The sequence below is a fragment of the Zootoca vivipara genome, chromosome 2, assembly GCF_965207765.1.
Source record: "Zootoca vivipara chromosome 2, rZooViv2.hap1.1, whole genome shotgun sequence".
Lineage (NCBI taxonomy): Eukaryota > Metazoa > Chordata > Lepidosauria > Squamata > Lacertidae > Zootoca > Zootoca vivipara.
In genome coordinates, this window is record NC_142584.1 from 80,318,250 (window position 1) to 80,390,338 (window position 72,089).

The window sequence follows — 72,089 nt, forward strand, 5'->3', positions numbered from 1 at the left end:
TTCTACCAAAATACAATGGGGCAGATAAACATGAACGGGGGGGAAAATGAGAGATTTCTTTTTTTAAATAAAGTCTATCCTTTATAGAACTAGTCTTTGGCATTTTAACACTGAATTCTGCCCTTCCATCCCCCAATTCCTGCTGCACACTTGTAGAAAGTACTTTAGTATTTAAGAGCCAGGAGCATATATAACATAATGCACTGAATTATCAGAGTGACAGACATTACTGGCAACTCATTTTGTACTTCAAAATATATATTTCAGAAAGTAGACATATTTTTTTGTATATCTAACTTGATCATGAGTCCAGTTCTAGGAAGAACTTTTTTTAATTAAAAAAATGTTAGCTGTTACAGTATCAAAGCAGAAAATATTTTATTTTATTTTATTTAAAAAAAGAAGTATGTATAAAAATATACTGGCCATAAACTCTCCTGGGGAGCAAGAGATAATCTGCCAGGAAAGTGTCTTTTCCTTCAAGTAAGTCAAGTGGCTGTGATAACGCAGAGATTAATGCATACACAGAGGCTGTCGATGATAAAGTGGCAATGCGTAACAATCTTGCAGTGTATTATAAAGGTGCTATCGGCTGAAGTTCTTCTGTGTGGATATGGCAGTGAAGTTCTGCTTTACATATTCCCGGCACTAAGGATTTGGTGGCAGCAAGCAATGGAGGTTCTTCTTCTCCTACAAGGGGAAATGTCTAGTTATCAAATTAGTTTAAACTTCATATAATATAACACGTAGAAAGCATGCAAACAAGCTCTGAGTCCCAAAACAATTCCAGGAAAAGAAAGGGAGGCAGGAAAAGACCATTTTGGAGTTTGCTCCAAGTAGACTTTCCCTGCTCCTTCTTTCCTGTGATCTACCAACTGCCCCGTGGGAAGGATCCTAATAGCTTATTTTCGGTCTCTAGCATCCCAAAACCTCCTGCTACTTGCTGATATGTTTTCCTACTAATTACCTTATAGAATCATGCAAGTTGGAAGGGACCCTGATAATCATCTAGTCCAGGCATCCCCAAACTGCGGCCCTCCAGGTGTTTTGGCCTACAACTCCCATGATCCCTAGCTAACAGGACCAGTGGTCAGGGATGATGGGAATTCTAGTCCAAAACATCTGGAGGGCCAAAGTTTGGGGGTGCCTGCTTTAGTCCAACCCCTGCAATGCAGGAATATACAGCTGTCCCTTACAGGTGTTGTCCCAATGCATGGTGTTGTTAGCACCATGCCCTAACCAACTGAACTATCCTGCTAATTCCTCGTTGCTCACAACTAAAATTTGGTGCTGTATTGTTGAACAGCAGATCAAGAGGGAGAGTTATTCTGCTCAAATGTCCAGTTATATAAATGTCTAGACTGTAACTTCAGTGTAGTTCACTCTCTGTTCCATCTTACCCAGTCCTGATGAAGAGGAGACGCTCTCTGCAATGGAACAGGTTTCAATTTGGTCTGCTATGAGTCCTTCCATTAAAGGGAGTGATAATTCAGATGAAGGAACAGAAGAATCATAAATCCCAGAGTCCCGGGGCATATCTGGGAGATTGGCAGCCTTTACGACATGTAGCAATGGCTGAAGAATGCAGCTACTATTTTGAATGTCCTGAGAGTCTCTGTCCTCGCCAAGATTAAAATGTTGCATCACACAATGAGAGTCTGAATTCGAAGGTAGAACAATATTTGCATCTGCTTTCAGGAAGAAATCCCCATCAGCCACTTGTTTACCGACTAAGTCATTTAGCACCAATCCAGAGTCGAATTTTTCCATCACTGGCTCTTGGAAATGTAAAGGAGGTGGGCGGAAGGGAACAAACTGCTTTTCAAACCAGTCTGGCTCCTGGTCAATATACTGGTGCATGTTGCAAATGGCCACATAAAGAGACCGCCCAGATTTGCTCCTGAAATAATTTCTTTTGCTGATGTGTACAGGATACAATTCTGAATCATGAAGGCTAAGATCTCTGGACTGTAAATGGGAGTAAAGCTGAGGCAGGTTATCCATGAGTTTGTACTTTGTAGTTAAATCCAGAATACCAGGAACATCACCCTCACAGGAGTAATCAAAGTAGACAGCAATGAACTTGCAGAGGTCACACGAGTTCTGTTTTGCATGGCGCAGCTTCTCTGCTATTATAGCTACAGCGACCAGAAACAGTTCTCCCTTCGCAGCATCCTTCTCCTTGGGTCCCTTATGCTTCACGTTCTTTTTCTCCACAAAGTATTTCATTCCTTTGGAACACACAATGATAATATACTGGGACTCGTTGATTTTTCGATGAAGCCACTCTTTTTGCCCTTCTTTACAAATCCTCAGATCTTCCCATAAGTCTAAATAAACCTAGAAAAGATATTATTAAAACCATCATCTAATGGACTGGCATTTACTAAATATGTAATAGTTATGCTCAGTAACTTGTATGTGGCTTTATGCACGGGCCTTCATAAGTAGGGATGGGGAACTTGTGGATCTCAAGATGCTGCTGGACTACAACTTCCATCATCTCTGACTGTTGGCCATGCTGGGCAGGGCTGATGGGAGTTTAGTCCAATGACATATGGAGGGCTGCAGGTTCTCCATCCCTGCATTATAGGTTTGTCTAAGAAGTTGATACTTGGAGATTATTATTTTTGAAAGGTAATAATTTCAAGATAATAGGTGTGTGTGTGTGTGTGTGTGTGTGAATGTACACTGCATGCACAATGCAGCTTATGGTGCATGAACTGTAAATTGCAAGGTTGGTTTATATGCCTCAATCCTACATTATAACCCCCACCCAAGAATACAGACGTTTAGTTGCACAAAAAGCAGCAGCTTAATTACAGAAGCCACTGTAATACACACTTGGAGCTCCATGACAGTAAGTGCATATGTCAAAGGCATTTGTGTTGAACTGTCCCCAATATTGATGTGAAATTTTCATGCACACAAGAGCTGATGGATGAGGCTAAGGCACTTGAGCATTATTTTGTACCTTTTTTTAAAAAATGGTACCCTTTCTAAAAATATGGTTTGTATCCAACCGTCATACCCAGAGTAGACTAGTTAAATAAATGGAAATTGATTTCAGTGGGTCTACTCTGGGTATGATTTAGCTGGGTACAATAAAAAAAAAACCATTACAGCCATCCCTCCTGAAAAGAAACTAAAGCAGAATACAGGCAATGACTTTTACAAAGATTTGACCACTAGAGGTCAGACATGCTGTATAAATCTCTATGCAAATAATAAATCAGCATTTAAATTCATACAAACACCAATTAATTTAAACCTCACAGAGACAGGATTAACACTGAACAAAGACAACTCTAAACGACTCCTGCAGGCTAATTCCACCCCCTCACTTTTTGCCAAATCTAGCTATTTAAAGTACATATTTTTGAATATCAAAAGAGAGGAAAAACCCATAGAATTATGGGGTTGGAAAAGAGCCTAAGGGTAATCTAGTCCAGGGGTCAGCAAACTTTTTCAGGAAGGGGCCGGTCCTCTGTCTCTGAGACCTTGTGGGGGGCCGGACTCGCCCTCTCCCGAAAGCACCCCCCCCCAAAAGGACCTGCCGCTGCCGCCACTCACACCGCCACCTTGTCTTCAGCAGCGTCAGTGGTGTCCTCTGTCCTGGCAGGGAGCAGAGCCTATGTCACTGGGCTGGGTGACGGAGGCAGCCTCCACACCGCTGCTGCTTTCTCCCACTCAGCTCCTCCCGCTTGGCCACCTCTGGGCTCCGCCCTTTCCCTCCCACTGAGGCAGCTGAGCGGGAGGAAGCAGCTGAGTGGGAGGAACTGGTGGTATCGCCGCCGCCCACCCAGAGGCGTCAGCGGCTTCTGATTGGCTGCAGGAGCTTCCTGTCGCCCATCAGAAGCCGTGTCGTGTCGCAGAAGTCAGTCCCGCACGGCGAGCCCTCCGTGCTACGCCAGTTTAGCATGGGGACTGACCGAGCAGGCGGCAGGGTCCACAAGGTTCGCAGGCCAGATTTAAAGAGCCCGGCAGGCTGCATTCAGCCCGCGGGCCTTGGTTTGCCAACCCCTGATCTAGTCCAACCCTTACAATGAAGATTGCCTGAACCAATAGTGTATTAAGAGATAGGATTAGGATTCCAGGGCTTTATGGAACCAACATTTTATCAATATATTTTTTCTTTTTTTTTAATTTGCATGGTCCGCCAATACTCATTTCATGGCTAGGCAACTTCTAGAACCAGCCATTATGAGGCTCATGCTATTTGCATAACTTGTACCGGCCCACACAAGTAAGTGCAAAGCACTGGCAGCAGCTACAAAGAGTTTACCTCACAACCACAGAAGTCCTGAAGGAAATAGGCAAAGCACTGGATGACATTAATGTGCTTCTGACAATCTTTATTGGAATAGCAGATGAACACTTTGGGACGAGGTCGTGGCCTTTCCACGTGGAGGGCGGCAGAGTAGGTTGAAGATTCTGAACTCTCCTCATCTAAATGGGAATAGATATTTTCTAAATTGAAACAAAAAGTAAAGGATTTTTACTAGCTACATACATACAGGAGGTGCTGCCATTTTTTTCCTGCTTCAGCTTGGAACTTTAGCAGTTGATACATTTGTCTTAATTTCCCAAAATATTCCATTTCCCCTTTCAACTACAGACACCTTAAAACCAAATCCTCTTCAGCCATCTAACATAGTTGGAAGTTCTTACTGCTTGCCTGTTAAACGAATGCTCACTGACTATGCCTCTGGAGAGCTGCTAATGGAAACATTTGGGTCTAACAGACATGCACAAACAGCTCTCTACAGGTGCAGATTACTGTCATCCTCTACATGCTACAGTTGATCAGGGCTGGCCCTGTTATTAGACACCGTGAGACAGCTTTCAGGGTGTTTTTTAAAGGCATTTGCTGTCCCACCTCAGGCACCAAGATGCCATGAACTAGCCCTGTAGCCCATATAGCGCAGATGCAGAGTCTCATCCTAAACATTAGAAAAGTACCACCAGTGTGTCAAGCAGCAAAGTGCAATAATTTTAACTCTAGCAATGCAAGCAATTTAATTCTGGACACAACCTGTGGAAGGGCTCTGATGATGGTGCAACCCTAGCTTTTCACAGCCTCCAACCCAGGGACTAAGCCAGGGGTCGACAACCTAAGGCCCATGGGCCACAAGCGGCCCATGGGGGTTGTTTAACCCCCACACCGAGCCACCCACTCGCCAAGTCCCCACATGCTACGCTAAACCGGTGCACCATGGTGCGGGGACTCGCTTTCGCGGCTCTGGAAATCGCGTCTGCTCATGCACAGGTGCCGGAAATCGCGTCTGTGCAGACGCCGGAAATCACGTGCACTCACAATCCGGCCCACGGAGAGATCTCCGCAGAAGTGAACCGGCCCAGGCAAGGTAAACCTTGCCGACCCCTGGACCAAGCCTAGACAAACTTCAGGCATTGCTGAGGCCAAGGGACCTAGGCATATGTCTGGGAAATCCCGGACAAGTCCTATTTTGGGGGGCCAACATGCCCACCTAGGGGGAATTTTTACATTTTAAATGAAATGTTCGAGTTTGGGGATTTATTTCTTTGGCTTGGGCTCAGGATGCTCTCTGCATGCTGCGGCTGCTGCCAGCCTGAGCCGGTGAAAGAGGCACGCGGGAATGGCGGCAGCCGCTTGTGCCCCTTTCCCTGGCTCAGGCTGGCAGTGGCTTGGGCTATCCTCTTTTTTGCTCTTCAAGATATGGCGACCCTAAAGGGACCACATGACCCAGGAGCTACATTCTAAACTACAAGTACTGCTAAGATTGACTGGAGGAGTTGCAGGAGGTAAGGTGCACCTCTGGGTAAAGGTCACAGCAGTGTCACCCCTTGCTGAATGGAAATCTCACCACCCAAAGATAAGGCTATAGAATTTGCTGAGCAAGAGTAAGTTAATCTCAATGTAGGGTTACAGTTAGGCTGGAGATACCAGCAGCAAAACAGGGTTGAAGGAGAATCACAGACTTGCAGAGTTGGAAGGGACCAAGAGGGGCATCTAATTTATTTATTATATTTATTAAATTTGTATACTGCCCTATATCCGTAAGGGTCAGGGAAGTTCAACCCCCTGTAAGAATCTTTCACCCACTTTGGGGCTCAAACCCTGAAATTAAGAGTCATATGCTCCATCTACAGAGCACTTCCAACAACAGAATCCAGCTTTAGAAACAAATATGTTTCCTTCCAATGTTAGCACTGCTATAGACATTTCCCTCATATAGTTCATCCTGTGGGAAAAATACATACCTTGCTGCTTTTTGCGGCACATCACTGTGAAAAGTGTTGCAAATGCAGAGACGACAACCAATGGAACTGTAATGGCTATTGCTCTTATCGGCCCGGCCCACGGGGAGTGCACTTTGAAAAGTAGAGGAAAACCACTAAATTAGCGCTTCTCAAATTGTGATATTCTTAACGATCTCATCTTCCTACTGTCATTGCTGGCAAGCCTACATTAAATAAATGGCGCTTTTTTGCAATACTGCTATATTAAATCATATATTTGCAGTGTGTTGTTTGTTTCTATTAAGTCCACTGTAGTGCATGCATCAGAAATAGAGGGCTACTCTCCCATCTCTATGTAATTGGTATGGGGGGGCGCTATTGCAAAAATTCCTCCACCCTATATCTTTCCATATCCATTATCACAATTATAAAATTCACCATCAATCCAGGGAAACTAGCACACAGTTCCTACACCAGTGGCAGCCAACAGGGTGCCCTCCGGATGTTGTTAGATTAGACTGCATTACAACTCCCATCATCCCAATTACTTGCCTATGGCTGATGGGAACTGGAGTTCAGCAACTTCTGGAGGGCATCATAATGGTTGTTATTGCTGTACAAGCTCCACCTTGTAGAACAACCCAACCTCAAACACGCTTTGCACTATTTAACATTGTGTGGATAATCCATTACAGTCATACCTTGACAGCCGAAGGTTTCGACTTCCGAAGTCGACAACCCCGGAAGTCTTTTCGCCACATGCGTGTTCTGCACCTGCGCAGAGTGTGCGGTCGGCGCATGCGCAGAAGTGTGAAATTGCGCTTCGCGCATGTGCCGGCCGCACACTTTGACATCCGAAAACCTCGACTTACGAAGACGGCCACGGAACGGATCGTCTTCGTAAGTCAAGGTACCACTGTACACAGGGTAGAGCACTGATGAGAGAGGAAGGGCCTCTGCCCTCTTCTTGTGATGTAATGCAGGGGGTTCCCAAACCGTGGTCTGCAGACCACCACAAGCTTCATTCAGGTGGTCTGAGGCATGTCTGTGAAAAACACAATCTGAATTCTATGGAATTCAAATTCTAAATACACTATAAGAAATAAAGGAAGCAGCAAAAACACAATATAAGAAATAAAAAGAAGCAATTACAGTGGAACCTCTACTTACAAATTTAATCCGTTCCGGATGCACATTCGTATGTAGAAACATTTGCAAGTCGAAACACGGTTTCCCATACGAATGCATTGGGAACGGATTAATTCATTCCGGAGCCTCACCTCCGTCGCTGCCCTGCGCTCACCGCCACTGGATCGGGCCCTCGCTGCTGCTGCTGCTGCAAGGCCACCTCTCGTGTCCTTGGCTTCTCCGCTCGGAGCGCAGCCGGAGCCACCATGCGGAGGAAACGCCCTCCACCCCTCGCCGTCGCTCCAGCCTAGGCGCCCGCCCGGTACTGCTGGCCCCGTTGGGAGAGGCTCCACATTGCCGCCGCCTGCACCGTGTCCGCCCGAGCCCAAGTCCCACACGGCCGGCCGCGGGTGCCCTGGCTCGGCCTCCGACGTCGCCAGGACTGCAACTCCCATCACCCCGCTGGGAGGGTGGCGGGAGTGATGGGAGTTGCAGCGGTGGCAAGGCCCCGATCCAGCGGAAGATCCAGCAGAAGGCTGGCCTTGCTGCAGCAGCAGCAGCGAGGCCCCAATCCCGCAAGACTGGCAGAAGGCTGGTCTCACAGCGGCAGCAGCAAGAGGCCGATCCCGGCGAGGGCTCGATCCGGCGGCGAGCGCAGGGCAGTGAGGCCGTTCGGATGTCGAAAATTTTGTAAGCGCGCCACCATTTTTTACTATTTTTTTCTCTTCATAAGTAGAAAAATTTGTAAGTAGAGTCATTCGTAAGTAGGATTGCCACTGTACAATAAAATTAAACATATAGCATTTAAGCACAGCACATTACAACTGCTGCAACAGGCGGAATAATCATTAAGTGGTCTACCTCAGCAATTTTCAAGTGATCTATGGAGAAAGACCACAGCTGTAAGAGCTTTCAGAGCAAAGGGTCAGTGTAGAGCTGGCCCATAACTTTTAACCTTAACTGGGAGTTAACTGGAGATTAAGAATTATTATTCAGATGGAAAGGGCAAATTAACATCTCTTTCAAGTAGAAATATATCATACCTGGTTTTAATGCATAATGCATTGTTTTCCTTGTTGTATTGGTATCGTCAACCAGCTTTTTAAAAAAGGGAGGGAGGAGAAAGAAATTTTAAATGCTTTATAACAATATCTATTTTTAGAGATATGACAAATCACTGCTAAGTACCCTTGATTTAAGAAAAAAGTGATGTTACTGGTAAAATAAGAACTGTGTACACTTTTTATTCATTTGATGAATAAAAGTGATGACTTGCCTGTGTGAATGAGTCCTTTAGCATCACATACAGAACCTTAGTATTGCCTCAAACACAATGCATTTTAATAAAATTGATTTCACAGAATCAACCGTGAGGCATCCGGTAAACAAAGAGCAACCACACACTGAAAACATGAATGAACCAGTCTGGCTTTAAACAACAACAACAACAACAACAACAACAACAACAACAACAACAACACACGAATTAGAGCTATAAAATTAATTAGACATGTTTGGGGAAAAAATAAAAAACTTCAAACATGTTGAAGAGTCTTTCTAACCCGCAAACAATGTTAGTGTTAATAAGATAAGAATCAAGGTTTAAAACTCTTATTTGGATCAAGAGTTACCAAGATAGCTTGATTTCAAGCTAGCACCCCTATTTTTTGTTTACAAATAGGCAACCTTTTCACCATGGCAGTAATGTAATGATGTAGCATTGCCTAACTACATTCCCAACTTCAAAGGAGATGCAGAATGCTGACACCTTTAATTTTGCAAGGAGAACAATTTCTGTCAGCCCCAACTTCTCAGACTACAAATAATTGCATTACCTCTATTATATAATCTCCTGGTGAGACATTCTGAAGAATACAGCTTGTGACATCTGTATTTTTTTCCTACGGAGAAATGAAATATTTTTTTCTTGTAAGTCATTTGTATGCATTTGAATGCTAAGCAGAAGGTGCACTCCCATTAAAAAGTTGTCAGTTTGGAAATTCATACTGCATCTGAAATTCATCCAGTACAAATGAAGGCAAACACAGAACAATGTTATTAAGCCCAAGGACTTTGGAGTCATTGGTCAAATGAATGAATGAGTGAATGAATATTTATTGTTTTTACCCCACCCATCTGGCTGGGTTTTCCCAACCACTTAATGTCTCACATTAAGAAATCAGAGCCAGAGCCCATGACCTAAAATCCAATAGTGAACACAGGGCTCTGTTCCTTCCCAGAGTCAAATGAGAGCTCTGCTGCACTCACAGACTGGCTCAGCTGGTTCAGAGCCAAGTGTATCAGACTGCGCAAGGGAGCAGATTCCAAAGACAAATACATATGATTGAAAGCAATCAGTATTTAACCCAAGGAAATTAGAATTGCAGTTCTTGTGGCCTTTGGTGAAAACCTTACATTAGCATTCAATAGAAAGATGTACAACTTTAAATGACCCTTAGCCCAGATATATTGCTTACTGTTCCCAGGTTCCAAAAAAACAAAAACAAACCCAAAACAAAACAAAACAAAACTCCCTACCCCCACCCCCAAAATGCAGGAGCACTTGTAAAATTTAAACTCAACTTTCACTCTCAAAAAGATAGCATGCATGCATACTGATATATGATCAAAACACTGTGGTGTATGTCTGTGTCAAGTACTTTGCATGCTGCAATACTAAAGTCTAAATACTGCATTATCCTGTTCTATGTGGATCAATGCAATGTGAATAGAAATAACTGCTAAGATCCCATTGTTGTGGCACAGAATGATTAAAAGGGATCCAAGTTTTCCACAGCGGGAATGATCCACACAATATTGAGCACTTTCAAAAACCATTGATTTCAATGGAGAAGTCAATTAAATCTATCCTATTGAAAAAACCATTGCGTTCAAAACTTTGGTGAGTGTGTTCCCAATGGGTTTTCCTAGTTAGAAATTCCTGTGAGCAACGTAGCATATTCTCCACTCAGCTGTAATAATCAATGAACCTCATCCCAGAAAGTTCACTTTAAGTTCACTGATGAGGACAGCAACCCCGCTGTCACATTACACCACAATCAGAGATACACTGGCAGCAGGTCTGCTATATCCAGAACACAGTCCGGGGGGGGGGGGGCATGCAATTTGGAAAACAGAGGGGTGAAATGACAGGTGCATTAACACAGTTCCTGGAAATTCTAGCACTCTTCCCTAATCAGAGCCAATGCTGCTGCTGCTGCCAAATGATGTCCACAAACAGAGGGAGCCAATCCACACAGGCCAGTCAATTTAGAGAGAAGTATGGCACCAGATCTAGGACAGGCAAGCTGTTTTGCTATTGAAATAGGTGCCCATAACTCTGCCCTCTTTCATCCACTCCACCAGTGTGTTGGGTGCATAGATTCTGTGTGCCTGTTGAGATGCAGCATGTTTTTCATTTCATCAGCATAGTGGAGCTTCTGCTGAATCTTACTGCTCTTCAGCCAGTGTTAACTCCTATACAGTTGTACCTTGGTTTTCGAACAGCTTAGTTCTCGAATGTTTTGGCTCCCGAACGTTGCAAACCCGGAAGTGACTGTTCCGGTTTGCGAACTATTTTTGGAAGCCGAACATCCGGCGAGGTTCTGCGGCTTCCGATTGGCTGCAGGAGCTTCCTGAAACAAATCAGAAGGCGCACTTTGGTTTCCGAACATTTTGGAAGTCGAATGGACTTCCGGAACGGATTCCGTACGACTTCCAAGGTACAACTGTATTTAGGAACTGTGCCCAAATTAGGTCCGCCAGCATAGGTCCGCCACACTTAACTATCAGTTAGTCAAATTTATTTGCTAAAAAGCATTGGGCACCACTAAACTACAACCAATCAACTTGTGCGATACATTTTAACATAGATGAGCCCCAACACATTGGACCCTGTTTCATGCAATAAAATTTTGTTTGGTCTGTTGGAATGCTAGAACAAACAGAGAAACCATGTGACATATTTATCCCTGTCAACCAGTACGGAAGATTTTTATTTGTTCTGCTCAAAAAGGAAACTGTCCAAAGAATCTCTTTCAAAAACTTGTCCCTACAGGAATTTTATGCTTAACAGTTTCATGTACAGAGCATTGTGAACCATGCTATAAATCATGCTCAGCCAACCTGTTTGCAAGTCTTCTGTTTGAAGTGTCCTTCGTTTTTAAGTTTGTAGTGCAGATAATAATATCTGAATCCAAAATTATGCGGTGCATGGTCAAATGACACATGCATATTAAAGCCTTGCTGGGTAACGTTCAGATTCCTTGGCTTCCAGACTATCAAGGAAGAGATATTTAAACATTAATTACTATTTTAGGAAAACTATTAATTATACAATCCTCATTCAAGGAATGTTGAGCAAATATTTCCACTTACAAGGTTTGCAGGCTAAGTTTTCTGGCTGCAGTAGCAATTCACAAGCTAGCAAGGAAAAAAAACAATGGATTCTTTAAAACTCAGGTTTTACAAATAAGCATACATCCTTCCTTTCATCCTTGATGAGTTCATGTTGGGTTATATCATATATTATATCACAGGTTTCAGAATGTCAAAGAATCATTATCTGTTACCTGCCTGGAGTCCTTGGAATAAGGCAGGTCAAGGATTCCAAAAAATAGCTTACACAAATATAGTAGTTCCCCATAAATTTGCTGGGCATCATATAAAAAGCAGGACCTCCTTTACACCAGCAGGTCATGTGACCCCCAATAAGGGAAGAAGAGGAAAAACAGAACCCCAGGCCTCTTAACAATTGCTTGATTGTAGCATCAAGCAATTATAGCATTAAGCTTTGAAAAAAAAGATTCAGACAATCAGGTTACTCGTAGGATGGCTGTAATTGTCATTTGAATCATATCCTGATAGGTGACAAGCAGAGGCACAACCTTATAATGCTATTTTACCTTCCTAAAAGCAATCACGGGGAGATGGAGGGAGGGCCAGAGCAATCTGAATGCCATTAAATGAACTTATTATTAATGTATCAAAACATTTCTTAACACTTCCTGTATTGTTGACTGTGATTCTCATTCCCATCTTTATTTCCAAGGCCTCCAAATTTATTTGTACGGTAGTAGATTTTAGCTGGAAGTGGAAACTTCGGCGTTTCAAGTTGCTACCTGCTTTCCTTAAGACGCAAGACACAGATACCTTTAAAAGCAGAAAGCAGCAATTGCCAATGTACTTACGCCGAGTTCTGAAGAAAAAGGGGTGGTAGTTGCTTTCGTTCTTAATGGATGGGAAAGGGACAACCTTCACAAAGTAGTCAGTTTCAAATTTCAGATTGAGAAAAGACTGCGACTCCACTCCCTGCAAATGGTCGGGGGAGAGAGAAAGAGAAGGTAGAAATTAAAGCCAGTCAGTAACGTATTTTAAAGCTTGCTGCATACTTGAGTGCAAGTATGTTTATTTGCCATCTTTCCTCTTTGCAAGAGCTTGAAGCACATGTGAACCAAAAGGGGACTAGACCCCTTATTATTATTTTTTGAATGACTTAATTAACTACTCCCTTAAGGAGGGCACAGGCAGGTTCATGATTTTGCAGAAACTAGGACTGGTGGGAGTCAGGAGTTTGTAAAAGCCTCTCTCTCATAAAGTGCTGGTTCTTGGTATAAACACAAGCTAGAAGTCTCTTGGCTTGTCCCATAATATTCTGATCAGAAGCACACACACCCCGCAAAGTTTCCTCCTTCTGGCACTTCATACAATTATTTCCTTGCTGCAAAGAGGTAAGCAGGAGAATTTTCAAAGAGTAGTATGCTCTGCTCTGATAAAAACAGGGAAAATGTGTACTAATAATCAAGGTCACGTGTGCCAAGAAGCTCCACTAACTTCAAATAGGCTTCTCATAAAATAATAGTTCTAGTTTTTTTTGCCTGAAGTATTCAACACTTTCTTTAAAATACTATTTCCTTAAAATACACTACTTACAGTCCATTTATAACTTGAATTCAGCTGCTTTGGGTCTTTTAAGACCAACTGTTGACATTGTCTTCCCTCCGATTTTAACTCTTCAAGGACTACTCGAAATCCCTTCAGAAATTCAATACCTGCATACATTTAAACAAAAATCAGATACATATTTAAAGGCTGGATGTGTATGTGTGTTTTATATATGATGAATATATATTAATCAGCTGGTTCCTCCCATGTGACCTCCCCCCCCCAAAAAAACCCACCTTTGTACTATTAATGGTGCATCATGTGAAAAAGCCACACTACAGTGGTTCCCAGAGCACTGAGCTGCAAGAGGCTCTGTGATATTAAAATGCCTGGTGCCAACATGCAAATAACCATATTCTTTTTTTAATGTAGCAGGTGCAGCACATAATAGCACATGTTGCCCCTCTATCTTACTTTTAAAAATCTGCTAGATGATGAGCACAAGCTGCACTTACATCTTGCTCAGAGGCAGGCGGCTACAAAAGTTGTCTGACCTTGGCACACAGCCCGAGGCATTTGGATGCCAGGCCTGTGTCCCTGAGCATGTGCTGAGAAGCACTTGAGAGTACCTCTCATGAACAGTAAACAGTGCCTTCAATGTACAATTCAACTTTAAAGAGCCCCAGGCCTCAAGCTTGGAGATAGGAAGAAAGTCCAAAACACCTACAGTACCGAAGTTCAGAAGTGTTCAAAGTAGCTAACTACAATTCTGAAAACAACTGAAAATGTCAACTGTAAGTACATGAAATTTGGTTTGGATGAGGATCATGTTAAAAATGGGTACCAGGCTCAGAAACAGGGGCGGGCTTTTTGTTTTTGTTTTTAAGAGAAGGTGCTTTGCATAACTGGCCTACAAAGAATCTTGTAAATCACACACGCTTCAGAAGAAAGACTAAGTTTGCAATATAAAAAAATTCCTTCAGTAGCACCTTAAAGACCAACTAAGTTTTTATTTTGGTATGAGCTTTCGTGTGCATGCACACGAAAGCTCATACCAAAATAAAAACTTAGTTAGTCTTTAAGGTGCTACTGAAGGAATTTTTTTATTTTGCTTCGACTCAGACCAACACGGCTACCTACCTGTAACTAAGTTTGCATTCTACAACATAACAGATTCTGAGTAAGAGGCTGAGGTGAAAAGAGAATCTTAGCACAGCGCCTGATAACTGTGTGTGATTATAAAGACTGGGGGACACTCCCATAGTTCAAAAGTACTTAAACCAAAACTGGATTACCATAGTTTAACTCTGGATATTTGTTGTGTTTGAATGCGGGTTTCTAAACACACACACACACACACACACACACACACACACACACACACACACACAAATATTGCATGAATACCTTATTTCATGGCTCTAAATGATCTTGCAATGGGAAATACAAATGAGCCACCCACCGTGTTCTTAATATTTAGAGGAACAAAAGCAGTGTTTGTGCTAACATCTAGACCATGAAAGAGAAGAGTTAACAGGCTCCCTGTTACCTGAGATCCTTCAACTACAGTTCTCTCTTGATGCTTTCAGAAGGATTAACCTCTGATCATTACAAGAGAAAGCACCAAGCTTTGTATCCCATGGAGATTGGATGCAGCCAAACATGCAGCTGCAGATTACCAATTCAGTAACTCTGCACTCTTGGAAGCATTGAGTATCACTTCCACATTCCTGCTCTCTAACTGCTCATTGTTTTCAATTCAAAATTCATCAGCGGTAAGCTGCGTGTTATCAAGCTTCAGACATTTTTTCTATTTCCACAAATATATTTATTAATTCTTCAAGCAAAGTACATTTCTATAATCAGTTCATGACCTCAGCCCTTTTGAAAGGCTAACAGATTTAAACACACACTGAAAGACACACTTGTTCTGTAAGGTGTATCTCTGCACTGAATTTTATTTATAAAGGCTGTTTATACTTTATTCTAGGAATTACAGATTCAAGGTATCATCCAGAGAAGTGGCACGCAAATCTTAGCGATCATTAGATAGGTACAAGAATTCACTGAAATCTATTCCAATTAAGCATGTCTCAAATCACAATTGTAAATGGAAAGCGGGAGAGGCACAAACAATCTATCCTAGAGGGAGATGAATCAAATTCTGCACCTTTAAGACCCAGTGATTTTAATGGGAGAGGTTAAACATGTTCCCAACCATTCAAACCTAATCTGGGCTGAAAATGATTTTCAAAGGACTTCTTACAAGATTTAGCAATTGTACAGAACTTGCCATTTTTTAAAAAATGGCGAGAGTACCATTTTAAACATTGTAAATAAGTGTCCTTCATGCTAGAGTGCTTAGTTTAGCTTATTTGGACTGCCTGCAGCTCTTTTCCTAAAAAAAATTTCTCTCAAGTTTCTAGCCCAAATTTTAGGGAGATTAATTTCAGGAGAAGACAGGAGTGCCTGGCGTGCTCTGGTCCATGGGGTCATGACTAAATGACTAAACTACAATTTCAGGAGATTTGGGAAGAACCGGATGGTGACAATAACTATTCTACTTGGAGCGTCCATGAACAGAAGTCATCAACTACTTGCTACTACTGTACAAAGGGCACATGAGCACAATTTCTTTTTTATTCTACTTACCAATGGGATTTGCTGTCCACAGTATTGTCACAGCAACTTGATCAGAGCATGCATACTGGCTAATAGTGATGTTCTGTACATCACCAATTACATGCTTTCCCAGTGAGCTCAAATAAGGAGTACAGTCTAAAGAAAGAACAATCGGGTGAAATACATTTAATCCAGGCCTTACGCAAAGACACATTCATGAGCTTAGCCAATATACTGTTTTATAAAAAGTTATGCTATCTATCAAGCCTCATAATTCTGTTCTATAGATGACTGCTCTGAGATCACCACCATGATATAACTATAAATTAGTGAAAGCTCCTATTCTGTTGCACAATTCAAATGAAGGACAGCAAGAGCTTCCTATTAGCAAAAATAGAAATCTGTCTTTTAATAGGAAGTTTTGAGCAAGAGCTTCCTGCAACATCTGGATCAAATTAATAGCTAGCTTTGCATTTTTGGATTCCTGTTGCTACGGCTTTATGCTAAAAAATGACAAGTTTATTCCATTACTTTTGATTTCTTTTGGGAAGAACAAAGAACAGATTTTGGGTAAATAAATCTTTTGTACTTGACAGAAAATAGCTTTTAAGAATACCAACTATGGTATCCATGGTCCACATTAGAAATAAACCATTAATGACATAATTTTATGTAATAGGAAACACAATTCAGCGAGAATTAACATTGTAAATTATTCAGTTTTATGGGGTTAAACGTGGTTGGATCGTAGCCTGGCTCTCTAGTCTCTTATTTCCTTGTGGTGATGAAGGCTGTAGTCTTTATGAAATACCCTGTATGCGGCAACTACAATAGTGAGAATATGCAAGAATGACTCCCTTGGACTTCCTTTCTTCCAAAACCCAACCAAAGATCCAATAAAAACCAGTATTATCTGCCTTATTTGCATAAGCATGCCATAGCATGTAAGTAGCTTAAAGTCCTTTAATTCTCTTCTCTGTGAACAAGTGTGTCGCTGCACTTAGAGCACCATCCCTAGTGAGATCCAGCAGGTTTCTTTCCATTCTAGATGAGCAACTTAAGACAATTCTTATTCAAACAGGCACCCCTCAGTTACCAGAGCTCTCCGAATTTTACTGTTTTTTTATTTGTTCTTGTGTTGTTTCTGGTGAGGTCGCTTTTTATTGATTTATCATTTTAATCGTCTTTGTTATTACAAATTCTGTTTGTACACTGCTTTGAATGCTTTGTTTTGCATAAAGGTGGGTTATAAATGACATGAAATGAATGGCTGGGGAAGTTTTGGGTAGACACACACACACACACATATTATGCATACACAGTTTTTTTAATGTTGTTACCTGTTCTGGGACTTCAAGCTTGGTGAACAGGCCTACATTAGGTGCATCTAACCTCTGACCCTCCAAATGTTACAGGAATATAGCTCCCATGATGAGATCATTGACAAAGTTGGCTAAGGCTGAGGGGAACTGATGCTCAACAATGCCTGGAAGATTAGCCACTCCGCTCTAAATAATTAGATTAACTAAATGAAATGTGCTAATTCAACAATACTCTATTATCACTGTTGATTTTTTAAAAAATGCATTACTTCAATACATGTTGTTAAAAATAATTTAATACATTAATAAATGAAATGAGTAAAGGTGTTTCCAGAGGAAACAGGAAGGAGAACTTACTGTCATACTTAAAGGTGATATTAAGTAACCCGGGATTCTTTCCAATTGGCGATAAAGCCTGCAGAGAAACAAGAGAAAAGTTTGTTGTACACTAATTACTTTGAATTTGAAGATAACTTGGACTCGGCTCACACATGAATTCATTTGGCTCTTCCATCTCTGATGACTTTAGCTGAATGTTAACTGCCTCCATTGGAAAGCATTGTGCTTCAAGTGATCTTTTGTTAAGAGTACCTGTCCAGATCAGAAGTCAGGAAGAAACCAAGTAAAAGTATGAAATCCATACAACTGTGATAGCTAGTTGTACACATAGAATCAAGAACATCTGAAAAATTAGCTCTACTCTCTCTCTCTCTCTCTTATTCTTTAGGTAAATAAACTAATGCTTGCATAGAACAAGCTTAGCTGAGATTAAAATAATGTTGTGCTAGCATAATTTGAGAATGAGGCACATCAGCACTTGAATCTTCAGTAAAGAAAACTGCATTTTTCAGACATCTGAATTTGCAGCCTAGACTATAGCTGTCAAGTTCTCCCTTTTTTAAAGGGAAATTCCCTTATGCTGAATAGGCTTCCTCACGAGAAAAGGGAAAACTTGACAGCTATGGCCTACACAGAATATCTACCCTTGTTCCAACACTTTGAACACCTTGTACTACCACTAAAAATTGATACCCAAGAATGAACAATGAAAATAATACCGTAGCTATATTATCTAACTACAGTTGACTATTTCCTTCCTTTCACAAAGCTTTTGCAAAACCTGCCTGGGCAGCTTCTTTAAACCACCCCTCAGCACTACTCTTGGCCTCTATAATTGTAGTAGGAAAACCAAGCACGGTTTTCTATTCTCTCAGTACAATCAATGGATTAAATTCATTCCCTACCTCCTACAGAGTTGCAACACAAATGAATTTGGGTTAGAAACTCCAGGCTAAAAGTTTGTTTTTCACTTTAAGAGGCTTTTCATCCTGTGGGAATGTATTGGAGAACTGTTCTGAGTGATCCTGCGTTTCAGCTTCCAGCCATTTGACGTTAAAAATTAAATCAGCTGCTGATCAGACATTCACTGTTTATAAAGCACTAATACCTGACCAATTATGACTATTTACTGGGTTGGGATTTTACTGTTCAAGCATTGCTTTCAGATGCCAGATACTCTTACCAGCTCAGACGAAAACTGTTATCCATTTTAACAGGATGCCAATTTTAAAAGCATTCCATATTTTCTAAAGCCATGTGGTGCGAGTAGTGGTTAGAGCATCAGACTAGGACCTGAGAGACCCCACTCAGCTATCAAGCTCACTGGGTGACCTTGGGCCAGTCACTGCCTTCCCTAACCAACCTCACAGGGTTGTTGGGGGGGGGGTTAAATGAAGAGGGCGAGAACCATGTACACCACCAGCAGCTCCTCTGAGAAAAAGGTGGGATATAAATGCAATAAATAAAATAAAATGAATAAAACAGGGGAACTCAAACTTCTGGCAGTATTAGGTTACAAATGAATACTAATTGTGCTCACAAAACATGTAGAGGAATCCCAATGAGATACAATTATTATTTATTACTCAGCAGTCCTCTGTAAGAATCCCCCCCCCAAGGGATGTATGCTAATAGGTGTATGGTTACAAAGCAGAGAAGGAGAAACTTTCCTAGGCTGAGAGCCACATTCCCTCAAATGTAATCTTTCGTAGCCATATGTCAGTGGTGGACAGAGCAAGGAGTGGAACTCTTACCCACTACATTCCGGAAGCCAAACAGGAGTCAGTGGTTTCTACATTGGCAAGCAAGAGGAATGCGTACATAGTCACACTATCTCTTCCTCAGCCTCCATTCAGTCCTCTTCTTATAAAGCAGGAGCAACAAGCTATGCAGGGCACAGTGTAGCCGTGTGAAACATATTGGTCTTGCTTTGGGGGCAATTGTGTCTCTACTGTCTTAGCAACAGAAGCACAAGTTTTACATTGGAACCTTGGTTCTTGAATGAATGCCTTGGTACTCGAACATTTCGGCTCCTGAACGCCAAAAACCCGGAAGTAAGCGTTTTTAAACGTTTTTCAGAACCCGAATGTCCAATGCGGCTGTCGGCTATTGTTTCCGGGGCGACTGTGCCAATTGGAAGCCGTGCCTTGGTTTTCGAACGTTTCCAAAGTCAAACAGACTTCTGGAACGGATTGCGTTCGAGAACCAAGGTTCCACTATTAGTATCAAGTGGCTCCAATGCAGAGTGAGTGTAGTGTGTAACCAGCTACTTGCTTCTTGGAATGCTAGGGCTGTCATCCAGGTTGGATGCTTCAACAGCCAGCCGACAAGTGTGTCTTCCCAGTGCAAGAGGTTAGGCCACCTGCCATATAATTTCTATACTACGTGTGATGGCCCTCAGGCAAAAAAAGCTTTTCCACCCCTGGTCTATCCTGATGGTACGGTGACTCTCTAGAATCTCTTTCAGTCTTGCTACCTAAAAAAACCTTATAATAAGAGACTGAACCTGAGGTGAAAAACACATACTTTGCCACTCAGCTATGGCCTATCCCCCAGTCCTTCATAGGGGTTTAAGCAACAGCAAAACCATGGTGTGTCTCGATTAGACACTTTCCTGCAAATTTGCAGGAGGCCATGTTTGGTAACAGTGCTGCACTAAACAAAAGGATTCTGTATCATCAGAAGCATGTATAAACCTGCAGTGTCGCTCCGCAACTTTAAAAGTCAAAAGCAGGTGTAGGGAAAGGAAAACAATGCATCCGGCTGTAATTAGCATCTGAGTCAAATCTCTCTTAAGGAGATGTAAACTACTACTTAAAGGATCAAAACAGATACTGTTTAGTGCTTTCAGAGTGCACCTTGTAATCTGGCTACCCTGTCTAGTTGCCTTTTCATTTGCTTATCTTATCTTTAGGCTTGAGCATATCAAGTTTAAAAAGGTTTCCTGAAGCAGGAAGGAGACAAAATTACCTCCCAGTAGTCTCTTCTGTTGTCGCTTAATTATGCCTTGTTAGAAGCAGATGAAAACATTTTCAGTCATTTACTACTAAACAAGAACATAGGCCAGCCACAAAAAGGGTGGGGGAAATATTTTTTACTATAGTGGGTTTGTTGTTGGCCTATGGTAAGAAAACTCATCCACTTTATGTGCTTGCCACAGAGAACATGGGCCATAGTGGTCAGGACTGGATTAGTCGCTGAGTGAAAGCACCATACAATCTGTATCAACCCCCTGATGATAAAACCAGGGCCTAGTTAGTAGGAAAACATGCTGCTGAAAACGGAGAAAGAATAAGGTGAGCTACACTGCAACCTTGAATACTATTTGGTGTCAAGAGCAATTCCCATTCTCACAATCCTCTCTGTACATGACAATGCAGCATTGAGTCAAAGATCCTCTTTGTTAGCCTCCTCAGGTTAAAGTATTCTGCATTCATAACTGCCTCAGTGTGGGTGGCGCTGTGGTGTAAACCACAGAGCCTAGGGCGTGCTGATCAGAAGGTCGGCGGTTTGAATCCCCGCGATGGGGTGAGCTCCCATTGCCCGGTCCCTTCTCCTGCCCACCTAGCAGTTCGAAAGCACGTCAAAGTGCAAGTAGATAAATAGGTACCGCTCTGGCGGGAAGGTAAACGGCATTTCCGTGCGCTGCTCTGGGTCGCCAGAAGCGGCTTAGTCATGCTGCCCACATGACCTGGAAGCTGTCTGCGGACAAAGGCCGGCTCCCTCGGCCTATAGAGCGAGATGAGCACCGCAACCCCAGAGTCGGACACGACTGGATCTAACGGTCAGGGGTACCTTTACCTTTTAACTGCCTCAGCACATGGCTCCTGTGTGGGTCTGTCCCTGCCAGGCAGCAGGGTGAGGAAGTGATTTTGCTTCAGGAGGCACCCTGAGGAGAATTATCCGGTCTCTGAATGGTGCAGCAAGACTTCTTTAATGCGTTGGGCTGAGCAGGTGTGTGTGTGTGTGTTAAAACCACAACAGCTATACACCAAGCCAAGCAGAGTCAGAAGAACTGACCTTTCAAAATGTGCTACCACCTTACTTAGGCAGCACTGTGCTACCCATTTCACTTCTGTTGGTTTATGTATTGTTTTTAATTCCCTGTCCCAGGTGATTCAGAACTTCAAAATACCATAATAAAAAAATTCCTTCAGTAGCACCTTAAAGACCAACTAAGTTTTAATTTTGGTATGAGCTTTCGTGTGCATGCACACTTCATCAGATACACTTCATCAAAATACCAAAGGATGACAAAAGAGAAGATTTAAACACCAAGTGCTCAAAATAGAGCAGGTAGTAATTAAAATAAATCAAAAGCCTAGCAGAGAAGGCTGTGCATACACCAAGCGCTGAAAGCACCTGGCTTCCTGCAAATACTGTAGCCCTGGGAAGTGTAGTTTGCCCCACAGAGCTACAATTTTCAGAAATCTTAACAAACTGCAGTTCCCAGAACTGTTTGGGAGCAGTCATTTTTTTCATTAGGTCCTAGCCCTAAAAAGCAGCTTATCAAAATTCAATGTTTTGAAAATATTTATTGGTTACAGTTATATCCCACAATCTCTACAAGAAGTTCAAGCTGGTGTCTGTGGTCCTCCCCTTTCTGATTTTATGCTTGCAATAACCCTGGGGGTAGGCTGAGAGACAGTGACTGGCCCAAAATCATGAACAATTATTAAGGGCTGAGTTTGTTTACACTAGGTTTTCAATCTGGATATGAATGCTAGTGTTTTGCAATATACTGAGAAGTTTATAAATGCATGCTATACCATTTGTCCCAGCTCTCTTCTGAATGACTTCTACTGCTTTAAAGGTAAAGGGACCCCTGACCATTAGGTCCAGTCGTGACTGACTCTGGGGTTGCGGCGCTCATCTCGCGTTATTGGCCAAGGGAGCCGGCGTACAGCTTCCATGTCATGTGGCCAGCATGACAAAGCCGCTTCTGGTGAACCAGAGCCAGGGCTGTCTCAAGCATGTCGGGCGCCCTGGCGCCGTGGTGTGGAGATCGCTCCAGTGCCCCCGCCCTAATGGGCGGGCGCAGCGCGCCACCCCCCTGCCGGCTCAGCGCCCTGGCAGCCCGCGCCACCCAGCCTACCCCTAGAGCCGGCCCTGACCAGAGCAGCACATGGAAACACCATTTACCTTCCTGCCAGAGCGGTACCTATTTATCTACTTGCACTTTGACGTGCTTTCGAACTGCTAAGTTGGCAGGAGCTGGGACCGAGCAACAGGAGCTCATCCCGTCACGGGGATTCGAACCGCTGATCAATCGGCAGGCCCAAGGCTCTGTGGTTTAACCCACAGCGCCACCCACGTCCCCTCGACTACTTTAGTTAGCTTTTATTCCCAAATTGTAAATACAGAATTCCCAAATTATAAGTACAGAATTCCATCTCATCCCTTTTCATAACCTTGTTGAGTTGATGGAAGAAAGGTGGAAGATAAATGAAAGAATATAAATACATTTTCAAAAGTATCCCGACATGAAAGCAAAAGTGAAGTATTGTTGTGATTCATTCGAATAGGACCTGCTGACAGAAGTCCTAAGAAAAATAACTGAAATTTATTTGCAAATGAGGCCTACTTGAAATGTTGCTATTTTAATTATTATTTTTTTGGTATTCAGGATGAAAGTGCCAGGTATATACTATTTGGCCCTAAGCCTCTGCAACACAGCCAGAGGCCTAACTAATGAATAAGGACCTTAAATTGGCCAATGGCTAAACTAATAAGTGCCTATCTGTTATGGTCATTTCCCTTATAAGCTTTGAACTTGAAAGCATACTACTTTGTTCCCCAAGCATATGAGTTTAATAAAATACCTACAGACACATGGGCTTGAAATTCAAACTACCACGCAGCTATACTATTTAATTAGCTAGCAATTAAGACTTGTTTCAGGTATATCTTAAATGTAAATGTATTGCCTTGGGACTGCACAGCCTGTCAATTAGCCACTAACATTTGTTGAACTTATGGGCAGCTTTTAATTTGTTCCGATTATTGCTGAAAAGCAAGTCTCTCTTGCCTGGGGCTTTTGCTATAAAAATCCTTTGGTCTACACACCAGGACTGAGAGGTAACATACACACACACACAAATGAATTGACCCCAAGTTTCATTGAGTGGGAAACAATTCTCTGAGTTTTAGGAGTATGCTAGCTTAACAGAAGTTGAAATACTAGCTACAAAAGCTTGCAAACAACAATGCACTTGACAGTCTATAATGTAGAATGATAAATGATAGTGTTATGTAAACAGTGAAGAAATTACTTGTAAAGGCTAATAAACGGATATAATCAGTAACTGGTACACAGAAACAGGTCAATTTCATGAAGGCTAATCCATGCAGATTCAAAGCGCAAACGATTGAAATCAGGCAGCAGAACCTATGGTACAAATTGCACATTACTGCGAAGGCACAAAGAGTTGTATACTTTTGCCGAATATCAAATTCAACAAGAAAAAACCATCAAGAGAGTGTACCTTTCTGTAATACAGCTAAATTGACTGTCCATTTTTATGGAGCACAAAACAATAGGGTGTTTTTTATCATCAAATGGATAAATTTGTTGCTATTTTATAATAATAAAATAATAATAATTTATTATTTATACCCCGCCCATCTGGCTGGGTTTCCCCAGCCACTCTGGGCAGCTTCCAACAGAATTTTTAATTGTTTTGTTTTATATTGTGTACTTTTTCCTGGAAGTCTCCTTGATCTTTTTCAAACAAGTCATCTGAGAAATATTAAGAGCAATAATAATATTCATCAGGTCTTATATGTCATCAGTATATGTATGGTTGTAAACTAGTCATAGTTCACTGAACCATGTCTGCAGTGGTGGTACAGTACATTTATTACCAATGGATATGACTTGTAACCCAGGATTAATTATAAACGTCCAAAGTAAAAAATAATGGTTTTGCATTCCTTGCCAAATAATAGATTCTGGAATCAGAGATCTAAAGCAAAGTTCCCATTAAATTTCAGAGGTGCTTGATCAGTATTAATAATTTATCTAGGCTTGCTAACCTCAAAGCCAGTGAATCATGCACAAAACCAGGTTTCAGTCACCTGAGAAAGGCAAAGATCCTTAAACATAAACCATTTCAGGGCCCACAACAGGAAACCCCTGACTTTGCTCACTGAACTTACTCTCTAGAGCAGGGGTGGCCAACTCCTGAGACTGTGATCTACTCACAGAGTTAAAAACTGGCAGTGATCTACCCCTTCTTTTGGGGTTCAGGTCAAAGTTGTTGAGCTTTTTTTAGGAAGGAGGTAAAATGTTGATGTTGAGCTTTTTTTTAGGGGAGCCACAGTTGTTCAGTTGGGGGGAGCCAATGATCTACCAGTGATCTACCGCAGACGTCCAGTGATCTACCGGCAGATCACAATCCACCTGTTGGCCATGCTTGCTCTAGAGCAGCTACTTACTCAGAAACAAAGTGAGCATATAATCATAGAGTTGGAAGAGACCACAAGGGCCATCCAGTCCAACCCCCTGCCAGGCAGGAAACACCATCAAAGCCTTCCTGACATATGGCTGTCAAGCCACTGCTTAAAGACCTCCAAAGAAGGAGACTCCACCTCCAAAGGAGGAGACTCATGGAAAATGAGTTAAGTTGGCTAGAGCCTAAGGAATTATTCATATTCCAGCTTCTCAATTTGAATGCCAAATGAAATTACACAGCGTTTTTTCAATAAAATGTGTTGCTTATGGCTTCTCATATTCTTTCATTTCAGGAGGGAATTTATCTCTAGCAGCTTAATTCATGTCCCCTTTCTAACCAATATGAAGTGAGTCAGTGAATTACTAATAGTTCCTACCTTTATCAATCAGGAAAAAGAACCGATTAGTTTATGTGATCAATGTTTTCCTAAGGTCCAATATCAGAAAAATCTGTTATTTTGTACTTTCAGATTTGCCTCAAATAGTATCCCATGTCGTTAAAGGAGCCCAAAGCTGCAGTTCTACACTTCAGGTGTTATACTTCCGTGTGTGTGTGTGTGTGTGTGTGTGTGTGTGTGTGTTATTTCTTTTTCAGATTAGAGTAACAATGAAAGAACAATAGTCCAACAACAAACAACCATCCAAAGAAAACTCAACAAGAGATTGAGGTTTATTACAATGAAGCCTATTTCGACTGTACAAGATGGACCTCAAGTTACATCAAAGACACTTCAAAAAGAAAAGGTGTAAACTCTAGAGCCATTCCGATAATACAAATTCATCCCATGTAAAGTCACAAAAATTAAATAATGTGGAGAGACAGGCACAAAGACATGCCATCAGTTTTAACATCCTTATTAAACACATAGATCTGTGCCTGCACTAATTATAGATTGGGTCTTGGAGGTAGGAAATCACTACCCCGCAAAGCATAGCCTGTGCACTAGACCAAGACAGCAATCACAATTTATCCTTCATATGTTCTTAATTAACATGCATATGTTCCTAATTTCATGCTCCCACAAGGCAAACTGAAGGAAACAATTGGTTTTGAGTTTGAACACAAAGAAAGAAATAATCAATATTACTTGCAAGCGCTATTTAAAAAACTGAAGGCTTTATTATTCAAACTGTCAAACTCTATGAAGATAGCTCGAGTTGCTGAAATATTTGATAGAAATGTTTATATAAATTAATGTTAAATGCTGTATTTTGGCTAGAGTAGTGCCTAAAAGAAGGAATGCCAGACTAACCTCCTAACACACACACACACACACACACACACACACACACACACACACACATACTTCAACTAAGGGGTAGCCACTTTTTTCCTCTAAGGGTATCACCACCCTCACTTTACTCAAACTTCTGCCATTGTTTTAAACTATCACTTTCCTGTCTTAGTGTCTACCTCACCCTAACTTCATGTAAAACTGGGATTGTGATATGGGCTGCACGCAATGACATTCTTACATTTTTATTATATGGAGAGATATTGAAGTTTTAACTGTGATACTCTTTCTTATTAAATCACAAGTAATCAATCACTTAATGTTCCAACTATCAAATAAAGGACATGCATGTACGCGAAACAGGTTTTACCCACACAGCTATGTCGCTGTGTAATGCACACATTTTCTGGTCACACAGACTTTTGAAGATTATTTTAAAATTATTAAATAAAGGCTATTATCCATACACGCACAAAGAGAAAAACGCCTGTAATTATCTACAGTCATACCTCGGGTTAAGTACTCTTCAAGTTGAGTACTTTCAAGTTAAGTACTCCGCGGACCCACCTGGAACGGATTAATCCACTTTCCATTACTTTCAATGGGAAGGTACGGACTTCCGGAACCAATTAAGTACTTAACCTGAGGTACCACTGTATTTTAGCACATTACAAATAAATACTGGATGCAAATCATGCAATGTATATCAATGAAGGGTGTACAAAGAACACTGCATTTCAGAGGAAATGAGTGAAGCCTGCTCTATAGTGGTACCTCGGTTTAAGTGCACAATTGGTTCTGGAAGTACCTGAAGCGTACTTAACCTGAAGCGAACTTTCCCATTGAAAGTAATGGAAAGTGGATTAATCCGTTCCAGACGGTCCGCGGAGTACTTAAACTGAAAGTACTCAAACCAAAGCATACTTAAACCAAGGTATGACTGTATACATGAACAAGGTGAGAATGTAGTGCTTGAGCCCTGAAGTGATAGTATGGGGTGCACCACTTCCACCTGCAAATCAGGGGTGATGGTGGCTTATTTTAATGCCCCCTACAAGTAGAAAAAAAGCAGAGACATCACCTTGCCTACAAAGGTCCGTATAGGTAAAGCTATGGTTTTCCCAGTAGTGATGTATGGAAGTGAGAGCTGGACCATAAAGAAGGCTGATCGCCGAAGAATTGATGCTTTTGAATTATGGTGCTGGAGGAGACTCTTGAGAGTCCCATGGACTGCAAGAAGATCAAACCTATCCATTCTTAAGGAAATCAGCCCTGAGTGCTCCCTGGAAGGACAGATCGTGAAGCTGAGGCTCCAATACTTTGGCCACCTCATGAGAAGAGAAGAATCCTTGGAAAAGACCCTGATGTTGGGAAATATTGAGGGCACTGGGAGAAGGGGATGACAGAGGACAAGATGGTTGGACAGTGTTCTCGAAGCTACGAACATGAGTCTGACCAAACTGCGGGAGGCAGTGCAAGACAGGAGTGCCTGGCGTGCTATGGTCCATGGGGTCACGAAGAGTCAGACACGACTAAACGACTAAACAACAACAACAAGTAGAAAGCTGGCATAGACATCAGAGAGCAGGTTCACAATCTACTATACAATCCAAGTGAAGAGGGGGCATTCAAAAATGACATCTCAAAATGCAAGCGATGGAAAAGAGGTGCACATTTGCGCAGTATAATTAACTCAAGAATTAAGCAACAAAGGAATTTGTTTTCTGCAAATGAAAATTGTGCAAACTGTAGATTCTGTAAGAATGGAACACCTGGATCATGAAAAAGAATACCTCCTTTGACACTGCATTCTACTTCAGTTTTCCTCCAAATAGCTCAGGCAATTTATTGAATCCAAAGTTTTTGTCCTGCTCGTAAAAAGTCCCCTTTTCTGCAAATGGCATGGAAACTTTTACTTCAATCCAGTCTATATGGGTTTTCTGCCATTTTATCCTCACAACAACCACTTCATGGATCCAATGAAGCAGGCCCAAGTCCATGAAAGCTTATGCCATAATTATTTTAAGTCTTAAAGGATCCACAGGACTGATTCCCGCCCCCCATTGAGGTAGAGTAGACTGAGAAGTGGTTGACACAAGGTTGCTTCATAGCTGTGTAAGGTTTTGACATCTGCTACTCAAACAGCATCTTAAAAAGCAGAGACATCACCTTGCCGACAAATGTCTGTACGTATAGTTAAAGCTATGGTTTTCCCAGTAGTGATGCATGGAAGTGAGAGCTGGACCATAAGGAAGGCTGATTGCCGAAAAATTGATGCTTTTGAATTATGATGCTGGAGGAGATTCTTGAGAGTCCCATGGACTGCAAGAAGATCAAACCTATCCATTCTGAAGGAAATTAGCCCTGAGTGCTCACTGGAAGGACAGATCCTGAAGCTGAGGCTCCAATACTTTGGCCACCTCATGAGAAGAGAAGTCTCCCTGGAAAAGACCATGATGCTAGGAAAGATTGAGGGCACAAGGAGAAGGGGACGACAGAGGACAAGGTGGTTGGACAGTGTTCTTGAAGCTACTAACAGGAATTTGACCAAACTGCGGGAGGCAGAGGATGACAGGAGTGCCTGGCATGCTCTGGTCCAAATGACAGGAGTGCCTGGCATGCTGGGGTCACAAAGAGTCGGACACGACTAAATGACTAAACAACAACAACACTCAAAAAGCACCCACTACTACAGTACACTCATCCTTCGCCAACCTGGTAGCCAGGTTGAAAAGAGCCACCATCAGCCCTGGCAGCACGGGTTGGGCAAGGCTGCCATACAGACAATACATCTCACCTCTTCCTCCTCCCTGCAAAGCATAGTGTCAAAAATCAGCTATTTCATTCATGTACTTTCCCTTTCTCATACCATAAATATGCATGCCATCCATATCTGTTATAATGTCCTTCTAAGTCTAATGCTTCTATAATTTGAGGTCTGGGAGGGTGAAGCCTCCTCTCTCTTTTATATCTGTAAGTTTAATTCTGGGCCTTCTGCCCCCCAGACATATTTAGAAATATCCTTTTGCCATCTTTTGAGGCAATAATCTTTAACCATTACTGGGACTGCAAGATGTAGGACATAATATACAATTTGAGGACTGGGGAAAATTGTGGAAAGTAAACTTAAATTTTACAGATTGTTCTCTTTTGAAGGAAAATTACATGAAAATGATGTATAGATGGTATATTACACCAGTAAAAATGGCAAAAATCTACAAAACCAGGTCAAATAAATGTTGGAAATGTAAAGAAAAAGAAGGTACCTTTTATCATATGTGGTGGGAATGTAGAGAAGTTAAAAAATTCTGGGAGATGATATATAATGAATTGAAAAAAATGTTTAAAAGAGCATTTGTAAAAAAAATCAGAAGCATCTTTTTAGGGATTTTAGGGCAAGACCTGCCAAGAAAAGGAAAGAACTTATTCATGTACGCTACAACAACGGCACCAGTCTTGTTAGCACAAGACTGGAAGAATGAGGAAATCCCAACAAAAGAACAATGGCAAGAAAAACTGACAAGTTATGTGGAACTGGCAAAGCTAACATACAAACTACAAGAGAAGGACAATCGTGACTTTAAGGAAGAATGGGAATTTTTTACAAACTATTTAAAAAGACAACAAAAGGATCTGGACTCCTTGGCAGGTTTTGAATAAACATCCACAATTTATTAGTAGAACACATGATAGATAAAGCAATGATATGTACAATTTTATAACATGCAGAGAACTGTATGTACAAACAAACCAGAGAAGGGAGCTGAGGGAAGTCCTTAGAGGGGGGGAGAGGGGGGAGAGAAGAAAAGCGGGGGAATGTGTAATTGATTATGTTATTGGTAATTTGCATTGTTTAAAAGTTTCTTTTCAATAAAATATTTTTTAAAAAATCAGCTATTTCAGTTTCTTCTGAATTTAAGAAAAAAATAGGGATAAATATTATAAGTGTTAGGGCATTACCCTTGAACAATTTGTCCTTTTCTGCTAATACACTATGTTGTCTGTTATATCTATTAGTTTCTTCCTTTGGAATGGAAAAAACCCTTTGTTCTCATGTTAACACAGTTAATGTTTTGACTTCCTGAGAGCACAATACAACCTTCCAGGGAGTAATCTTCCTAGCGACCTGATCTAGTCACTGGATACTTCCTTTTCTTTCACAATGCCAGACGCTACACATTTGAGCCCTCCTTCCAAATTCTCTTGGAGTTTACAGGGATTTCTCCCACCTGCCCCCTCCTCTCCAATCACAAGAACTCAGAGCAATGAACTTAATAGTTAAGTGATGTAAATAAGGAGCATTTATTTATCTATGTAAAATAATTTATATTGGCTTTCATAAAAGTCACAATGTAGTTGAAATAAAACTTTCAGAATAGAATAAATGCAGCGGTCAGGATAAACTCCACACACTGGTATTAATCACCAACAAAGGTCTAGGAGAAAAAGTAAACTTTTAAGCAAGTGAGAACCAAGAGCAGTAGGGATTTACCTTATCTCATATATCTAATAGGGGAGCTTTTAGAAGTACCAGGACAGAAAATCCTCCTGGCTGTCACAAGTTGGACTCAAGCAGAAGAGCTTCACTGGAAGATCTGAGTGAGCAGGTAGATAGATGATAAAACATGTTAATAACCAGTGTGGTTGGCCACCTAGACCTCCAGCATTAATAGTGGATTAAGGCATACCTCACACCATGCACCTTTTCCTTTGGGTGGGGACAACCCCATTGTTGTTTAGTCATTTAGTCGTGTCAGACTCTTCGTGACCCCATGGACCAGAAGAGTCGGACAACCCCATTAAGACCACCTAATTCCAAGAGTCAGGAGCCACCCACCTACCGACAAGTCATCTGTCTTATCAGGATTTTGCCTCTGCTTACTGGACAGCACCCAGCCAACAGTTAAGGACTTGATTTAGATGTAAGAGAGTAATAAAGTTGGGCTCCAAACCTCTTGATGACTGCCCCTGACAGTTTTGTACCTATGTTGAACAGCACTGGAGTCAAGATGGAGCCTTGAAGCATCCTACAGCATAACTGCCAGGGAGCTGAAGTATTTACTCTCTGCAGGTAAGAGCAGAACCACTGCAAAACACTGTGTCCAACTTTCAACCCATTCCATTGTGAGACTAAAGGCAGGCGGCATGTCAGCAGCATCCCCAATAATTTTCGTTGTCCCAACACCAAATGTAGGTCATCAAAGCCCACCCCACCCCACCCCCCATGAGCAAGGGGTATTTCAGAAAGGGAAACAGAAAATTTGAGTATCATTGCAACACCCTACCCTTCAGTCACCTGCTTTTTATTTTAAGGGCTTTCCTTCCTTCTCCTTTGTCAGCATGGTTATAAGGAGGAGATGAGAAGCATTTGCTTTCATTTTCAGGTAACTGACCATGGTTAATGATCCTGGGTTGCTTTTAATACACTGTTGTTAACACTAACCACAGTTCCTGGGGCTTGATCCTAATGGCAAGCAGCTGCTAGTTGAAAAAGGAGATGCATATTCTCTTTATAGCTGCACCAAAAGGAGGAAAGTGGAAGACTCCTGTACACCATAGCTGCCAAGTTTTCCCTTTTCTCATAAGGAAGCCTATTCAGCATAAGGGAATTTCCCTTAAAAAAAGGGTTAACTTGGCAGCTATGCTGTACACATAACACAGAACTATTGTTAAGTGCTAACAGGGCTGCTGAATTAGGCAACAGAAATGTTTTCAAATAATTTGGCATGATCATTAGGCAAAAATTGTGACCAAGAAGATTAAGTTTATAACTTAATGCCAAAGAATTTTTTTCTCTAAACACATTGCATCTTTTGTCTTTTAGTCCCTTTCCCTCCAACTTTTTTTAAAACTGAAAAAATACATTTGTTTAGAAGTCTTCTAACTAAAAAGTACAAGCATAATCCAGCCCATTGATTTTATTTCAGTAGGGGAATGCTTCACCCATTAAACTCAACAAAATTTGCAAATGATTAACCCTGGCTGGATTGTGCCTTACGTATGCAATGCACATACAATGTCTGGCAATGAAATAATTACACAAGTTATACATATCCACGGGGGCTCTGAGTACATGTTCCTCAAGCAACAGCCTACCATGCCACATACCAAGGCTTTTTTCAGGGGTAACTCACCGGAACTCAGTTCCAGCACCTCTCAGGTGGATGCCATTGCCATTCTAAGAGAAAGAGGGGGGCGTTCGTGGTGAGTTCTGGAACCTCTTTTTCTAGAAAAATAGCACTGCTACATAGCGTACCAGGTTGGAAATTGAGACTGCTGCTCAAACTTACAAATCCTAGAGGTCAAGCCTTGGATCCCAACCTATATATTTTAGATAACAGGAAAATGTTTGTTTTGCTTCTTTTCAGTGACCTCTTCCTGTGCAAATGGTACCGTTTTCCAAGGAAATAATAATAATTTATTATTTATACCCCGCCCATCTGGCTGGGTTTCCAATCCTATTGTTCTACCTTTTATGGAAACCTAGGGACAGTTCTTGCACTTCTTGAGTGGTATTGTTGCTTGCCCTAATAGCGGGTGGCGCTGTGGGTTAAACCACAGAGCCTAGGGCTTGAATCCCCGCAACGGGGTGAGCTCCCGTTGCTCGGTCCCAGCTCCTGCCAACCTAGCAGTTTGAAAGCATGTCAAAGTGCAAGTAGATAAATAGGTACCGCTCTGGCGGGAAGTTAAATGGCGTTTCCGTGCACTGCTCTGGTTCGCCAGAAACGGCTTAGTCATGCTGGCCACATGACCCAGAAGCTGTACGCTGGCTCCCTTGGCCAATAAAGCAAGTTGAGCGCTGCAACCCCAGAGCCGTCCACGACTAGACCCAACGGTCAGGGATCCCTTTACCTTTATTTATGCCCCATGCACATGGCTGCTGTACTTGAAACACAGCCAGAACTGCTTAGAGAAGTGGTAAACATGCTACTAAAGCAATTGAAGAACTGACCCAGCAGTTGTGTGACAGCACAAATGAGTCCCCAACATGCTGTAGCAAGCAGGGCTTGAATTCCTCGATAAATGCTTGTTGAGGAATTCAATATTTATTTTATTTAATCTGCACTGTAAAATGAGCAAAACAAAGGGTTTTTTAAATTGCACTTTCAGTATTTAAGGTTTTTTTAAAATCTCCTTGTTGCTTATTGCAGAGCCTTTTGTGCTAGATTAAATACAAACATATTTGTAGTAGAGTAACTGGGGAAGCAATGGCTCATAATTAGCCAGTCATTAACAGCCTTATCTTAATCACACTGTTGGCAGGTTGTGGCTCACAGTGGCTTATCTAAGGACAGTATGATTTAAAAAGCAAAAGGTACCACCTGCAACAGAAGGTTAAGCCCAAGGGTCACCAAAGCGGTGCCCATGTAGCAAATTCTATTGTAGCCAACAAACAGCTTTATGCAAGCCCAGCTGCAGCACAGAGGGTAATTTCAGGGGGACACAGCTACAGAGGGATCTCTCTCCGGTTATGACCTCCCTGGCAGAAAATGATCCCCGCCAGTCCACACTTAAAGCTTGCTTCAAGCCTAACTTCAGCAGGGAGGGGTGGGGGAAAACAAGACCCTGGGGGAAAAACAAAAGCATAACTGATTGCACGGGGGAAGCGGGTGTGCATGCATGTATATGTGGTTGCCATGCATGTTGTGGGGTGTGTGTTCATGATAGCTTCTCCAGTTTGCAAAGGAGTGTGCATGGGCCCCAAAAGAGTAGCAACCCCTAGCTTAGCCTACACAGCATGTGCTCCCTGAAGTCTTCCATTAAGCTTTGAAATTAGCAGAGCTCCGCTTGCCAAATTGACAACACTACACTTGTTTTTTCAAGCCTTTTGCAAGTAGAGACGTTCTGAACAGGCTTGGACTGCCACATTTTTATTGTTATGCAAGTCGCTTGCTAGGAGACGTCCAAGCTGATATGTCACTTTTAGCAAAAGCAAGCAAAGTGATGGTAGAAGTCTTCTGAGTGTATATCCAAGCTAACATGCATGCCATAAAAGCTGTACTGTCTTGATAATAGGAGTATAGTTTGTGGGGGGGGGGAAGGGGGGGAGAGCAGGAAAATAACCAGGACTTGCATGATTGAAATCAGAAATGAAATGAGAGGCTCTTTTCTACACTATCCCAAGAAAAACAAAGTTTACTATTTTGTACGAGTGGTAATTTAGATATAAGGAGTAGAAACATCTCCATTGTTCCAAGCAAGTTGTTAACAATGCAACCTATGCAAGTCTACTCAGAAGAGAGGTTCATCAACCTCAGTGTAGTTACTCCCAAGTAAGAGTGTAAAGGAATGCAGCTCAAAACATTTTTCTCCTAGCAGTCTTTGCAGAGAAATGATAAATAATTTCAATATTGACAGTTCCGCTTACTATCCACTTAGGTATAAACATAGGTTAGAGGAGCACAGGAAGTGTGGCATGCAGCCTCCGTCTCTAAAACCTTAGCAAGCACCTGGAGATGGGCCAACAGATGGTTTCAATAGATTCCTCAGGAATGGGAGAAAATGAAGTATGCACATTTCAGGAGCGGGAGGGGGGTGCTGAATGCAAATTCCATCATTAGTTTTCTTAATACTTATACCATACTAAGAAGTTGGAAGAGATTTCAGGGGAAGGAATGCAAAGGATCAAAAAGAAACACACACTGCAACTGTGTGCTTTGTGTCTTCAAATTTACATATATATATATATATATATATATATATATATATATATATATATATATATATATATATATTATTGCTGCAGAAATATCCCCACTGGCTAGAAACAAAAGTCTCCTTTTCATGCAAGGAAAACCGGGAAGTACATGAATATCTGAAGGTGAAAAGACAAACTTCCAGTCAATTCCCTCTGTATTCCTAACTCACCCATCCCCCAGGATATAGGAACAAAGGAAATTATTCCAAGGATCACAAGATTCTTCAGTGGAAATTTTAACCTGGACATCTGAATTGATCATTTAAGAGGAAAGAGGAAGTACTGAAATTTTAAAAGATCTACTGTAATTTAAGTAAAGCTGCGTTGAGCATCTCATGCTCAATACAAATACATTCAATGTACTCCACTGATGTAATGAAATCCTGTATACATACATACATACATACATACATACATACATACATACATATGAATATACACCAGAGTGGACAGTTGTCGCAGATAGCTACGTAGATGCAAAAATACCCTTCCCTATATTCAATAACATAAGCAAGGAATAATCCTCCTGGCCAAGACTGGGTTGAAACACAAACTTTAAAACACCAAACCTCCATTCAGACCTTTCCCAACTGATCTCCCTATCTCCCTTTTCCTTCCAGTGATGACCCCTTGTGTGCCTAACCTATTGGATTGGAAGTCTGACAACAGAGCTTGTGTCTAAATTCATGTACCCCATCAAGATGTTAGGAAGTTGCCTTCTACCACATCAGGATACTTGTTCACCAAGCCTATTTCTGCTTACTCTGACTAGCAATGGCTCTCCAGAGTTTTAGGCAGAGGTCTTTCCCACCACCAGTCACCTTACCTACTCTTTTTAACTGGAGATGCCAGGGATCAAACCTGAAATCTTCTGCATGTAGCACATATGCTCTCCAATTCTACTGCAGCACTTCCACCCACCCACTCCCTGCCCATATCTGGATAAGAAAAAGAACAGAAAATGAATTTCATAGTTCTAACAAAGAAGCATTAGTAATTCACTTATCTGTATGATAAGGAGTTAAACTGGGAGTCAGCAAGTAAAAGCAACTATAGTTTGCTATGCACACACAGATGAAAACTTGTTTTTCTCCAAGCATTTCTAAGTTATGTTGATTTTTCTGCTGTATTGTTGTAGCTGCCTCTAAATTGTATACAGTATACTGAACGTTTGGTCTTATTGTTTTATGTTATTTCAACAGGCTCATTATATATCACCCTGGTATCCAAAAGGATGAAAGCCAGACTAAAAATATTTTAATACACACCAACTTGTAAGATTGTCTTCTACCACCCAAATTTGGGACTGTCTGGCCAAATGCTATCTTCCACATCAGAGTCTCTCTTCCAATCCCCACTACCACTTGAAAATAAGTGTCATTATTTTGGTACCCATTGGGAACATTTTAATTAGGCTTTATTTGCTTTTTAATTGGGCACAACACTCTGTTGGGCAGCCTGAACATATTAATGAAATGCATCTCATATATATTGGCTTATGTAAGACAACCATGCATCGTAAACTAGGGACAGCTCTCTTTCTTCTGAAGCAACAATGGCAGTTAAAAACTATAGGAAAAATCCCTATCAGTAGATGCCAAACTATGACACCAGGCCTGATGAATTCTGTATTTAAAGACATTCTGATTGTGGTACTTAAGTTTGCTTTCCTTGGGCAAAGGACAGCTATGGGACAAGGAAGGTGTGGAATTAAGAGTGGCAAAATAGCACTGGGAGGGTTTAAAACTACCTTCCACCCAGTGCCTCTGCCCCAATCTGAATCAGCCTCCATCCCGTTGCCTTCAACATAAATTTTCAAAGTATCGTTGTTCAAAGTACCACCCAGTCGCAAGAGGGAGTATCAATTAGCAGGTTTGGGAGAACCTCAGGTTCTGCAGGAGAGCAGAAAGCTGGCTGCACCATGTGACGGCGCAACAGCACTTTTTCCCTTGCCCCCTTCACTTAAATATAGTGCACCCACCTCACAGAACACAAATTCCACAAATTCCTATAAACTACCCCAGATTATCTTGTGGGGGACTTGTGTGAGGGAAAACTTACAGTAACAATTTGAAGTCTCAGGCAGGATTTGATCAAATAAACAAGAAAGATTTTATTAAACAAAGGAAGTTTATGACACAAAGTGGGTAAAACATAAGATACTTCAGCTTATGTTATTTCACTTCAGTTCTTTCTCAGTTGTTGTACAGCTGTTGCCGCTTAATGTTAAACAAGGTGGTACTTCCTGTCAGTTACACACCCCTTAGTCCAGGTATAGGCAAACTCAGCCCTCAAGGTGTTTTGGGACTACACTTCCCATCATCCCTGACCACTGGTCCTGTTAGCTAGGGATGATGGGAGTTGTAGTCCCAAAACACCTGGAGGGCCGAGTTTGCCTATGCCTGCCTTAGACAACCCTACTCCTGAGGTACTCCAAGTAACAGACCCAAGGGATCTCCACACCCCTCTTAACTGGTTTGGGAGTCTTCTCCTTTTGTAGCAGAATCTCTCCCCTCCTGACTGGAATGAGACCTAAGTAGACTGTATTCTCACAGCTTCTACTTCTCCTGGCTCAGCCTCACCCTCCCACTTAATTCCTGGCCTATTACTCTTACAGGACACCACACACTGTCCTTCACACTAAGCTCAGAAACTCCATTCACTAGCTTGTGATATATTCCTCAGAGTGGATGTTTCTACCCAGAACCAACTCTCTCTCCCAACCTCTATCTGAACCAAAAAAACCTCTCTCAAAATCAGGCACCCACAAACTTCGGCCCTCCAGATGTTTTGGACTACAATTCCCACCATCCCTGACCACTGTTCCTGTTAGCTAGGGATCATGGGAGTTGTAGTCCAAAATATCTGGAGGGCCACAGTTTGGGGGTGCCTGCTCAAAATCCTCTCCTTTTCAACTCTGCCTCCTGGACCGCTGGCCAAATCAGAAACTGCCATTCATTAACCAAAAGAAAACACTTGGTGACCCAACCTGCCCAGGAAAACCAACTTTTCCATCACACACCACTGAACAGGAAAGCCTCACATGGCAGCATTTTGAATATTTTAAAACAAAACAAATCTTGTTTAGTCGTTTAGTCGTGTCCGACTCTTCGTGACCCCATGGACCAGAGCACGCCAGGCACTCCTGTCTTCCACTGCCTCCCGTAGCTTGGTCAAACTCATGTTCATAGCTTCAAGAACACTGTCCAACCATCTCATCCTCTGTCGTCCCCTTCTCCTTGTGCCCTCCAAGAAGCAGGCGTCTTTTAATTTCGTGACTGCTGTCACCATCTGCAGTGATCATGGTACCCAATAAAGTAAAATCTCTCACTGCCTCCATTTCTTCCCCTTCTATTTGAAAGGAGGTGATGGGACCAGTGGCCATGGTCTTAGTTTTTTTGATGTTGAGCTTCAGACCATATTTTGCGCTCTCCTCTTTCACCCTCATTAAAAGGTTCTTTAATTCCTCCTCACTTTCTGCCATCAAGGTTGTGTCATCAGCATATCTGAGGTTGTTGAAATTTCTTCCGGCAATCTTAATTCCGGTTTGGGATTCATCCAGTCCAGCCTTTCACATGATGAATTCTGCATATAAGTTAAATAAGCAGGGAGACAATATACAACCTTGTCGTACTCCTTTCCCAATTTTGAAACAATCAGTTGTTCCAAATCCAGTTCTAACTGTAGCTTCTTGTCCCACATAGAGATTTCTCAGGAGACAGATGAGATGATCAGGCACTCCCATTTCTTTAAGAACTTGCCATAGTTTGCTGTGGTTGACACAGTCAAATGCTTTTGCGTAGTCAATGAAGCAGAAGTAGATGTTTTTCTGGAATTCTCTAGATTTCTCCTCATAGTTTTTTTTTTAACTTCTAGGCAGTCATATCAACATCCAAAAGAGTTCTTGCCCCATGACAATAGGTCTGACAATAGTTCTGTAGGACAGGGAAGGTCTAAATCCTGCTCTCCTCTCAAAACCGTAATGTCAGGTCAAACAACAGAATCAACTATTTTTGTAATTCCTGATTACTGGCCAAGCTCAAGAAGGCAAAACATTTTCTGTATTCATCTCAGTTAAGTGCAGCTCATTTGGCCACAAAAACACGTGTCCATTCCAGGTGTGGCACAGGCTCTCCAAAGTCTCAGGAAGACACTTTTCCTAGCCCTACTACTCAAGATGGCTATAACTGGAGATGCCACAGAATGGGCCCAAGACCTTTTGCCTGCAAAGGCTAAGGCACCTTATTAAACCCGACTTGTGTTTCCAAGTTCTGCATTGTGGCTGCATTTAGTTTCCACGCAAATGGTTGTCATCTGCACAGATTTTGCACTTGGCATCCAGGGCAAGGTGGAAGGAGTGGGGGGTGGAAGCAGTCTGCGGCTAAAACAGCATGCCAAGTACACAGCAATCACTACACAGGAGCAACTCCTCAAGCTTCTCCATTGAGGAAGTAGCTGATTACAAAAGCAGCCCTTTAAAACTACGAAGTGCTTTGGCTATGGTTCACAAGCTTATCTTCTTGCTAACCTCCTGGGAATGCCCAATTGTTTATCTGGAAATACATACTATTCTCTCTGCCAGTGGGGGGAAAACATATTTCTAGCGCTCAGTACTGCAGACAGAACACACATAATATGTACAGAAATATTCCCTTCTGTTAAAAGCACAGAGGGGGGAAGAAAACACCCTAATGTTGTTTGAAAAGTGATAACATGCATTTAATCAACTAAAATGCCTTCATTACACACTATTCAGTGACTTTGCTGAAATTAGACACTTTTGCCCTAGACCATAAAAGATTGTAGTGATTTGAAATGGAAATATTTCCTGTCCACTCACTGCCAGGTTTGTTCCCAGAGTGATATAACAGATGACATCCAGTACAATAAATTCTTTTATTAACCATACATTTGAGACTGCTTTAGGGATTTAGAGTGTTCAGTTTCATGCTGAAAAAATGTAATGTTATCCATAGACTGTCAATGTGTGCAACAAAAACAGAGGCACAGGTTTCTCTACTTTGATCAATGGGGAAAGAGAATAAGAGAGATGTCTTAAACAGACCCCCAACTTGAATTCAAAAAATTAAATTCAAAAGCCCTTGATATTATTTGAGCCATTTGGCAATAATAAAAGTTCCATGTAACTAGATTAGAACAAATTTGGTCAGAAGGTGAGTTTCAGTCTAGCAACAAAGAACTACAGCAGAAAATTTAAGAGCATCAAGGCTGTTTTCTTTTAAAAACAAATCAAAGTTGTTATTCTTGCCAATTAACCTCCTGGTTTCCTTTTACCAGAAATACATTGTCATACTCACCAAAATTAGGAATTTTGCAAATAATTAATTTATATTTAATTACTATCTGTACATAAAACCTCCTGTTAATACAGTGGTACCTCGGTTTACGAATTTATTCCATTCTGGAAGTCCGTTCTTAATCCAAAACCATTCTTAAATCGAGACGCACTTTCCCTAATGAGGTCTCCTGCCGCCGGTGCCCTTCCACCGTTCAGCTTCCATTCTTAGACCGAGGTAAAGTTTGCAAACCGGGACACTACTTTCGGTTTTGCGGAGTTCGTAAACCAAATAGTTTGTAAACAGGGCTGTTCTTAAACCAAGATACTACTGTAATTCTAACTATAAAAAAACTTTCATCCAGACCTTGCTATTTGCAAGTAGCAAATGAAAATAAAGAAATGAGAGAGCTAGGAAAATTGGAGGCCATGGCCATAGAATTTACAGGATGAAGTGCTTCCAACTATGCTAACTGGTGCTATGCCATTAACATGAGGTTACAAGCTTCACCTTTACAGATGGGACAACATGTACCAGAATGTGACATGAGCAGGACTAACTTCCAAATGTTTCAGTGGTACCCATTTACAAGGCAGAGCCTCAATTCTCCGGCACTCGTCTTAAGTAAATCACTGCAGATTTTAGCCTTATTTTGACAGGGGAAAGGAGGTGAGGGTTTAGCACGCACCAGATTTGCTGTTCTTCAGGATTTCAACTTCCTCCAACATTTCTCTAAAAGTTAAAAACTTTGACTGACACCACAGGTGCATCAACTCTAGTTCACAAAACAATATATAAGGCCAAGTTTGCACATCATGCTAAGCTGAACCATGGCTTAGCACAAACATGCAAACACTGCGTCCCTGCAGAGACACTGCGGCTACTGCACTCCTCCCATAAGTCTTCCTGTTGCTGTGTGGCCATGAGTTAAGCTACGGCTTGACCTAGTGTGTCACTTGAACATGGTTTCTCTTGCTCCAGACAAACCATGAATTGCAAACAACATTTGTTTGTGAGCAGTGAAGGTCCAAATCCAGAATAAGAGAATTTTAATCTCTTTGTCATTCAGTCTTCTGTAGTGACACATGAAAAGCTTCTCTGTGGCAAGGAGGACGAAGGGTGCTAAAAGGTGGCCCAATCTCTAACGTTAACCCATCCCGCCAGTTACTGATATAAGGAACAAACAGCCAGGGGCCAACTCACAGGAAGATTCCTTTAGCAATGCAGCAAGGGTCAAATGTTTCATAAGGCAATGCAGACCCAAGACAATATGGGACACTCTTGCTGGTCCCAAGCACTCCATCATTCCATCTTGATTTGGGCCTGAAAGGCCAAGGGAAGTTGTGGGTGCATGTAAGGTAAGCCATAAGCAAGCACAATTTATGACATTGCACAACATTAATGCTCATCATAGGGCAAGTCAGCAAAGGCATCAGTATTATTTTCCTATTTCCCTGTTTTGTAGAACTTGAGCAACGAGAGGCAGCCTTAACTCTGGTTTTAAACCAGCAAATCTTTAAAGCACTGAATAGAAACACTAACCTATCACAAAAATACGTTGCATACAGCAAAAATTCTGAAAGGAAGAGGAAAACAAGGAACACACACATGTCCAATATCACAAAGGTGGAATGAACATAGTTATTCATACCTATTAAAACTGCTGGATAATACAGGGGTTTTAGCCTTTCATTCAGTTTGTGGCTTTGATTCTTGCATTTACTGCTAACAGCCATAAAGAGAAAGTTCTGTCTTTGCAGCTCATTCTTTAGCAAACTGAATGTTCCATTTAAAAACTCTGCATGACATTTCACAGCTAGTGGTCCTTACTCAGAAAGTCAATGGCATGATTAGTGAATTAATCTTAGAAATGCAACTATTTGGAGATACCTAAGCTGTACCCTCTGGTATTATCCTGAACTTATGAATAAAAGATAGGAGGGTTTTTGTTTCTGCTGTTGTTCTGCAACACCACACATTAAGAGCTTGTCACCTGTTAAGGGACAGAGTTTACTGACACTTTAACCTCTTTTTTGTGATTTACACTTTATTTTGGTCAGGAGTTGGAGTGTAAGTGTAATGACGGCTAAGTAATTACAGAACATTAACTCCTCAAGCATAAACCCAGGATCATATTAATGGAGAGGGACGTGTGACAAAGTTTCTTTACATACATACGTATATATAATTGAATGTATGATTGCACTACTAACTGACAAGGTTTATGTTGTACTTTTGCAACTCTTTACTATAGGTCTAAAAATTAGTAAGATTTCCTTGGTTGTGACAAGTGCACCAGTGCATTTTGGGGCTGCAAAACAAAAACAAGAGTGCTGGTATTTTGGAATGCCCCTTAACTCCACATCAATAGCATACCAGACAAAAGAGTATTTGTTACAGGATAGATACTGTGTTGATGGAGATGCTACATTTGAGATGAGATGCAAAGCAAAGATTCTTACTTGCCATTATTAAAGGTTCTTTGGATGTTTCTGCAACTTTAGCAGACCTTGCTGAAATTTCACTTGCAAAATGAACCTGGAGTCTAATGAAATTCCCACTGGACTGATGATGCATCCTTTATTTCCAATTAAAATAATCGATGTACTTCTAGAATGCATTATTTGCAACACATTGTGCATGGTGGCATTTAGTAAGTGGTTGGAAGTTTTCCTGGTTGCAAAAAATGGCATGCATTCTAACCAACAAACACTTGGATTTCATGGCAAAAAGAACCACAAAGAGACCTGTGGCATCTTAAAGACCAGCAGATTTATTATGACATAAAGTTTGTGGACTAGAGCTTATAGAGCTTATGCCACAATAAATCTGCCGGTCTTTGAAGCTGCCACAATCTTCTTCGTTGTTTTTGCTGCTGCAGACTAACTTAGCTACCTGTCTGAAAATGCTAGGAAGATGGGACCACAGGAATTGTACCACGAGAAACGATATTGAAAAAAGCTATGCTACCGGTAGATGACACAGTAAACATCAGTTAAACTTAGGTGGCATGCAAACACACCTGCATAAACAGCTTGAGCACTGTAGTTTAAATGCAGCATCTACATCCCCTGTCACATACCATGAAGCACCACACTACCCCTTCTCTAATAACCCCATCTCCTATATACACCAAGCAGCACTATTTTAAAATTTCACCTCTACAATTAATTTGGCAGCATTCAGGTGGACATGAGCAGTGGCCAAGCTATTCCAATCCAGATACTGCCTTGGCTGTCACACTAGACAAAGCAGAGGTCACTTGGGACTTCTAATGACAAAGCGGCATACCTGTTCTTTCAGAGAAGTGAGAATGGGAACCACCTGCCCACAGAGCCTCTGTCTTCTCAGGCTTCAAACTCAGTTAACTGGCTGCTCATCCAGTCCACCACTGCATTCAGACTCTGGTCTAGGGTTTGCATAGCTATTATGGAGTTATAGAGAAGTAGAGGTGCATGTCACTGGCACACTGGTGACACCATGCTCCAAATTTCCCAATGATCATTCCCAATGGCTTCTTGCAGATGTGTGTGTGTGTGTGTGTGTGTGTGCTACTTTCCACCCACTCCAATCTTCTCAGACCAGCTTTTTCCATGCTTAATATGACACAGGCTCTATTATTATTTTCTAGCATTTATATCCGACCTTTCTTCAATAATGGAACACTATAACATCATGTTTGGGCGGACAAGAGACGGGGAACTCGGTTGCAAAGTTGCCCCCTGCTGAAAGCAGCCTTGAAATCTCCACCCATCAATCACTGTTGATCAGCAGGGGCCCAAAGCATAGGATAGAGCTCTCTGCAATCGCTGTGTGGTGCTTTGAAGTCCCAACTATCATCACCTGATGTCACTGTGATGTTAGGTAATTGACAGGTGAGTTACCTCATCCACCTGTCAGTTTGGCCTGTGAGGAATAGGACAGATTCCTCACCCTGGTCTACGTTGACTGGCAGTAGCTCTTCAGAGTTTCTAACAGGCGTAATGACATCAAGCTTCAAACCCACTGAACCCTCAGGGGCCACATACTAGTGTTGTGTGTGGACAAAAGTGGGTGTGCCCTCTCACACTCTTTCATGCACCTTCTCGCATGCATACAAGCACATACAAGCTCACAGCTCCACTCCTCAACTGATCCACACAGATCAGCAAAAGACGAGGTTTAATCCCCTTTTTAAATCAAATTATTGCTTGGATTACTGCAAAGGGGACAATTTGCCATCTCCGTTTGGGCGCGGAACTCTACCTACCTCAATGCTGTGCCTACATTTTTCTTTTTGCAGCTAACAAAATTGGTGGGAAGCTTGGGGTCCAGAACAGGCCCTAAAGTGGGGGATACTCACCCCCCCTTTTAGAGCATTTCCAGAATGTGCTCAGGCTTAAACTCTTACAACCCTGTAGCAGGAGGGATTTCCATATTTGGAAGACTCCATCATGAGCACCACTCTTTATGCAAAGCATAACTGGGCACACAAGGGAAGAGGCACTTTACTACAATGCACAGAAGGTATCAACCCTTATTTCAGTCTTGCTTAAGACCAATTATAGCTTGGACATTCATAGGTGAATCACTATATTGACTATTTTATCATTTTAAGGCCACTCAAACGTCTTAAAGGGGGGGGGGTTTAAAAAAACAACCCTCAACTGACTACTACATAAATTACCAAACCAGTATAGTTTAGTAATCCTTTAGGATTAAAGTATTAGAAATCTGGGAGTTTAACAGTAAGATCCAGCATTTCAGAATGGAGAGTACTATTAATTAGAACTCACAGCTTGAGTGGAGCACATTTTAGAAGGAATTCTTATGAGGATCACCTTGAAAGCGTTTGATGCTGAAGAAACACCATAACTTTTTTTCCTTCACACAAAAGCAGCCATCAGCAGAGCACAACCAGATGTTACCTTCTCTTAGTTTCTGTAAACCTCCATGACCTCCTTCAAATTAAAAAAAGGCAATAGCACTTTTTTAAACCCGCAGGAGCTATCATTAGCGAAGCATTGTAAGGATTTTCATTAATTCATAGCCAGCCAACCAGGAATTTTCCCACAGCTACATACAAAAAAGTCAGGGAAGTCACTGAGTGCTTGGCTGGATCTGAATATGGTCAGGAGCAAGATCAGAAATATCTAGTCCCTCCCACTGGAGACAGAGAAGGGTTAGAAATTAAAACCCAAGACTGCCTGCTAAGATAATATGCTCTACCAAGTTTTGCTCCACCACTGAGTCCATTCATGGCAAACTACTCAATATACTTTTCATACTATTTAGAAGAGGCAATAGAGTGTTCAATGTTTAAAATATATATTTAAAATGAGAACAAAACCATGCAAAGATAATTAAATACCATTTTGTGCCTCAAACCCTTCTTACTAGAGATGAGTACTTGTTAGTCCATTTAATGGAAAAGTATTTTATAATGGGTGTGTATGTGCAGGAGACTAAATTCATTGTGACACAAACTGCAAGTTTTTTTAAAGCCTTTCAGTAAACATATAATTTTAAAAGAGAACCTACAATTCACAGCTTTTTTATTATTACTAGGAGCAGAGGTAAGGTGCAGAAGAGCAAACTTAATTCAGAAAAATTAAATCTAAACAGATTACTGGGAAAGTATTTGTTTTAACTGGAAACATTTTACAATCTTATAAACCCAGAATTAACTTATCTGTGCCTTTTACTGTGTAATGCTGGCTCCTCCTTGTAATCAAGGTGCAGAGATGCTTGGGCATGTTCACTATGCAGCTACCTACACGGAAAAGTAGTAAGAAAGACTGAAACTGTACTTTTCACTACAAACTCTTGTAGGCAAAGTGAAATAGTTATTAGTGAAAAATAAAACCAACTGCAATCTACAAGTGCAATTTAAAGGCCTAAATGCTTGGAAAAAAAGGAATCTGGGCAGGAAATGCCTGTCTCCAATACTACAGGAGGAAAACCTGGATAATACATTTAGGGGTTTAAGCAAGTCGCAGTCTATGCTTTCCACTGCTTCAGGCATTATAAGCTCCTGTGTGCATCATCAGCATACAGCTATACACGTGAAGCCCCTTGCCCAGTCATTTGTGCTTTATGTGCACATGTCAAGTGAGGGTCTGACCTACAAAGAGTGAAAATCAGGGATGGGGCTACTAAGCTCAACCCCTGCTCCTTGTTCCCATACTGTTATGTAAAGGGAACAAATAATGCCTGCATTGGGCTAATAATGTGTTGTAGAAGTGGCTTTCATAGCTCTGTCGCACTTGCACATTAGACGCATGCCAATGAGTTATGCAGAAATACCACTACATATATAAACCTGGATTCCCTCTCATCATCAGAGTGGTCAGACAGTCTAAGGGTCTTCCTTGGATGCTCTGCTCACTGCTCTGATCGTAAGTTGATGGCTAAGTGGTTTTCATGCTGTCTGAGCTATTCATATGCTATTCTCATTACTCTTTACTCTGTTCATATGCTGCAGAAGGGAAGGGCCTAGGGAAAAGGTTAGGCAAAGAGACCTGGACCAAGCAGAAGCCTAAAGCAGGAGAAGACACAAATGAGAAAGTGCCTAGGAAGAGAGGATTGGAAAATGGGGACAACATGGTCCAGCTTTGAGGCTGGCATGATGAAGAGCACTTTGAGCCCTTGAACTGTGCAATAAAAATGGTAAATATAAATAGGTGGTGATTATTACAAATTCCAATGACATGCAACGCAATTTACAGTACATCCGAATGTTAAAATATCCTTGCACATAATTATTTTCCAGCTCCTGGCCCTTACTATCTACTCAAAATCCAAATTAATATCTCACTATACTCGCCCTTGCCCCATTCAACAACTGATGCTAGAGTTTGTGGTAGCCTGGAAAACAGCCTAATACTATTCTACCACTGCTTTGGCTACCATCCCACAATTCAGCTTCCTGTCCTTAGCCTGGTCAGGAAGTAAATAACAGTTGTGGCAGTAGTAATGACAATACTTAACATTGGCATATCGCTTCCATGTATCTGAAAGTACATTTATCTGTTTGTAATCCTTACAACAACCCTATAAAGGAAGTCAGTATTATTTCCCATATTACTGATACTAGGACTGAGAATGATAGAGGCAGGCTCATTACAAACTTACACTTTTTAAGTTCATGGCTGAAGCCAGATGTGAAGCAGTCACTTATCCTTCACACCACACTAGGCAAAAAGCTTGCAACATCCTAGTCAATGGTTTACTGAACTGTAGGGGGGGGGGAAATCCACCCCAAACCTAGGAGGGACAAGGTTTTATTTATTGCATTTACGGTAGATCCCACCTTTTTCTCTTGAGCAAAGGAACTCAAGATGGCATACCTGTATCTCCCACACCTAATTTAATCCCCCAACCACCTTATGAGGTAGGCTAGGCTGAGAATCAGGGACTTACTAGTTGCCTGAACCCATTGGAGGGGAGAGTGCTCTTCTGTTCATGCTCTGCTAGCTGGTTTCTCACAGGCATTTGATTGGCCACTGTGAGAACCGGGTGCTGGTCTAGGCGGCTATTGGCTATTTGCCTCCCACAGGCTATTCTTATGTTCTTATGACTGGCCCAAGGTCACCCAGTGAGCTTCATGGCTGAGTGGGGATTTGAACTGTGGCCTCCCAGGTCCAACACGACCACACTGGCTCCCTCTCAAGGGAAAAGGACAACAACAGTGATGACAAGACATCCCACTTTTTGTGGGATACCCACTGGCGGAGGGAGGGAGGGAGGGGAGAACACACCACCCTGGCACCATCGGGGAGGGGGGTACCATTGCGGCCGCCCCCCGGACACGCGCTGTGAACCCCCCGACTACGCCGGGCACCACGGCCCCTCATGCGACGTGCCACGCCCCCCAGGACAAGTGCCAGCCATGCCCCCGTCTGCTCTCCACCTCCCGGTACCGGAGCTTGCAGCTTCGCCACTGGGGATACCAAGTTATTGAACTTTTCCATCCTTCCCAGCAGATGGTTGTTGCTGCCGCAGTTGGTGTTCCTGATGCGGTGTTCTACAATTTGCTTACAGTAAAGAATAAATATATGTGCATCCATGGGAGCTATATCCCCAGCTGCAGTAAACATTAAACCATGTGATAGTAGAAATCGGTTTGCATGGCTTAAACCCCTAATTGGTTAATAGCATTAGTGAGTATTATAATTATTAGGGGCTCCCAAAATTTCACAAAATACATTTTTACCTAGAAACTAAAAAAAAATGTGTGTTTTTCCCCAGAGAGGATACACTAAAAAGTGATACAACTGATAAAATAATACACAACTCTTATTTTATTCTTCCAACTACAACATAATTGGTTGTATCCAATGCTGCCATTCTATTGTGTAACAGTCTTACCCTTGCACAATAGATGTTCTCCCTTCTGTTTTCTGCAGCTCCCTCGCACGTGCTCAAAATCTGCTCCAGAGAATGGAGGGCCCCTCTGGAGCAGTTTTTGAGGTGCATGGGGAGAGGAGAGGAGAGGTGAAGCCCACTGTGTGAGCGGAACTCTACTACCACAGCACTGGATACAACTCACTAGTATTAGTTTAAAGGACTTCATGCCTATTCCCCTTTGTACTTGACATAAATCAACCAAAAAAGTACATTATTTTTAGTTTTCAAATCCTGAAGAATTATTTTAGTCAATCACCAGTAATGTTTTAATCCTTGGTCATATTTATTATAATATAGTAAAATGTCCCTGTCATTGGCAAGCACTCCTTTTATGATTTGTTTATTTGAATGTTTATGATCTGCACTTCTATTAAAAAAATATCAAGGCAGCTTACAACATTTTAAAAAAATCAACCACTAAATATCTATAAAACATAATAAAATCAATCAATCAATCAATAGATACTGGTTTGTTAAGAATTCGTATTTTAAGAGGCTTGACAGGCATATGTCAGGAATGCTTTGATGGTGTTTCCTGCTAGGCAGGGGGTTGGACTAGATGGCCCTTGTGGTCTCTTCCAACTCTATGATTCTAAGATTCTATGATTCTAGCAGTTCGAAAGCACGTCAAAATGCAAGTAGATAAATAGGAACCGCTACAGCGGGAAGGTAAACAGCGTTTCCATGTGCTGCTCTGGTTTGCCAGAAGCGGCTTTGTCATGCTGGCCACATGACCTGGAAGCTATACGCCGGCTCCCTCGGCCAATAATGCGAGATGAGCGCGCAACCCCAGAGTCGGTCACGACTGGACCTAATGGTCAGGGGTCCCTTTACCTTTAAGAACAAAAGTGAGCAAGTTCACATCATTTAGACTAAGCTGCTGAAAATAGCAGCTAGTCTTTATTAAAATGCCTTCATAATTTCCCCCCACAGCTTTAATTAGCCAATAGTTATAATACAGCATAATCCTTTGAATGCCTACTTAGAAGTAAGTCTCACCAAATTCAAGGAGGGGGCTTCTTATTTCTTAAATATGCATAGACACACTTTCTAAAATCCCACTGACCTCAGTTATTCTCCACCACACCAAAAAATGCGCCCCCCCCCCCCCGCATCAGATATTCCCCCCTTAGGTATTATAGTAAGTTATGCACAACATTAAATTATATAAGTATAAATTTGAAAAGCATGCTTATTATGATATCAAAATACTGGTGCTCTCACACTCTGAATGCTACTTGCTATTCCATAATTAGCCTGCGAATATTTATACTCTTATTAAATATTACCATCTGTGATGTTTCCCAGAGCACTCTGTGGAACTTAACTTCTGAATAAACAAACTTAAGGTTGAATTACAAACTACCAACAGATAATTGACTAAAGAAACATCACAGTCCTCAACCTGAGAACATTTGTGCAAGTCAATGAGCCTATTTTTGTTTTCCCATCTTAACAAGGCAGGAAAAAAATTGTACCCATCTTTCATTTCTACGATAACTCATTATAAATAAGCTACACTAAGAATATCTGTCTGAATGGGATGCAATTACTTCAGGGCTTGTGCCTTTTCAATCAGTCAGTGTCCCTGCAGTGTTTAGAGTGGCAGAGGGGAAGTGGCCTGTGGTTAAACAGAGGAAATACCAAGGAATTTTAATAGAGCAAATAGTCTTTTTACTTCCTACAGGGTAGCACTTCAAAGGCAGCCTTGCCCCAGAGCAGACAATGTGTTACAGGGGCCATCAGTCATTTAATAGTATGTCAGGTCTATTCAAAACTTACATACAGCCCAAGATACACAAACAGGTCTTATCCTGCAGTTAATGCTTGTGAAAAGCTCTCTGTGTGTAGTCCCTAAAACTCCCCCCCCCAGAATAAAAACTGCAGGATCCTGGTCTGTATACATTTTACATTATCTGAGATAAATGTATTCCAGTAAGTGATTGGCATACAGATTAAAGTTCCCAGTGTTTAAAAGCAAGTTACAACCTTAAGTTTGTTCTAACAGTACAAAACGTGTCAGATTCCCCCCCCCCATATCATAAATCTATAAAAGGCTGCATTAAAAAATAAGGTTTAAATGAATGTTTTTTTCTTGCCTCAGTTTTATCATAAAATTCACTTCCTGTCAGATCACTGAATATCCATTACAAACAAACCAAAATCAGTCAAGCATTATGGCCTTTAAAAAGCTAGTGCTGTTGTTGACCTACAGAACCAGATGTATGTGCAGCTTTAAAATATGCAAATCAAATATCACTTTTGTTATTGTGAAACACTAAACCGAAGCAGCAGCTGAATGTATTTTCCTACAGGACCTATCAGTTAACAAAATTCAAGATGCAAATAATATGCCCATTGGAGAGTTAAGTTCTTTGCAAACGTTTGGCTTCTTTTCCCCCCTTTTTCTAAAGTATTTTTTTGTGTGGACACTTGCCCTTTCCTGTAAGCACACATACAACTACTCCCTACAAATTCTACCAGTTTTTGGTTTTTTGTTGTGGTTGCTGTTAACTTTTCCCCTCACTCAGTGTTATGATCTGAATCCAAGGAAATCTCTGTGACAGTCTAACAAAAAAGGGGAGGCAATGAAAGTCACTCATGCCCTTCCACAAGCGTTCATCTGGAATCTTTAATAAGGCTGAAAATGGAAGGGGGAGAGAGAAAAATCCCCAAAAAGCGTTGCAGAAATCCTCTTTTCTTTCCAGAAATAAAACAAATCACACTCAGGAAACCTATGGGGGGGGGGGTGGAAGGGAGAGAAAACTTCGCAACTTAGCAAAAGCTGCTAACAGGGACAAAAGGTAAAGCCCTAAAACACTCTTTTATCACCTTACAAGCACACCCATTCCCCCGCTTCCCCTTCGGTCTAATGACTAGGCCTGTAGCCAAACCAGCCTCCGATCATTAAAATAACAAAGCCCAAGCGATCGCCTTTTATCCCTTCTCTCCCAGGGCAGGTCTAGTTAAGGAGGGGGGAGGAAGGCGGACGGCATAAAAGACCTGTTGAGTGACTTCCCACTTGTTGGCTTCTCCCCTCGGCCGCCCTCCCTCCTCCTCCCCCGAGTTCCTTTGGTGAGAAAATCCAGCCAACCTCCGCCACCACCGAGCCATCCCCGCAGTTGCAGAAATGCCAACGCTTCAAAGCACCGGCCGCATAAGAAGAGTGGGCGAGAGAGAGAGAGAGAGGTGTGATTGTGTGTGTGTGTGTGTGCGAGAGAGAGAGAGAGAGAGAGAGAGAAAGTACACAGTGGCAGAGAAAGAGAGAGAGGGTTGGAACTGCTGCCCCCGTTGCATCAATGTCTCCCGCTGCCCTTTGCTGCGAGGTTGCACTGCACGCTGCTGCCCGTGCAACAGTCCAGACGCGCCACCTGCAAGCTCGTCGGCACGCGGAGCTCCAGGGCTTCCCTCGCCCACCCCGCGAGGCATCCGCTTCCTGACAGACCTCTTGGCACCTCTTCCCCCAAGTTCTGCTAACTCGTTCAAAAAGGGAGAGGAAGGAAAGGGGAATGCCTGCTCAAGTCACCTCACCGCCGACGCGTAAAAAAGAAGCAAAACACAAAAGAGTCTCTCTTTCTTTCTTTCTTTCGTTTGTTCTCTCTCTCTTACCTTCCAGCCACAAGCATCTCCCGCTGGCCCCTTCCTGCCTCCGCTGCCGCTGGTCCCTCCTGCGGACACGGCCAGCTTCGGGCCGTCGAAGCAGGCAGTGAGGGAGAAGAAAAAGGAGCAGAACTTCAGCCAAGGTGCCATCGTCTGCCTTGCAGCTGCTGCAGCGCCCGGAGCCCCGAATGAGTTGCTCCAGAAGCAACTTCAGGTTGGAGAAGGATAAGGAGGGGAGGGAAAGGGGAATGACGCGCATGCGCGCAGCAGCGCACCGAGACATATGTCTATACAGTTAGCGCTCTCTCTCTCTTTTCTCCTTTGCCCCCACCCCTACCTTGCCAAGGATACGATGGGGGGAGGGGCTGGACAACCACTACCATGTGTCTAGGTGCAGAGGTCAATTGTCCGCCCCTTTCTCTCTCTGTGTATGTGTGTTTCCCCCACCCCGGCCTTCTAGGGCTTTATTATTTAATTTGCAACATCTGAGATGCAGTAAAATGAAGTGAGACCGTTTCTTTCCTTCCTCTGCCCTTGCATCAAAGGGAGAAGGGGAAGTTGTTCAAGAAGAAAAGAAAAGAAGCCCCCCCCCCTCAAACACACACACAATCCAGAAAGTTGAAAAAAGTGGGAGGTTTGGATCTTGACAAAGAACACCAAATGATTCACTCCTGGGGTGTTTACATGTCCAGAAGTACCAGCGCTCATAATCCACAAATAGGGAGTTTGGAGTGAATAGCGAAAGTTGTAGAAATGCTTGTTTCCCCCTCTTTCATTGCTTGCCATGGAACTGGAAGAAGAATCATCTGACCCATAAACCCATGTCCTTGGAAGGATTCCAGGGTTTTCCTGTTAAAAGGAATTTCACCAAGTCCAGGGTTTGCTGCTAGAGGCAGTTAGGTTCAGAAGCTGATGCACCGTCCTAGGCATTATTTTTACACACACACACACACACCGATATTGCAACCCCTTCAAATGATGAAAGGGGAAAAAACTTTTAAAAGACCCTCACTTCAGGCATAGGTTTGTTGCACTGAGGCACAGTGGCCAATATCACCTATTAAGCTTCACATTTGAGTAGGGTTGAGTCTCCTATTTTGACACTACGGTATAAACCACTGGTTTCCCATGAGATATGTTCTGGCAGATAATTACTGGCAACTGTACCTTTGGGCTAGCAGGACATTCCTATAAAAACTTCAGCCCTACTGAATCACATCAAAGGTCTGGCTAGCCTAGAGCAGCATCCTGTTTCCCACAGTGGCCAGTCAGGTAGGAAGGTAGGCAGGTACCTTATCCCAGCTCAGACCACAGGTCCATCTAGTTCAGACTTTCTCAACCTAGGGTCCTTAGATCCTGTTGAACTACAACTTCCAGTCTCCCTGACCACTGACCCTGCTCTCTAGGAATGATGGGAGTTGTAGCCCAACAACACATGGGAACCCAAGGTTGAGAAAGGCTGGTCTACATTGAGTTGCAGTGGCTCTCCAGGGTTTCAGGCAGGAATTGTGGCAACAATAGCTCAGCCATGCCGTGCACGAATAAACACTATTGTTTGTCTCTCCTGAACATGCAACCCTTCACCTTCATCAAATGACACCAGATATCCTTTATCCACACTATGCATAAGTTTATACACCTTTATCATGCCCCTCTGACTTAGATTTTTTATCCAAGCAAAAAAGCCCCAAATATCATAACCTTTTCTCATAGGGGAGTTGTTCCAGCCCCTTGATCCTTTCCATTGCCAATTTTTGCACCTTTCCCAGCTCTACAATATCCTTTTTTAAGGATTGGCGATCAGGACAGGACACAGTATTCCAGAAGTGGTAAGATCTTATATTTCTATTAAAAACATTATCACATTGACAGATTTATTTTCAGTCGCTAACATTTTCATTCAGTGTTGGCCCTATTCAGTGTTGGCCCCTTCTCCTGGTTAGAACTGCCAGTTCAGATCCCATTATATGAGCCTGAGACCAAACCACAATTGCCATTTGAATGCCCATTTACCAAGACTGAGGAGATCCTCGTGGATACTCTGTACATCTCTCCATCATAGCTGCCAAGTTATCCCTTTTTTTAAGGGATTTTCCCTTATGCTGAATAGGCTTCCTCGTGAGAAAAGGGAAAACTTGGCAGCTATGCTCTCCATTGCAGCAGCAGTCCAATTATTCCTCCTCTCTGCTTCCTGCCTCTAATACCTACCTTACTGCTGCTTGTCATCCATGCCGGCGCCTCCTGTATATTGCAGTATACATTAGCCCTACTGAGGCATTAACTGGTGTAATGGATAGACATGTGTTCAAAGTGCTTGTGGGACTAAATCTTTAGCCCTGGCCCCTTCATTGCATGGCCATATAGGCCATGTGTTCAGTGTAATACTCTCTCCTTTGGATGCCTCCCTGATTTCATTCTCCATTACAGGATCTCCCTTGGTCAAGGGGCAATGGTACAGTCCAGTGCTAAATTATTGTACATTCATGGCCTGGTATTGCTAACCACAGCAATCCCATAGAGGAAGATCTGTCCCTTCTGAGACTTACAGTGGTACCTCGGTTTATGAACACAATTGGTTCCGGAAGTCTGTTCATAAACTGAAGCGTTCATAAACTGAAGCGAACTTTCCCATTGAAAGTAATGGAAAGTGGATTAATCTGTTCCAGATAGTCCGCGGAGTACTTAAACTGAAGTGTTCATAAACTGAAGCGAACTTTCCCATTGAAAGTAATGGAAAGTGAATTAATCTGTTCCAGATGGGTCCGCAGCGTTCGTAAACCGAAAATTCGTAAACCGAGGTGTTCATAAACCGAGGTTCCACTGTATCTAGTTTATTTGACTCTATGTTCTCTTTGACATACAGAAAAGGGGGCTTTCCGAATTCCTCCAGGTTGCCTTTCAGTGTTCACAAGTGAGACTAGCATATTTTGTCACTATAGATTAATTCTGGTAGCTGCCACCGCCTTATCCATTCATACCAAACCAGATCAGCAGCCGCCAGATGTAAAGCTGACATAGCCTTTAGACACAGTTATTTAAATCTAATTTAGGTGGCGTTTCAAACTACTGTCAATCCTTCCTCTATGTTGTATCAAGCAATGTTTTTGAACGTTTGACAATGCTGCTAAATGGAAGAGCTGTGAATAAGAGAGGGGCAAAGAATCAGCTAAACAAAAAAGGACTTATTTAGGCCAAGAGAGCATAGCTTCAGGCAAGAAGGAAGTAGCATTCTCACTAATGCATGTGCAGTACAATCATGCCTATGCATGTTTACTCAGAAGTAAGTTTGATGGTGTTCAGTGGAGGAGTTTATTCCATAGAAAGCATGCTTGGGTTTGCATGAGTATTAAATGCTGGAGATAGAGATGGAAAGCTGTGGAATTCCTTTCATTTACTCAATATAATTTTAGCAACAAAACATTGTTTGTGTCTCATATGGAATAAATCAGTGATATATCACTAGGCATAGCTGCCAAGTTTTCCCTTTTCTCGCGAGGAAGCCTATTCAGCATAAGGGAAAATCCCTTAAAAAAAGGGATAACTTGGCAGCTATGCTAGGAACTTATAAGGCAGCTAGAATCTGAGGACACTAACAGTATAATCCTACACATGTCTATCATAAATAGTAAGTCCTATTGAGTTCAATGAGGTTACTCCTAGGTAAGGAGATAAAGGATTGCAGTCTGAGTCATACAGGACACTTCTGACCAAGTTATTCAAACTCAAAAGACGTTGCAATTCTGCATGGGAACAGACTCTTACCTGTGTACCATTTGTATGAATTTATGGCTGAGACATAAATGATTCATTCTGCATTTGTAAGAACTTAATCCTTTAGTGTGGCAGCACCTGCACTTTGGAACTCCTTGCCCATTGAAATAAAGCAGGCTCCTTCACTGTATTCTTTTCAGGTAGGTCCTGCTAAGAATATCCTTGTTTAGACAAGCCTACCCAGATGCTTAGAAAGTTGAGGTAATTTTATCTGTTTTAGTATTTTAATTTTTGTATGTTTTAAAGTAGGGTTGTTAATTATTCTCAGTTTTATTTTTACCATTTTGTAAACTGCTTTGAGGGTGTTGGTGTTGTTGTTTACAATCAAACAGTGTATAACTTTTATGAAATAAAACAAATATCATCAAATAATTAATGTGCATTGTGCATATTGCCCAGTTTGGCACAGAAAGAAGTCCCACTGTGTTCGGTGGAGCTTAATCCCCAAGTGAGTGAGCATAGGGTCCAGTGATGCTTTTTAAGAGTCTCATTAAAAAGGTTTGTCTTGCCACCCAGTTAGGCAGGAAGACACAAATTGTAGTGGAGAGACAAAGACACTTAATAGGTGAGAACTGGTTTCAATATACATTCCAGGAACAAACAACCTGAGATTCCCGGAGGCTGAACTTTTGACCCTAGGATGGTTAGATGGTTACAGATTCAATTCACAAAACAGACATGTTCTAGTATTTTGTCACAGTTACACATTCCAGCTCTTAAAAATTATTACATTCTATTATATAACCACAACTTGTGAATACCCAATCCTTAAAGCCCATTGCTTGAAGGTAAAGGCAAAATAAAGCATCATCTTCAGATGCTATTAAATGCTGCAGATTCCTTAGCACAATGCATCTCCATAGTTGGGGTTTCAAATCCAGTTCAGTCTTCCTCCACAACAGCTTCTTGTTGCCGAATAAATATGAATACCTTTGACTTGGAGCCCACTCAAAAGTCATGGCTATCAGCATAATGAGTTCTGCAGATGGTTTTAGTTGCCATTCTCCTCCTTGCTGCAAGCTAAAAACTTTCTCAAGCTTCTTCAGCAGCTGCTCCCAGATGGAGGAGACATGTGGAGTATGACAGTACCCCTAAGGAAATGGGCAAAATCTCAAAATAAGAACAGTAAAATAAGCAGTTTTGCAGAGTGATCAGAGGTTTCCCACCGATCTTTCTATCCCTTTGGGGGGGGTCTTCCTGAGATTTTAGTACACATATATTACACCCAAACTCTCATGTCTGGCACTGGCATAAAAGAATGCCATAAATCCCTTCTTGCAGGGAAATGCCACTTTGCTGTGCTCTAGGCTGTAAAAGTGGTGTGTGTGTGTGTGTGTAAATGTAGACTGCAGCCTTATGTCACTTACCCTAGGTAAATGCTTAGGAAAAATGTTTTTAGAATTAGACTTAGACTGTCAGCAAAATCGACTTATTTCAGTACAATGTTTGCTTAAATCAACAGGGTTTGCTTCTGAGCAATTATGTTTTGGGTTGTAGGGTGGATTAGTTAACAAGAGTAACTGAAAACAGTGGTTCACTCCTGGAAATCAATTTCCTACATGATACTGAAATTGATTATTAGTTCTCACTTTCTTATTTGCACAAAAGTTTAAAACACAACTCAGTTGGAAACCTCAAAGTAAGCTTGGGCATGCCTCATGTCATATATCTTCATAACCAGGGGACTATGGCAATTTTCTACAGTTGGCACACTACAAAAACCCTGCAAAGTGACTATAAAACTTTGGCACCCAAATACTTTGGATTTGTAGTTAATTAAGCTGAAGCACTAAAAAGTTTCTTCAGTGCTCATGAATGAGCGATAACCTCAGGTGACAGTAACAAATAAGAAACTACAGGCTACAGGCATGCATTCTGTAGTAAGTTTGGGGTCACCACAAATCATATACCCAGGCAATCCAGGCAAATGTCCTCTATGAGACATTAATAATAACAAACAAACAAACAAACAAACAAACAAATATTTTTAATTGTAACTCACCCTCCCAAGCCAAGGCCGGGCTCAGAGTGGCTAAAATCATAAAAACAACACAATAAGAAATTGGGTGTGTACACTACCAAAAAAGTATTGAGTACCACACAATATCCAGGACACAGTCCTCTATGAGATTTCACTGATTGCATTCAGTTAAAAACTTTTCTTGGGTGCAAGACGCTCTCAAGTGCATGCACTCATGTCAATCAAAGTCAAAATATGTATTCAGGGCCAGCCCTATGGTCAGGCTGGGTGGCGCAGGGCACCCGCCCGCCAGGGGGGCACTGCGCAGCTGCGCCCGCCCACGTGCCGCGGAGCTGTGCCCCCGGCAGCCGCGCTGTGCGCTGCGCCCGCTCGCCCGGCCACGCAGCTCCAGCCGCCTGCCGCGCTGGGAAACGGGGCGTGGGCGCGGAGGGATCTGTCACACCACGGCGCCAGGGCGCCAAATATACTTAAGGCGGCCCTGTATATATTTTGTAAAAAAATTAAAAGGGAAGTAGGGGTGCATACCCCAATATAAGCTTTGGACTGCCACAAATCACACACATATAGGACAGTGAAATGCATCCAGCCAAAAGCTTTCCTTCACAAACCATAATAAAAATAGGTAGAAATTAATAAGGAACTGGGGGTGCATTCCCCCCAAAAACCTATTGAGCCATCATAAATCATGCACCCACACATCCAGGACAGTGTGGTCTACATTAAAGCACTGAATTACATCAAGCCCAAAGCTTTTACGGGTTCCGGAAACACCCACTGTAATAGTGCCAATACCTGAGTTGACGGGGCGTCCTGAATTTCCTGGTTTGTGTATTTTAGGTAGAAGATAGAAAGTTCCTGGTCGAGGTTCCGCTGGTGTGTTTGTGAGGATCTGTTCTTGGATGTGTGGGGGGTAGCTCTTTAACAATCTTGTTCAGTTCTTTTTTGTATGCTTGTGTGGGGTCTGAGTCCAATTTCATGTAAAAGGCGGTATTGGAAAGTTTTCTGTGAGCCTCCTGGATTCAGTCAGTTTTGTTCATGATGAAGACAGCTCCACCCTTGTCCGCCTCTTTAATTATAATGTCTGAGTTGTTCCTGAGATTATCTATGGCTCTCCTTTCAGCATGGTTTAGATTTTGTTGTAAGCGATGGTGTTTTCTGGTCACATTCGTTTGGATTCTGTGGTGGAAGCAATCGATGTACAGATCTAGTGTGGTATTGCATCCATTAGGAGGGGTCCATGTGGAGTCCCTTTTTGTGTAACATCTTTTCGGTGGTAGTTGGTGGTGGTCAATGTTCTGTTCATTAATGTGTTGGGAGGGTAGTGGTTGTTCCCCAGTAGGTTGAGAGATGTTGTGTTGTGGGGATGTTGTTTGTTCTACTTTGTCTTGTTCTTGTGTGTGTTGAAAGTACTCCTTCAGGCGTAAATGGCAGAAAAATGCTTCCAGGTCCCCGCAGAACTGAATCATGTGTAGGGATTTGGCAGGGCAGAATGATAGTTCCCGTGAAAGGACTGATTCCTCAGCTGGGCTGAGTGTTTGCTGTGAGAGATTGACAATGTTGATCTTGTTGTTTTGATTAGTAGCCTGTAGGCTGGAAAGGTTAGAGAGTTTTTTGTTTTTCTGTTTTTTCAGTAACTCCAGTTGAGAGTGGTAAATGGTTTGTTTTTCCTTGTGGAACTCTTGCCAGGCTGGGTGATTCCTGATATACCGGTAGTTGTCTAGTGCAGAGAGTTCCTCCTTTATTAGCTTCTGTTTAGAATACAGAACGCTGATCAGATGTTTGAGCAGCTTCTTGGAGAAAGTGTGGCATAGTTTCCTTGTATATTCAGTAGGATAAGTGGATTGTAGAGGGTTCTTAATTCTAAGACCGTTAGGTATAATGTCCAGAAATACATTTTTTGGACACTACTATAAAAATACAGGATGGGCGTATAGACACCATCTTACAGCATAAACCAACTGACAGACAAACATATCCACATGCTTCTAGCTACCATCCCAAACATACCAAACAATACATTGTATATAGCCAGGCCCTACGTTACAACCACATCTATTCCAACTCTACAGACAGAGACTCTCACCTAAGAGATGTACAGCAATCCTTTTTAGAACTAAAATATCCACCCGATGAAGTTAAACAACAGATCAACAGAGCCAGACTGATACCAGAGAGAACCTGCTGCAAGACAGACCCAAAAAAGAAAACAACAGAACACCACTAGTAATCACATACAGCTCCCAAGTTAAAACAATACAACACATCATCGGAGATCTACAACCTCTCCTAGACAATGACAGCTCTCTTTCTCAAGCTCTGGGAGGAAGACATTGCCTACAGACAGCCACCCAATCTTAAACAACTCCTCACCCACAATAATGCAACCACCAGACTTAACATGGACACTGGTACCAGAGCCTGCAGTAAACCCAGATGCCAACTTTGCTGCCACATATGCCCGGACAACACCTTTACTGGCCCCAACAACATCCAACATACCATATCAGGACTATTTAATTGCTCATCTTCTAACATTGTGTATGCCATCAAATGCCAACAGTGCCCTTCAGCTCTCTATATTGGACAAACAGGCCAAACCCTATGCCAAAGGATAAATGGACATAAATCTGACATCAGGAATCACAAGACAGAGAAACCAGTAGGAGACCATTTCAATCTCCCAGGACATTCTATACAAGATCTCAAAGTAGCTGTCTTATTACAAAAGAATTTCAGAAATAGACTGGAAAGAGAAGTTGCTGAACTGCAACTTATTACCAAGCATAAAAACCATGGAGAGACCAGGTCTGAATAAAGACATTGGATTCTTATCTCATTATACATGATAAAGCTATCTTTAGCCATCTCGCCCCTTGCCTTTTCCTGTAAGACCAATTGCCGTCGTTAACAGTCGTCAACAGCTATCTGTCTGTCAATCACCCACCCCCTCCACAAAGAGGGAGTAATACCCCTCCCCACCCTCTCACTATATATAAGCATATGATGACTTCTGTTTCAGTGTATCTGAACAAGTGTGCATGCACACGAAAGCTCAAACCAATGACAAACTTAGTTGATCTCTAAGGTGCTACTGGAAGGAATTTTTTTATAATATAATCTAATACATCTATCAGTCTTCCAAAAATTAAGTTTACATACAGTTGTGCTGTAAAGGTGCTATTCTACTAGGAAAATCCACAAGCACCTGTCCATTGCACCAACATGTACTTGAAAAGGAAGAGCAATCACTTTGAATACAAAAAGAGAGCTTTTGGGGATTTCACTAATGGGTGGTGATTATATCTGTCTGGAAAGGGTGGGGTTGATAAAAGCTTTGCTGACAACAAAGATTTATCAAAAGCTTATTTTGGGATGCTCACCTGCACTTCTATATACATGCCTACATGTAGGAGAAATATAGCACATATCTACATATTTTAAATGGCACTGGCCATTGGGTTCATTATTATTATTGGGTTGATTTGCGTACACACACGCTAAATCCTGTCTGTGGTGCCTACCCGCTTCTCCAATAAAGAGTCAAGAGTCAGGAGTATGGATTAATATTGGCCACAAATTTATTGAACTTCAGAAGTGGGAAACTTGGCCCAGGCCTTGGCAGGTAACCCTCTCAGCCCATTTGGCTGAGGATATGTAGGTTGATGAGGCCAGCGAGAGGGGACTGTAAAGCGCAAACTTACACAGCATGCCCTTCCACTAACCCCATCCAGGAGTTTGACCTACGAGCCGCAGCTCCAGGGCCAGGGACTCCCGATTTTAGCCCTTTTAATGGGCCCCTGCAAACGCCGTCACATGGGAAGGGAGTCTGATTGCATCCCTCCCAACTTGAAGATAGACAAAAGGAAACCTTGCCAAGGCCTAAAACCGCCAAAGTTGTGACAAATTGCTGCAGGGAAAGCGAAACCTGCCAATGCAGGGGAAATATATTCCCGGTTCTGAATACAGCAACCATCTTATGACCGCAGCAGTGCCCGCTTACCTGCAACGCAGAATATAATGCTGTAAAGAAAACACTGTTAACCTGATGATCGCTGACCTAGGAAGGAATTTTTCGGAAAGAAAATGTTAATTGAGGCAGGGTGGGTGGGTCACCGTGGGTGACTCTAGCAGGAGGAAAGAACAAAGAGGCTTGTCCACCGCGCTCAGCCTCCTTTCTTCGGCCTTACTCCGCCCCCTCCGGCCAGGCGTCCATTGTCCTACCTGGCCGGGTGACGGGTAATAGGCCAATTCACACAGGTGGGTGGCACCGGCCAGGTCAGCCCCGCGCGGTGTCACAAACCCCCACACCTGAGGGAAGGGGTGAGGGCGGATAATGTCTTCAGCCCCCCTGCCCCCCAAAATAATATTTGGGCTGGGCTTGTTTCCATGTGTTCACGTACACCCATCCATGCCCCTATATTTCCCAGTAGTGACGTATGGAAGTGAGAGCTGGACCATAAAGAAGGCTGATTGCTGAAGAATTGATGCTTTTGAATGATGGTGCTGGAGGAGACTCTTGAGAGTCCCATGGACTGCAAGAAGATCAAACCTATCCATTCTTAAAGAAATCAGCCCTGAGTGCTCACTGGAAGGACAGACCATGAAGCTGAGGCTCCAATACTTTGGCCATCTCATGAGACGAGAAGACTCCCGGGAAAAGACCCTGATGTTGGGAAAGATGGAGGGCACAAGGAGACAGAGGATGAGATGGTTGGACAGTGTTCTCGAAGCTACGAACATGAGTCTGACCAAACTGCAGGAGGCAGTGGAAGACAGTGCTCTGGTCCATGGGGTCACGAAGAGTCGGACACGACTAAACAACAACAACAATAGGGTATCCCAGAGGTTTACAACCTTTTTGAGTCCATGGCTCCCTTGACCAACTTCATTCTTTCTGCAGCACCCCTGTGGGACTCAAGAGCCCAGTTATGTCACCCCTTGCCTGCAGAGCTGGCAGCCCCTTAGCCCTTTTCAAACACCTTCCCTTATGGAGTCTTCCCTCAGCCTCTTATCCCATCTCCTTGGGAGTCCTCTGGGCAGCTGCAGCTGCCGCCCCTGGTCTCTGAGCTGCCCCCCTTCCACCAAAGAGAGGTGGCTCTTCACACTGCCCCACAGGGAGCTGGGAAGCAACCCCTGGCCAGCCCGAGAGGTGCCATTTGCTTGGTGAGCTTGTCACCAGGGCTGCTGCAACAAACAGCTATGCAAGCCTTCAGGAAGCAGTGGTGCAAGAAGGCACCAGAGGACGGAGGGAAGGAAAGAAAGAGGGACAGAGGTTGGTGTTGCTGACCATCATTCAAGGCACCACAGGGTGCTACAGCACACTGGTTGAAAACCAATGGGGTATCTTGATGGAGTCGCTGCTCAGCCTTCCTGAAGGAAATCTGAAGCATAGGACAAGGGGGTAAAGATGCACAAAGATTGCCCTCTAGAGGAATAAACTCTTCTTGACCTCTCAGCTGCTTTCAGTAACATGCTGTCCTCCTGAAGTGAGTATCTGGGTTGGGGTGGGTGGCTCTGCATTGCGATGGTTCTGGTCCTACTTGGATGGTTGTTTCCGGAGCTTCTCCTTTACATCTGCAGATGTGGCAGTGGATGTGCTGGATGGATTTGCCTCAGTAATGGACAGGATGAGAGTAAACAAACAGAAGCTCAATCCAGATAAGACTGAGGCACTGTTACCGTAGCAGGCATCTCCCTAGACCGGATGAATGGGAGGTTGCTGGCTCTTGATAGAGTTACTATACTCCCTCTAATGGATCAGGTACTTGGCTCAGAGGTCTTTCTGATCCATTGCTGTTACTTGAGGCTGAGGTGGCTCAGTGGTGCAGAGTGCCTTCCATCAGCTATGTGACCCAACTGTATCCCTATGTGAACAGGGATAGCCTAACATCTGTCATCTATGCCCTGGCAACCTCTAGGTTAGATTACTGCAAAGCATTATACATGGGGCTGCCTCTGGAGACAGTTCAGATACTTCAGCTGGTGCAGAATTCAGTGGCCGGTCAGGTTGCTCACTGGGGCAAGACGGTTTGAGCATATTACACCCATCCTGGCCCAACTGCACTGGCTGCCAATTACCGTAGCTTTATAGGTTAAATCAGGCATCCCCAAACTTTGGCCCCCCTGATGTTTTGGACTACAATTCCCATCCTCCCCGACCACTGGTCCTGTTAGCTAGGGATCAAGGGAGTTGTAGGCCAAAACAACTGGAGGGTCACAGTTTGGGGATGCCTGGAAATCCAGCACTTTGAACTGGGATTGTCCACAAAAGGCTTATTCCTTTTGTTTTCTTCACCTCTCCACTCCCATCCACCCGCAAGCTACCTCCAGCTCTGAAAATGTACAGTAACCTCCAAAAATTCCCCTTAGGGATTTTCCAAGTCCTCCTCAGCATTTCCTTTACCCTAACACAGTGTTTCCCAACCATGGGTCTCCAGTTGTTTTCGGACTACAATTCTCATCATCCCTGACCACTGGTCTTGTTAGCTAGGGATGTTGGGAGTTGTAGTCCAAAAACAGCTGGCAACTCAAGGGTGGGAAACACTGTCCTAACAGTTTCCCATATTTTTTGTTCTGAAGGCTTTGTAGAAGAAAAGATGCCACTGCTTTTAATCTCAAGTAATCCTATGTACACAGAACAAAACAATGCTGCCGGTTAAGTCAGGACCTACATTTCCCCCCATGGCAGCTCTGATTTTGAAACAGCCTTAGGTGCAGTGCTCTTGGCTGAATTAGTTCATTGTATGAAAGCCAAATTAAGAAGCTGTGGTTGCAGTCAATTGCCTTGGCCAAACCCTGATCCATGTGGAATTCAGTAGAGAGCTTGACTTTCAAAGGCTGAAGTTCAGTGGACAGACGTGTGAGTACATGCTTTGCATGCATAACGTTTCAGGTTAAATCCCTGGCATCTTTAAAAGCACCTCAGGTAGAAGGGCTGGGAAACATTTTTGCCTGAGGCTTGGAGGGTCAGAGCCAGACAATAGCCAACAGTATTTGGCTAAAGAAACCAAAGGTTTGACTGTCAGATGTTTCAGAGCCAAACTGGAAGTGATGTTAAACATGTGTGTGTTTGGTTTTTGTTTACAAAAAGTAATCATTGGGTGGGTAGATGGGTGATCTGGATCAGGAGTGGTCAAGGGCATAGGTCAGTGGTATAGCAGGTGCTTTGCCTACAACAGGGGTGGCCAACTCCTAAGAAACTCGCAGAGTTAAAAACTGGCAGTTCAGGTCAATGTTGTTGAGCTTTTTTTAGGGAGGAGGCAGGCCCGTTTTGTAAGGGTTCAAGTCCTTGATCTTTTCTTAGGGGGAGAAAGTTGTTGAGCTTCTTTGTTGGGAGCCAGTGATCTACCACACATGTCAAGTCATACACCAGTGGATCACAATCTACCTGTTGGACATGCCTGGCCGCCTTACAAGTCGTCCCAGGTTCAATCCCTGGGGGACTCTTGCTTGAAATCCTGGAGATTTGGCAACAGTCAACATCAAAAATAGTCCCAATCCAGATTCCCACCCTTGCAGCTATTTGGTAAACAATGAAGTATGCAAGAGCCAATCATGTACGTAGTTAAAGTCAGGTCTATTTTGGTCCTAAGTCAGCCTAGGCTCATGCAACTGTGAGGTTTGTATGACTTAGACCTATTGGCACCTATATTAGGGCAATAATACACAGTGGATATGATTTTTGTTCTTCCCATGGGGCCTCTGTGCAACATGAAATTGGCAGGCACCTGAAAGTGCCTTATTTGAATGCCTGCTGGCTCCTCCCACCCAGACACCATCTAAAACTTACTGGATGCAGACATAGACAGCTTGGCTAACAACACCCAGCTTAAATCTTTCCCTTCCTGCCCCTTGAGCTGTTTTTTTTTAAGGCCTGATGAAGATTTATGGAAACTTGAAGATGCCTATTTTATGACATTTGGGTTGGGCTAATAACAGTATTGCCCTAATCTGAATTTGCATTTTTCAAAACTTTTACGCTGTATTATTCTGTCTGCTGTGAATAACATAGTGTGCAATTATCTCATATAATAACATTACAATGGAACCTCGGTTTATGAACACCTCGGTTTACGAATTTTCGGTTTACGAACGCCGCAGACCCATCTGGAACGGATTAATTTACTTTCCATTACTTTCAATGGGAAAGTTCGCTTCAGTTTATGAACGCTTCAGTTTATGAACAGACTTCCGGAACCAATTACACCCATGCTTCGGGTTAAGTACGCTTCAGGTTGAGTACTCTGCGGACCCGTCTGGAACGGATTAATCCACTTTCCATTACTTTCAATGGGAAAGTTTGCTTCAATTTATGAACGCTTCTGTTTAAGTACTCCGCGGACCGCCTGGAACAGATTAATTCACTTTCCATTACTTTCAATGGGAAAGTTCGCTTCAGTTTATGAACGCTTCAGTTTATGAACAGACTTCCGGAACCAATTGTGTTCATAAACCGAGGTACCACTGTATAGTGTTTCTGGTTTCAGCAGACTGTTTTCACCTTAAGCCATATAGAATTTTGATTATTACTGTCTGCTGGCTTTCTAACCTTGTAAAACAGGCCTTGTCAAACTTGGGGTCACCAAGGTTTTCTTTTGACTAGTTTAAAACTGCAAGCCTACAGGGTGCCACCAGAGGGGGTTCGTGACACACAAAACCCAAACTTTGCTGTGGTATTTGTGAGATGCTGAGAAGACACCAAAAATGTCGAACAAATCCAGCAGCAGATCCTTTGTAGACACTGCATAATGCTCAACAGTTTCCCTCATGGGGGAAGTGTTAGTTAGGCAGTGGCTAGAAAGTTTGGTTTGGATTTCATGTCCCCACTTGGGCCTAGTCCTCACAAACAGATGAGGAGGTAAACCTGTTTCAGGGGCACTTCAGACTGCAAGTGTAAGATGTCAGGGGGAAGTGTTCTAGCCTAGACTTTCCCCTGACATTTCACCTTCTGGGTGCAGGGCACTTTTGGGGGCCCCAACCATAGACTGAAAATATACAAACCGGAAATCGGTTTACTACTTCATCTGCTGTTTGTGAGAATGAGACTGCAGTAGTACTCACACCTACCTAGGAGTAAGGTAAAAGCTAAAGGACCCCTGGACGGATAAGTCCAGTCAAATGTGACTATGGGGTGAGGCACTCATCTCGCTTTCAGGCCAAGGGAGCCGGTGTTTGTCCATAGACAGCTTTCCGAATCATGTGGTCGGCATGACTAAACCGCTTCTGGCGCAACAGAACACCGTGATGGAAACCAGAGTGCACAGAAATGCCAATTACCTTCCCGCCGCAGCGCTACCTATTTATCTGCAGTACTTGCACTGGTGTGCTTTTGAACTGCTAGGTTGGCGGGAGCTGGGATAAAGCAATGGGAGTTCACCCTGTCACAGGGATTCAAACTGCCAACCTTCCAAATGGCAAGCCCAAGAGGCTCAGTGGTTTAGACCACAGTGCCACCCTAGGAATAAAGCCGCTTGGAAGAAAGGGGACTTACTTCTGAGTAAATATGCATAGGATTTCATGTGGCCATGTGCCCTACTCCAGGAAGGTCAGATCAGTCCTCTATTTGAAGGGCTGTCTGGTCCAGTTTAAACCTTGAATGGTAGGGAGGGAGGGAGGGAAAGGGTCTTGAAGTTTCCCAACAAGAATTAGCCCTTGGGCACCAGACTGAGCAGGGACACATTACATTTCTATTTAAACGACAGCAATTACTTCTAAATTTGCATTGATATGTATACATTAACACATATAGTTTTTATGCAAATATGTGTCCCCCTTTGTCCTCTTTTTGGTGCTGCCTACATCTCCATTCTAATAGAATTGCGTGATCACTATCTTGCTGGTGTGGCTACTATATAGCCCTGTTCTGTGCTTGCCAAGATTTCTCTTATCAGATTTTTCAGTATTTTGCATCTTCTTGCTCCCTGGAAAAGACCCTGATGTTGGGAAAGATTGAGGGCAGACGACAGAGGATGAGATGGTTGGACAGTGTTCTTGAAACCACGAGCTTGAGTTTGACCAAACTGCGGGAGGCAGTGGAAGACAGGAGTGCCTGGCATGCTCTGGTCCATGGGGTCATGAAGAGTCGGACACGATTAAACAAATATAAATTGCATTTCGACTGAGCAGTGTTAAGCAATTCATTGCAAGAGCTAAATAAACTCCATAAAGACAACACACATAAACAACAGAAGACTGGTGTGCGTGTTCAAGTTTTCCTATAAAATATGACTTCTAGAAAAGTGGAGTTAAGGCAGATAACACCATTTAAAAAAACAAACACTATGCAGACAGGGGTACTCTGGGAAATGACTTTGCCATCACAGTTATTACGACTATTAAGAGATGTGAAGATTATGAAAAAAGAGAGAGAGAGAAAAAAACACAGGAAAAATCAGCAGAAGAGTAGAGTGAGCAGGCGGAAGTGGGAATGATTCTAGTTACAGGTAGGTAGCCGTGTTGGTCTGCCCTAGTCAAAACAAAATTAAAAAATCCTTCCAGTAGCACCTTAGAGACCAACTACCGTAAGTTTGTCACTGGTATGAGCTTTCATGTGCATGCACATTTCTTCAGATGTGTGCATCCACACGGAAGCTCATACCAATTCCAATGATGTGATTTAAAATCACACGTGCATCATACAGTTAAAAACTGGCTATTTGTTGAAGGTGTATATTGAAGAAGGCATTCTTCACAAATTGTACAGATCACCATGGAAAACTAGTAATTCCAAGAAAACGAGGCATATATATGCATTCCAATGAAAGCTTGCTACGTAATGCAAACACTCTCTTAAACACACAACAACCCTGATCATGGAATACAAGATAAAGCAGGCAAGATGGTTACAGTCAGTAAAATGGAGCTGATCAGACCTTGTGCTGAAGGAAAACAAACAGTTAATTTATCGTGTTTTTAAATGCTTATAACTAAAGCAGCCAGCTCCTCTGCTCTAACGAGCAAAAGCGAGGGATCACAGGACACAGCATTAGGATCTCTCTGTCTAGTCCAAGGAGACAAGTCGTCCTTTCACTCTGGTGCTGGGACCTGCCTGAGACTTGTACCGAGTTGAGCTTTCTTCTTGTAAAACAGCAAGTGAATAGGCCCACAGTTAAATGCAGTGCTTATAATGCTGGCACTCCAGTATCTCACTGCCAAGAGCAAGTGCCCTGCCACCACAGAGATTAGGAGGAATTCAATTTACTGCGTTTTGTAATTTTGCCAAGTGTAGTGATTTGTTTTCTATTACTCATGCAGAGGTCATTCTGCAGAGGGTGAAAATGGAATGCAAACTTTACGCCAGCTATGCTAGGCAACTGTGCTCAATACTTTCCAAGAGCTCATCTGAAAATTACTTCAGTACTACTGGGAATCCATTTCACCTACCGTGGGGCATTCTAAATTAAAAATTAAAAAGTACCCAGTTTGTGCAGCTCTGTATACTTTTTCTTATTCCCACATCCGTGGTCAGACAGTGTAAGGAACTGGTTAAGGGCTGCAGTTATGGAGACTGACCCTAGGCAGGTATACTTGGAAGTAACTCCTCTTGAGTAACATGGGATTTACACCAAAACCATGTTATAAATCTCAGTCTCTCCTTCCCAGGAACCCGGGTTAAGGCCATTGGCATGCTACTCTAGATTTCCAATTACTCCATTACAGTCCAGTAGTTACATGAAAAATGTAGATCTCTCTGGTAAGCGGAAATGGCATTTGTTCAGCTTGGTGATAATTGAAGACACTCTTTTCCTAGTCAGAAGTTAATTTACACTGTTTACAGTGCTGTTTTGGCATTTTCCAAACTTTTTTGCCAGAAGTAAAAGGCTTTAGAGAGATTGATCCAATTACAAAATAATCAGTTCTATAGAATGAAGGGGGGGAAGCAAATAAGATTAACAAGACAATGATTAAGGAAACTGAGTTAATCCACTGAATAATAACATTAGCTGCATCTATTGATTTCCTAAACAACCCTGGTTTGGAGATTATGAGTCACAAAGATCTCAAATTAGTGGCATTTAACGACACAGGTACAGAAAGGGGAGGATGAGCAAAATGAAGGTGTTTGCAAATCTTTTGTTCGGTAGGCCTTTTGTCAGAGTAAGTAAAATAAACTTCAGAAATCCTTGTTAAGTGTAACATTTCCTTGTATTAGAGCAGCCCATTAAAAGTTTGTTAAGCCAATGGAAAAGTATTTTGCCTTTGTTCAACTTATACTGGATCCTGGATTTCATTTGGGGGGGGAAAGCAATCAAAGAGCCTTGTGGCCCCTTAAAGATTAACAAACTTATTATGGCATAAACATTTGTGGGCTCAAGCCCACCTTATCAGAGGCATGAAGTGAAATCTTAGCTGAAAGATATACAGTATAAAGAATTTTGTAAAGTGAGAGTTGAATAGCAATGAGACGCAAAAATGACAGTCCCCATATTTCCCCACCCCCAGTCCTGTCAGAATGAGATCCTACTAGCTGCATTTGTTTAGAAAGATGATGTTTTACTTCATGAATCCCTCCCATTACTTTTAAATCCCAACTATGTGATGCTACAGGCTATTTATTTATATCTGAACAATGATTAACAACCTTGAAAGAGAATTTCAAACAACTAGACCTGTTCTGTAATCCTTTTCGGGAAAACACAGAAAGACTGCCACTTCACATGGCTAAAGAGAAAGCCACACAAGGATTAAATATGGCTTCTCCATTGTACACTTTGCAGTAGTCCAGGGGTCAGCAAACTTTTTCAGCAGGGGGCCCGTCCCCTGTCCCTCAGACCTTGTGGGGGGCCGGACTATATTCTGGAAAAAAATATTAACGAATTCCTATGCCCCACAAATAACCCAGAGGTGCATTTTAAATAAAAGGACACATTTTACTCATGTAAAAACACCAGGCAGGCCCCACAAATAACCCAGAGATGCATTTTAAATAAAAGGACACATTCTACTCATGTAAAAACATGCTGATTCCCGGACCGTCCGCGGGCCGGATTTAGAAAGCAATTGGGCCGCATCCGGCCCCCGGGCCTTAGTTTGGGGATCCCTGCAGTAGTCCCTGCAAATGAAAAATCATGACTCAGTGGCTTGGATCGTAACGTTGCTTTTAGGAACAGAGTAAAGGTGAATGGAATGGGGCTTTCCTATCTGCCCCTTCCCTCTGCAGCCCCTGCAAATCTGATCCTGGACAGCTGGAGGGCCCTTGAGACTGGTGATGGATGTGGTGCAGGAAGCTGCAGGAGGAGGTGATCGAAATTCATCTCCTCCCTTTTGCATGAACAGAGGAGCAGCTTAGAATCCAAGAACATACAGTTGAGTTGAGTTGAGTTGAGTTGAACACACCATAACTTTTGAAGTACATTTGAAGCACATCTGCTGCCCAATAATTCCCCAAGAAAAGTGTTTGTAAAGGGTGCCAGTAATTGTAGCTTTGTGATGGGCAGTAGTAGCCAGTGAGGCAATATGGCTGGGACATTGTGCTAAGCAGTAGCAACCTGCTGTGTTGGGAATCCAGGAAAGACACTACAGGTGAGGGGTAAACTACAGTTACCTGTATTCTTGCAGGCAGGCGGGAGATATGTGCTATAAAGGTATGGTGGCATCAGCGAACAGACTGCTGTTTCCGTGTAAGGAAAGACCAGCTTTTCATTAGTGTATGTCTACAGTGTGAACATAAAGCAGTTTTGAAATAGCTTATCTATTATTACCATTATAATAACTATATTAAAATAATTACCCAGCCTTCACCAGCAGGTTCCAAAGCAGGTTACAACAATTTAAAATTCAGTATTAAGAATACTGTTCAGGGAGGCTTTTAATGTTTGATAGATTACTGTGTTTTATTTTTCTGTTGGAAGCCGCCCAGAGTGGCTGGGGAAACCCAGCCAGATGGGCAGGGTATTAATACAAAAATATTATTATTAATATTATTATTATATTACTTAAATTTGCACTACAGTCACAGGAATAGGGTGGGTCCTACACACACATCTGCCAAAGATCAGGGCAAAGAGGTGTGTCTCCAGCATCCACCTGCACCTCTGTGGGCAGTTCCACAATTTAGGAGCTGCCACAGAGAATGCCCTCTACTGGGCCACCCAATCCCCAACTTCTGAAATCTGCAGAGCTAGTACAGTACAGTATCAGGAGAGCGTTTT

At 42.4% G+C, this 72,089-nt stretch overlaps 1 protein-coding gene across 2 annotated transcripts; it reads right to left on the reverse strand.

Moving 5' to 3' along the window:
• Nucleotides 1-394: 394 nt before the first annotated feature.
• On the reverse strand, nucleotides 395-52,416 carry IL17RD (interleukin 17 receptor D). 2 transcript variants are annotated; one of them, XM_060271423.2, is made up of 13 exons: nucleotides 52,197-52,416; nucleotides 17,535-17,592; nucleotides 15,886-16,011; nucleotides 13,282-13,400; nucleotides 12,540-12,660; nucleotides 11,728-11,772; nucleotides 11,476-11,627; nucleotides 9,186-9,251; nucleotides 8,394-8,448; nucleotides 6,244-6,354; nucleotides 4,286-4,449; nucleotides 1,401-2,340; nucleotides 395-690 (listed from the first exon to the last, which is right to left on the reverse strand). In XM_060271423.2, the coding sequence occupies exons 1-13, from the start codon at nucleotides 52,335-52,337 to the stop codon at nucleotides 575-577; spliced, it is 2,214 nt and encodes a 737-aa protein (XP_060127406.2). In that variant the 5' UTR covers nucleotides 52,338-52,416; the 3' UTR covers nucleotides 395-574. The 2 variants fall into 2 exon arrangements, with proteins under 2 accessions (XP_060127406.2, XP_034962261.2); XM_035106370.3 differs by having other exon boundaries at nucleotides 4,286-4,470.
• Between the last annotated feature and the right edge of the window lie 19,673 nt (nucleotides 52,417-72,089).

Coding starts and splice junctions, on each gene's coding strand:
- IL17RD (XM_035106370.3), bottom strand. CDS start 52,337: ATGGCACCTTGGCTGAAGTTCTGCTCCTTTTTCTTCTCCCTCACTGCC. Junction 17,593..52,196: donor GAGATGCTTGTGGCTGGAAG/GTAAGAGAGAGA, acceptor GTTTCTCTGCAG/GCTTTATCGCCAATTGGAAA. Junction 4,471..6,243: donor GTGCCGCAAAAAGCAGCAAG/GTATGTATTTTT, acceptor GTTTCAATTTAG/AAAATATCTATTCCCATTTA.